Source organism: Acomys russatus, chromosome 12 (genome assembly GCF_903995435.1).
Source record: "Acomys russatus chromosome 12, mAcoRus1.1, whole genome shotgun sequence".
Classification (NCBI taxonomy): domain Eukaryota; kingdom Metazoa; phylum Chordata; class Mammalia; order Rodentia; family Muridae; genus Acomys; species Acomys russatus.
The window spans coordinates 4,704,070-4,776,158 of record NC_067148.1 but is presented as its reverse complement, the minus strand read 5'-3'; the positions used below and the strand labels follow the sequence as shown (position 1 = coordinate 4,776,158).

General features: G+C 37.7%; 1 protein-coding gene across 1 annotated transcript; it reads left to right on the top strand.

Annotated features, from left to right (window-relative positions):
• Window positions 1-56,446: 56,446 nt before the first annotated feature.
• LOC127196666 (tomoregulin-2-like) lies at window positions 56,447-71,830 on the top strand. Its single transcript, XM_051154520.1, has 4 exons — window positions 56,447-56,630; window positions 59,118-59,227; window positions 66,926-67,055; window positions 71,700-71,830. Exons 1-4 carry the CDS (start codon window positions 56,459-56,461, stop codon window positions 71,828-71,830), a joined length of 543 nt encoding a protein of 180 aa, XP_051010477.1. The 5' UTR covers window positions 56,447-56,458.
• The last annotated feature ends 259 nt before the right edge of the window (window positions 71,831-72,089 follow it).

Sequence of the window (72,089 nt, the reverse complement as noted above, 5' to 3'; positions counted from 1 at the left end):
TTTTTATTAGTTCATGCAAAAACAGAAACCATCAAACTATTGGTATGCGTATAACCGTTGGTATACATATAACCAATGGTTTGATGATTTCTGCTTTTCTGCAATTACAGAACATTTTGTGATATCTAAGCATACAATTTGGATTAACTACATTTTATACCATAAAAATTCAAGCAAATACTTCTATTAAAGGACTGCTTATTGTTTTAGTGCAAGTGCAAGTGAATTCTAGGAAGGAAATTTTATGGAGCAATTTGCTCTAAGTAAAAAAAAAAAAAAAAGCTCACTAAGGCACAGAATCTTCTAAACTTTAGACTCTAAAGGGAAGCAAAATGTTTTATCCTTCAGGTAATGTTCAGTAAATAAATATCTCAAGATCTTCAGTGAGTCCTAGAAAATTGATCGCACTGTGCCCCCTCTCCTCAAATTCATATATGTAGTATGATTTATTAAAGATTCCCTGAGATGAGATGAGCTACCTGGATGAGGTTCAAACCACCTGAGATACTTAAAAAGGACACGCTGCAATTGATGGGCTGCTTTCTCGTTTGTGTCGTACACTACGGACTTGCAGTTTTTGTGCACCACCAACTATGCTGTGGTGCAGTTATGGAGATATACCTCTCTCTGAGTCATTTCTGCTCCTATAAGTAATCAGACCTACATCTATACTCCCACAAGTATCTCCAATAACCTCATTGTTTCACAAAGTTGGACTTTGATAATCTCTTCCCTTTGGTCTGTCTCTGGTTACCTATATCAGTGAGTAAATATTTGTTAGCACCTCTCCAGGAATAGTGCCATGCAACATACTTACAGAACTGTTTTTAAATATGTCATTCTTATTCTACATTTTATATAGTAGGCCACATTGATGAAGTCCTCAGCCCTCTGTACCCACACTGGCTGAACCCAATTCAAAATCATATTAAGCTTAACTAGTGTGAACTTGGTGGTTAGCTGAATTGATATAAAAAAGTATAGGTAGCATTTTAACTGATGAACTCTGTGAGTATCTAACCTTTTCTCTTTTTTGCCAACAGTCTCCCTATCTAACCCTGGCTGATCTGGAACTTGCTATGAAGCTGGTCACGGCTTTGAACTCATAAGACTCAACTTGTCTTCTGCCTCCTGAGTGCAAAGATTGAATTCGTGTGCCACAACCTAGTGAATTTTATGTAAATATAACTTTTAAAAATAAGTCTATTTCCAATACATAAGTTCATATTCAAAGTTTAATATTTATTCACAGAGGACAAGTTGAGTAGAAAGCACACAGCTAATTATCCTTCTTACATGGCTTAGACTGTGATCTTGTATTGTGACATACAAGACTAGTGTGGGAAGTAATATCATTGTTAACATCCTTGCTTTTTCTTCCTCTCTTCCAACATCAGGATTTATTGGTGGTACCACTTTTACACTGGTTTCTCTAGACCTCCTAGAATCTCTCCAAGCTGCCTGATTTTCTTTTACTAAATGCCCTTTCTACTTAGTTTTCAGAGACAATTTATGTTGCTGAAAGCTAAGCATCCTAGCAGGTAAAGAATCCCCATACTCCTTGGAAACAGAAGAGATCTCATTCCCAGTCAAGACCTAGCAGCTGGGGCCTCTTTGTTGGTGCTTTTGTCCTCCAGGGTAGAGGAAGGGATTCTAGCAGGAAACTGGGATGAATTGTAAATCCAATGCTAATAATGCCGTGTACTTTCCATGTAACTGTTGTTCTCCACAGAGCTCAAAATGTTTTACAAACCCAGAATTTTGTTCTGTGGCTATTATTCCCAAGGATATTATACTTGAGAAGAATATGTATTTCTAGGAACTGCCAGCAAATTGTTACTAGTGAATAAAACTGCAGAAAACCTTGCCTCTGACCCACAGCTAGAAGAACAATTCTTTTAGCCTGATGATACTGAAAATCATGAGCAGGCTATTTCAACACAGTGTGTGCATTACAGAGGAAAAGTGCAAGGAAATCTCCCTGTTAATTTTGGCTACTGAGGCTCTATAAGAGGAGGCAAGATGAGGAGTATTCTTTTGAAAGGTGATTTTTATATACAGGCTTTACTATTTAAGGAGTAGTTGTTTCAAGTTTTACTCTCCTCAAATAATGGATAACATAACACCTTAGAAAATAATCTTCACTTTTATGTCTCTTTTTTATAAAATGCATAACTGATCTTTAGACTAAAGCTAAATAGGAGAGAATGATCTAAGTGTGATCTACAGGATTTGATTGACTTAGGTCTCATTTTGCCTTCTTCCTGTTGGCAAAGTTTATAAATTTGCATCCTTATGCTAATTTTCATGTGCCTCTATGAGCTCATCTTCCTAGAATCCATGTACTTGTTAGCTCATTTGCAAACTATAGGGGTGATGACATTTTATGTCTACTAACACTCATTATATTGACTTAGACTCTCTCTACCTTCTCAGATAATATTCTCTCTCTCTCTCTCTCTCTCTCTCTCTCTCTCTCTCTCTCTCTCTCTCTCTCTCTCTCTCCCTCTCTCCATCCTTCCCTCTCCCTCCCTCTCTCTCTCCCACCCTCCCTCTCTCCTCTTAAAATTAGAAAAAAGTTTCTGACCACCTTTGAGTTTTGAACTGACTTACCAAAATATTCCTCTATGTTGTTCATGGACTCTGACCCGCAGAAATCATATTATATGTGTTTCTAGTTCTCAGATAAAGGTAAACCCATTTCAAAAGTCTCTATCTTATTAGAAAAAATTATAGTAAAATAACCATCTATCTCTGAATTTAATTTTCACAAAATATACCAAAAAAAGAAGTGCAAAATTAGTGAGATACACAATAGTCAGTTTCTCCATCCTGAATTTTATTTACAATTGGCTTTTAATTTGATATAGTCACAAAAATAGAGTGGAAGAGCAGAGCCAAGATTGAGAATGACGTTAAAGAAACTTTCAAACATTCGTATTAACTGCCTTAAAAAATCTTTAATTTTAGTATTAATGGTTTAGTTTTTAATATTTTTATTCTATTTCATTCTATTTTGAATTACAGGTAAAGATTTTATATAAGTGGAATTTCACAGTACAATCTGAAAGATGTTATGCTATCAAATGTTTGACATTTTTAGTTATTTTGGTTTACTGCAAGACAAATGAAGAACAAGGCATGAGAATAAGACAGGAGTAAGCCAAAATAAATAATAAATAAATCAACTAAAGACATTCCTGCCTTCAAAAGGTCTATAATCCAGTAATTTCATCAAGTATTTAGAACAGATGGGAAACATATTTTAGTCAATGTCAAGCCAATTGTTAAAACATATGGTTTCGTGCTGTATCATAGGATCAAATGGGCTTGAGTTTCTTTCTATGAATGACATTCATGGTATCAGCTTTTCCTTCTAAAATTCACTCTGTGCACTTTCATCTTTATCATCTGGCAGCTTTTCAGATATACGTATGATGCACAGGCTAAATTACTGTTAATCTTATATGTGTGTGTGTGTGTGTTTTTTTTTTTAATCCAAACATCTTCAGTTTAAAGAGCAGTGTTTTCTTTAAGTTTAATAAGTTTTTTTCCACAGTTTGGCTTTGAGATAAGCTCTAATATATCATAGCATCTACATTATTTAGTTGTTCCCCTCATAAACATTAATGTGGCCTAGGCTATACATATAGCGTCTGCTTTTAAATGTTTCATTCTGCCGAAATGGAATTTTTAAAGTATCTGCATTTTAATGAGGTCGCTGCCTGCACGATTGTTCTGTCTTTGCTTTGCTTTGGTGGACATTAGATTAATACTCTCTGGTGGCAAAAAAATGTTTGAGTATCTCGTAGAGATGATCTGGTGAAGTGAGAAGGATTACTGACTATGAAAAATCCGTTAAGAATTAAATTTCCAGAGTATATGTCAAAGTCATACCCCACTCTCCACTCAACTGTGGAGAATGTCCTGTCCATTGGCTAGATCTGGGTAGGGGTTGGAAGTTTATGGCCTGTATTGTCCTTGGCTGGTGCCATAGTTTGAGCAGGACCCCTGGGCCCAAATCTGCCTATCATAATGTTCTTCTTGTAGGTCTCTAGGACCCTCTGGATCCTTCTACTTTGCTATTCTCCCATGCTTCTCTCATCTAGAGTCCCAATAGGATGTCCCCCCTCTGTCCCAGTTTCCTGGTAAGTGAAGACTTTCATGGGACATGCCCCTTGGGCTAGTATGAGTATGACTTTCACATGTACTCTGGTGCTTCATATTTGACCATGTCCCCTGGATGGGGAGGCCTGGTGGCACTCAGAGGAAGGATAGCAAGCTACCAAGAAGAGACTTGATACCCTATGAGCATATAAAAAGGGAGGAGGTCCCCCTCAAGCACAATCATAGGGGAGGGGAGTAGGGGGAAAATGGGAGGGAGGGAAGAATGGGAGGATACAAGGGATGGGATAACCATTGATATGTAGCAATAATAGATTAATAAAAAAAGGAAAAAAGTAAATAAATCTTAAAAAAAAAAGAATTAAATTTCCTGTGTCTAATCAAATGTGATACATCAATACCTTGAGAACAGCCAAAGAGACTCAGACTAAGCCTTCAAAATTAAATGGAGGTTAGTCCTGGAGAATGAAATGATGCATGTATTTAAAAGGCATATGGACTGAGGGAATTTCTTAGTGAAGTGTTTGTCTCACAATCATGTGACTGAGTTCAGATCCACGGCACTCACGTAAAACTCTAGCTGCAGCAGTATAGCCGTAAGTACAGGACTGTGAAGGCAGATGGAGGAGTTTCTCTGCAGATGATTGGCCAGGCAGTCCAACCAATCAGTGAACATCAGGTTCAGGGGTGGGGGAGTCATGTGTACAAAAAAAATGAAATGGATTCATAGGCTCTTTTTCATGAATTGTTGTTAAATTCGTATCTGTGTATATATGAATTTGGAAGAAGGAAAATAGAGTAAATGGAAGTGTTTGAAGAGAGAAAAAGGAAGGGAAAAGATGTAATTATAATATAATTTCAAAAATTGTTTAAATAATAAAATATAAAAAGGAGGAGCAATTGAGGAAAACATCCAGTGTAGAAATTCTTGTCTCCATCTACATGCGTGTGTATGTGCACACATGAGCACATGTACATTGACAGAAGAGGAGGCAAGGGCATATTTGTCCATTTGAATGATATGTCTGTCTTGATGTCTGAGCTCTTTGCTAATGTGATAAATACCTTGGGCATTGGGAAGAATGCCCATAGAAATTGCTATCAATTGTCCACAAATACATAGGCACTCTAAAAGCATCAACTTGGGTCATTGCATTGTCAGTCCATGACTCATGCTATGCAGAGCTGTGTCTCTTTTATGTGCTTACTCTGAGTTTAAAAGACAGCTATGACTCATTGACAAACAAAAGCAGAAACTGTCCTCACGATAGCAGGGGGCAGAAGAAACACACATCTGGGAAGTGAGTTGTAAAGAAGTAATTTAAGATTAAGACACTGCTGTCCTCCTCCATCTGTGCATCTGTTCCCGTGTAAAATATTTACTTCTTCTTCCTTAAATAAAACATGTATTGTGCACAATATAAATAGCATCCTTAGACATGTGGGGTCATGCTCTCAGACACACATCACATAGAGGCTGTATTGCTCCATAAGAACGAAGTCAAGATCAACACATTTATTTTCCTGTCATTCTTAATGCTAGTGATTTTCATTATTATCAAAAAGGAGAGAAAATGAGAGGTTGGTAGAAATCCTCAATTCTATAATAAAATCAGATTTTGGATTTTACCTAAATATCACATGTATAAACTACTCTTCTGCAGTTCTTTTATTGTTAAATCTATGTCTTGATTATCTTCTTGATATGTCTCAACTAATCATGATTTAAATACAAATAATATGCTTCAAACTGACACGTACTTCTAAGAATTCACTTTTTAATCCTTTTAGGACAAATTCAATATTATTTTCGCTCCATAAAGATTTTACTAAAGTATCATTTTTAATTCTGCACCCGTATTTAATTTTTTTAATTAATAATGGCTCTTGGTAGAGTTTAAAATTCAATGCCATTCGCTAATAAGAAAGGTGCTCCAGGTGTTGTCAGCTTTTACTCTTGCTGCACCAACTAATCATGACTGTCCAATGTATACTAACATTGCCTGTCATATCTTGGTTATCTGCTCTTTTTTGATGATGTTCATTTTGCATAAGGCAAAAAGCGATAGGATATGGAAATTCTTGCCTGATGGGTCTTCAGAATAGATTACACCAAGAAACCTGTTGAGTGTAATGATTTTCTTGGTGCAGGCTCTTTTCTTGGTGTTATCATTGTGTAATTTTTTGTTAGATTTTTCTGTGTGTGAGTATGTGTGAGGAGGGATACTGTTTCTGAAATTATTCTGTTGCCAATTTGCTGGCACTATTGGAAGACTCCAGGACAGGGTCATGTGCACACACTGGGACTGCGAAAAGTCAACATCGACTTCCTGTATGAACACTTTGACTTTTTAGACTTGGAAATGTAGAGATTGACTCAGCCTGGACTTGAGGACCAGGACAGATGCAGCATCTGAGGTCATGCTTACTGAACATGACAGCGTCAGAGTCTCAGGGTTTAGGTATCATCTACCAGCTTACAGGAAACTCCCAAGGATTTCTAAAGACAGGAATTACATTATATTCTACCTCTTAATGTTTTATTCACAATAAAACAAAGGAGAAGCCTTTGAGAAGCCTCAAATATTGGAATTTTTGAGGCAAGAATGCACATTTGAGGAGTGAGAACTTAATAAAGTCTAGCATTCTTTCACTGAGACATTGTGCATGTACGTCTTTAGGGGATTCATTGCATTAACTGTTATGTATATACATATAAATGTTAATGTATATACATGTGCACATGTATGTGTATATATGTATATGGTGTGTGTGTGTGTGTGCTTGTAGTCAGACTGAAAGTGTCTTAAATCAGGAAGGGGTGGCTTACACCTTTTTTAAACCAAAGACATCAAAGCAGTTTTCATAACTGTACATTTTATTAAAAGGCAGGAACTTTCTCTGCCTAAACCTGTTCATTCTTTGTCAGTCCAGGCTCCCATCCTGAGATTCCTATTTGTTGGTTCAGCTATGGTGTACATATATCAGCTGGAAGGACATGTGCCAAGTGAAAATAAACTCAGAAAGAATTCAAAGGCTCTCGCTCTCACAACAGCTTCTGGGTAGATTGACATAATAGAACAGTGTTTACTGGATGCTTGGCAGGAGTGTGAGCAGCAAGTGCATGGTGAGCTAGTGGCCTTGAGGAGAATGTAGAGGGACACAGGGACAGCTGGGACCAGAGCATAGCATATCCAGTATGGCCAGTCACACCTCATGGCCAATTTTGAAATACCCAATGGGGACACTTTGGAATTTTATGAAAGAAAGAAATAATTTTCCAGCTTCAATAATTAATTTCTGTAAATAATATTTATCATATAATACTTTTTCATGTCATTTTGGCTGCACCATTGCATATATTCTACATTTTCTAAGTTTTTCTTTAAATCATATACTCAAGGTATTTTTCCTGTAGCTTTGTGTCTTGTGTCTTTACCTGGTTTGGGTATTAGAGAGACAGCTAGGTATATACAGCACTTAATGAATTTTTAAAAATCAGTTTGAATTTAAAATTTTGTTATATATATACATATGTAAATATGTACGTATATATGTATTATTTTCTGTATTTTAGTAGCTTTCTCTAGGGCCAAGGGCATTCTATTTGACATTCTTTTCTCAGGCCAGTGACTTAAATTGTATTTATTATATGTCTTTCTGGCTTTTAAAACTGTGTTTCTCTGTATGAAGGATTGGAGCAACAACTGCTAAATGATTGCTCAAAACACTGGCTTCTCTCTACGTGCCTGCATTTTCAGGGCCCCGAGCAATCACCAGTGTTAATTTCAGACCTTCCCTTCCTATGGACAGCTGACACTTTCAGGAAGGAAATATAATTGCTATCCTCATGCAGAGCTCTCACTGAACTAGCGAAGCTGTCTTCCCTCAATCTCTGTCGCTAGAGATGGGTTTACTCACAGAGCTGTGCTGTGTTTGTCTTTGATTACGGTTGGGAGAAACACACAGAGGCTTTCACTCTGAGGTAGCAATTAGGGAAATGCATGGAATCTTAATTTCTCTATGCACCCAACAGCAAAGGGGGACATCTGGCTGTGATCAGACCAACGTGCCATCAAATTAACATTATGAGCAGACTGCTGAAGAACCCCATTTTCTTCCCAACATGAACTATTTTTGAATTCTTCGTAGTTGAAATGTGATTATTTTATCTAGAGTCTCAGCCAGGAATTTTCCCCAAAGGGTATTAAACTTATAAAGGGTTTGGGGAATGAAACTCTTTATTTCTCAAGAAGTCTGGGTAAAGTTGTCTTACAAAGCATGCAAACCCACACTGAGGCCTATGCTGTGCTGTCTCGGGGTGTGAGTGCTCAGAGTGGCTCTGCACACCTACCTCTAAGAGGGAAGGGAAGAAGATTTTTTTTTTCACAGACGAGATCCTTTCATGCATCTGAGAGGTTTTCAGCTTCTTCTGCAAATGTGGCATCTGACAGCACTTCCCGCACATATCCCCTCTACGGGGAATCATACAACATATTTGATCCCAAGAGAAATGTGGTAACTACTCAGAAATATAATCAATATTAGAATCACATCCATGCAATCAGCAAGATCAGCATAAGCTTCCTAAATATTGATAACATATGAGAAAGACTTAGACATTAAGTAAATAATAAGGTACACAAATCATAATACTTAAAAATGAGGATCTGTTTATTAGAAACAATTTTAAACTATGTTATAACTATGCTTGTGCGAAGGAAACTTTATCTAGAAAAGAAATGGTTGGTTCAGCAAGGAAATATACTTGATAGACATCTTTGTGGTTTTACCATTGGTCGAAATACAAATTGCATTTCCTGTGATGTGGGTTATTCAATTATCTTCTTCATTTATTATTTTAGAATGCAAATCCACTACTTGCTTTTTTATAATATGAAACAACGAAAAGTATAAAATGACAAATTTCCTAACACATCAGTGTCTAAGCTGCTTGTTTTGGAAAGCAATATTTACTAGCATATTTTCAGAGACTTTTTATGGAATTATAGTCAAATATAATAATACTTTTGCATGTTTAATTATCAGCATATTTACTGCTTTCAAATGCTTTACTTTTCTGTTGGCATGGCAGAAAAATATAGATCCTTACAATGGAAAGAGAGTACAATTAACTTACTCCAGTTTTGTTTCTACAAAAGCAAATATTTAAGATAGTAAATTTACATTGCATTTAAGGAACAAAAGAAAGGGGCAGTAATATTACAATAACTGTATTTTACTAGCCATTCTCTTCAAACAAGATAAAAGCCTCAATGAGAAACTGGCAGGTGAAAGCAGGTATGGAGGGAAAATTAGTCTGAAATGGATAGGTTTTCCATGCTCCAGTTCATGGCTCCATACCCATGTGTGCACAGACAGCACAGGTAGGCACTGATGGGTCATCCAAAAGAGGGAATGACGTTGGAAGGGGGCAGAGTAGGGGCTACACGGACGCAGCTGAGGCAGGAAAGTAGAGGTGAATACAAGCTTCTTTTGCTTTATACATGTATGATATTCTCAGCTGTAAAGAAAATCCAAATATTTGTAAACTATGACATGGGAAAACTCAGTATCGACATGGCAAATGTATATTCGATCTTGTATTTTATAACTAGAAAAAAATTAACATTAACCAAAAGGTAAATCTTTATATAACAGCATAATATCAAAAGAGGAAATAGTAAATGATACTACATTGGGATTCAATAGTTCTTCCAAACAAAGAACTACATCGGGGATGTGAGGGATGGAAAGATGCAGAGCACCTAGATTTAGTTTACAGCGTCTACATCAATCGGTTCACAACCACATGGTACCTCAGTTCTAAGGGATCCAACTCCCTCTTCTAACTTCTGTGGGCACCTCCATGCGTGGTGTACACATATACATGCACATAAAATAAATCTTCTTTAGAAACAGAATTTTAATATGGTCATTCTGTAGAAGCACTCTTCTTACATGAATATGGGGTAATTTCAAACCAATTTTGCCAGAAATGTTTCCCGAAATTCATCACATATGGGAAATAAAAATCCAAATCAAGATTACAGATAAAAGAGAACAATAAAAAAAAATCTGCTAGAGACAGAGGGACACTGGGAGTTGAATGTGTGAGTCTCTCTCTGAGTACAGTAACAGCAAAGAAGGAATGAGCAATAAAGTGCCTTTCCCCCAGTGTTGTGCACAAGACGGGGAGGTAAGCCATGCCCCTTCAGTGTTCACCTAAGTCATGGACAGTTACTCTCATCCCTGGATGCCCTGTCAGTTACATCTATGCCACCACCATCCTGGAGGGGGCTCAGTTGCTCTCTTTTGTAATATTTTACACAAATGCTGTCCAGCTTGGTAATAACACTGAGCCAAAGGAATAAAGTTGTCTTATCTAAAAATCCTCTTAGGAATCCATTTTAAGTTGAAAACATTCTTGAAAATATCCATAAAAAGCAAACACTTCATATTAAGCTAGCAATGGAATTCACTGATAAACAGGATAATCATTTCATCAGCAGGAAAAAAATTCAGATTGAACCAAACAATAGACATGAAAATGTCCTTACAAGAAACACCTGCAGTTTGAACTCATTGGGCATGCCAAGAAGCAAGAACTCTAACAGTACCAAAGAATAGCTAATAAATGCTATTCATATTTAAAAAAGAATGCAATCTTAAGAAATTTGTGAATTAGTGCAGAATTGATAATAAGAATAATGGGATATATAATTACACAATGTTTAAATACTTAAGGAATTGGATAACAATAGAATGTAAAATAATAAATTTAAGATTGGAAAATAAAGAATAATAGAAAATTTTCTTTGGTCATTACAATTGAAGTAAGGTCATACACTTTTATTCCTTATAAAATAAATTATTAGACTAAATCTGGAGAAAATGGAAACAGATATATAGCATTACAGAACCCAGATGTAAGTAAAGCTTGTGAACAATAGAAAAACAGAGAGAGAGGAAGAAGGAGGAGAGGAAAATTCTTCATTAGGTTGATGAAAATTTTAAATTACTGAAAAATCCTGAGAACCAGATTGGTGAAAGAGAGAGCCAAGGAAAATGCAGTAACAGGATATAAGAATGTGTTCTAAGGAAGAGAAAGCAAGTCACTGCACAAAAAAAAAAACAAAAAACTGAAGAACAGATCACAGGCAGATTTACAGATATACTCTCGCACAAAAGCTGAGTAGCTACGTAGCTTAAGTAATTAGTCAATCAGTGTGTGCCAATAATATCCAAAATTTCAAATGTCAGTGGAAGTACTGTGTTCTCACAGATGCACATTCTTGCCTAACAAGGCAATCCCATAATGCCTGTGTTTGGAATAAATTAAACACATGACAATGCATTTCAATTAGAATTTACTTCTCTTTGGTCTGATGTTGCTGATTTAAAAGAAGCAATTTTAGTACAACTATTTTTCATACTCTTCCCTTCATTTAAATGATGACTGGCTTGATGTATTTTCAACCGTATCTTTTTTCAGTTTCTCAGTAAAGCTATTAAACTGAACAAAGAAAAACAGTCAAGTGTCCTATGTCTTCATAAGACATATAGAATATGTAAATAGTAATTGTAATTTACCAGTGAAGCCTAAAAACATAATCAACTTATTTTTAAGTAGTTATACTATGTTGGTTAATTTTCCCTCTATATCTTGTAATTTTGAAACTATGTTGAAAGTCCATGGTAGCAGAAAAAATGTTAATTTAGAGCTGGCGGCTCAGGGCACAAACTTCAATATATAACAATTGCAGTAAGCATTGATCAAGACCTTTATCCTAAATCAGGATGGCTGTTAAATTACTTCTCTTAGTGGTGTCTCTTAGCTTAAATAAATAAGAAAAATCCACATCTGTTCATGCTTAAACTAAAAATAATGAGTACACTGTTTGGTGATAGGGCCCTGCAAGATAGCTCAGCAAGCTTCATTTCCTTCCCTGAAACAAAACAGTAAATTAAGTAGGCTGCTATATAAAGAATTTGATAAATTTAAATTAGACATTCTTCAGAGGATTGGAAAGGAAGAAGCAAAAACCGTAGGCTTCGCAAATAATGTTTTAAAAACCTGTGTCCAACTGGAGTTAGCCCAACTGATGGGCTGAAGGATGGAGCAGAGAAAATAAATGCACATTTCTGATCTCTAGCTACAAACAATTCATTTTAAAATGTGGATATACATTCAAGATTTCTGTGATTCTGATGGAGCGTATCAATCAGTGAACTGTTTCCATATTACATGCAGCCATTTCTGTTTAATAAAAATATAATAAGAGTAATTTTGATGTAAAAAACAGAAACACATAGATTAGACCTGGCCAATTCAGCATTTTTAATTCTGCCATACACAAATATGACTAGATCATAAGCCATACTTTAAAGGCCTTCAAACTGCTGATGTATTGAAAAGAGAAACTAAATTCCATCATACCTGAAGCCAGCAAGTAACTTTGGATTCTTATGATAGGAAGGAAGAATCCCTTCTGATTCTATAAGGTTAATGCGCTGTTTGCTCTATATCCCAATTGAAATTCAGCTTCAAAGAATATGGCTTCATTTACTTGTGGGATTAGGTTGATTAGATCCTAGAAAACAACACTGTTTTGGATCCATTTGCCCTTCCTTAATAGTTTGTTAAAATAGCAAAACTTGCTAATTCTCTTTTACTATATTTTTTTCAGTTAAATGGGAAACATAAAGCAAGAACCATGGCTTTCTTCTAAATACCATACATCAACTCATGACATCATTAAAACACACCTACACCCACATACATGCACACATTCACATGTGCCTACACGTGCACATAACTACACAGAAAGAGAGCTTTTCATTCTTATTTATTTAATTGTATAATGTGATATTGTTGCCATTTATCTATGGAAAAATATCCATGGAACGTTTGCTCTTGGTCAATTAGTTACTGGTGTTGCATTGTAATTCAAAATTCTTCCCTCTCATCATTCACGTTGACTTAAGAAACTACCATCTTGACAATTAAATTAATATCTTCATAAGATAAGCATTTATTAATAATCTCTCAGGTATGTTTAAGAATTGTTGGGAAATGTCAGTCTCCTAAATCTGCAATCTTCCTTATTTAGAAAGACTAAATATCATTTTTCAGTTGTGCAAATCTGAGTGAATACTGAATTTAACCCAGTAGAAAAATAAGCAGAAGTTTTATCTCTATAAACTCTGTATAAGATATTATGTACAAAGTAAGTTAATTATTGACATAAAGTAATTGATGTAGCAGGGCATGGTGACACACACCTGTAATCCCAGCACTCGGTGAGACAGAGACAGGCATATCTCTGTGAATTTGAGGCCAGCCTGATCTACAAAGCAAGTTCAGGACAGCCAAGGCTACACAGAGAAAACCTGTCTCAAAAAACAAAAAATGAAAAAGTCCTCCCATCTTCCTCCTTCACTCTATATTCCCTACAAAATATTTGTGAAATCCAATGAAGCTAAAATCATTGAGAAACCAGCTCCGCACTGATGCTCAGATCTTTGACAATATCTACCCAATCAAGACAGAGCTGTCAAATGTTACCATTAAATATATATAACAATAGTAATCAGAAAAAAGAGGCTATCAATTAATCAATTAAAGAGTGAGATAGAAAAGAGCAAAGAGTCACAATCCTATTTTAGTTTTAAATGTATACAAATTTCAAAATAGCTAGCTATAAAATCACTTTATAAAATTACCATCAGTTATGCTAGTTTTGACAGTCCTTATAGACATCAGTCTGTTTGTTTAGGTCAATTCAAGCTAGAGGGTTGACTGTGGAAATCTGGGGCCCTTGTGGCACATTTTTCATCTGCACCCTATATTTCCAACCCCCTTCCCAGTTTCATGGCTCCATTGCTGTGGAAACTTGTGTTTTCCACCTATCCGAGTGCCCAGCGATTGGGCAGGAGCTAAGCACAGGGGCTTTATTTACTCCTATTACTCCCTACTTCAGAAGAAATAAGCCCAAGGACAATTAGGAGAAGAGTTACAACTGGTCTAAATATTTCCTGCTGAAAAGGGACATAATAATGAAGTGGTAGTTGGTACTCCACCTGCCAAAGGCCTTAATAAAATGATGGGATCCTTAGAGACAATGACATGGCAGCTTATGCTGACTTCAGCCCAGGGAGCTCCTTGAACCAGCCTCCTTGCATATTCTCCAAGACTTCCCTGGATGAGCCAAAGATGAGGATTCATCTCTGGGCCCCTTTCAGTCTCCATGGCTGCTCCAAGGACTAGGGCTCCAGGCTTAGAGGAGTGCTACTTCTGAGCTGGTCTTCTTCCTCTCCCGAGGCTTTCTGCTGATACCGATAAGCCACAGAAGGCTTTGAGCTCTAACACATCAGAGTCCAAGCGATTCCCAGCTCACATGCTGCTGTTGCCCAGAGTTTGAGGTTGTTTCGTTTAAATACTGCTTTGGGAATCAGTTTAATGTGATTTCACCTACTTACAGGTTATTAATCCTGAAGTGACAATAACGTACCTCCAGCTCAAAAAGAAAAAGAAAACAAATCAAAATCTACAAATCCCTTAAAAATAATAAAAGAAAAAAAACCCAAAGACAAATTCCAGTTTTTATGTATGAGAATAAGATGTAAAGCAAGAAGATACAAGATAATAAGGTACCAGGAAGCAAATATTATGTTATATGAAGTTTGTTAAATGAGTATGGGGGGCAGGGAAGAAGGGGGAGTGGTACCCCAAAGAGACAGAGAGAGGGAGAGACAGAGAAAGAGAGTGTAAGAGTAAGAGAGGAGATTGTGAGTAGAGAATAGAGAGTAGAGAGAGGACCATGAGGAGGGTTTCTTCTTCTATATAGCCCTGGGCAGGGCCACGCCCCCATGGCAGGTAGGCAGTGACATCACAGGTAGGCAGGCTGAAGCAGAATCCTAACACCAGCAGTTTTACTAAAACCATCTGTATATTATCACCATTCTGAGAGTCAGATAAAAGTTACTTGGAAAATTGTAAATATAAAATGTGATAATAAAAAAAGCAAACTTGTAAAGGATACATCCTAATAACCCATAATATCTTGCATAGACTAATGTTTTTGTTTCACAAACAGATATTATTAGAGCCAAAGACATGTGACTGTGTTTTTCCATGATGGTATCGCTTTTGTGCATCCTCTATAATGAACTACAAAAGTAAAAATATGCAGGCTACAGAAAGAAAATGTACTACTGGTCCTAAAAACAATCCAAAGAACTATGTAAATACAAAGGTCTTCTTCGTGCTTGGCTCCCTCTACTTTTGCTTTTCAAGAGAATGAAATGTTTGGGGCTTTCCAGCATCTCTACTATGATTTAAACTGATAACATCTTAAGAAGATTTTACTTGGAACACAGGCTAGCAGTGACCATTTGACCATGCACACTGTTTAATCTGTTGAATTTGTAATCCTGAATTATTAACCTGTAATAAACAATACTGGCTATATCCGCCACACAATGTTGCCATGCTAAGGTCACTGTGGTTTTGTACATTCCTTACTGTTGTTGACTGGAACTGATAATCTAGATTCACGTGCAGATATACTGTGTACGTGGACTTGCTTGACAACCCACATTCCTTTAGGAAGTAGAATGCAGCTTGTGAAACATTCTGCTTTCATCATGATAATGAAAAATTTTCAGACTCCTTAGGAGTCACAAGATAGCAACATGTGACAAATATGTAACCTGCATAAAAAGGTCAACCAACTACACTTTAAAGCATTATTCCTTTTTCAAAAAAATATGCTTTTAATTGGAACAGAATTACATAAGCCCACCTCATCTCTTTCCTTCTATGGCCCCTCACATACATTCGGTTTTATTTGAGGAGCACAAGTGACTCCGTGTACCTGTGGAGATCAGAGAACTGGGATTTCTCCTTCTGCCCTGTGAATTCTCATGATTGAATTAAGGTTGCCATGCTTGGTAACAAATGCCTGCATTCAGTGAGCCATCCCACCTGTCCTAAAGCATTATCGTTTAGTGTGAGTCTATAGTCCAGTGCACGACTTTGAAGCCAATGCAGTGGTTTCATTGGGAAATATGAAGGAAAAGCCTGGCAATAAGTTCAGTTATTCCTCACATATTTTTTTTTTTTAGTTTGATAGACAGGGTGCCTTGGCAAGGTGAGTGCTTGGGGAAGGGCTTGTAAATCATCTGATCTGTGACCGAATAGTGTGAAAGGTTTGACTAAGAAAAAACAAATCTTCCCCAAGTAGATAGGCCTAGAAAGTAAACAAAGCAAGCCTGTCTCCTCCAGTGAGAATTCTCAACTAACTCATCACATCAAACTCAAGTAAGAAGAAAAAGGTAGAAACAAAAAGTGGCATTTGAGAAGCCATAAGATCACCCACAAAGCTCTCTTCTTGTGTGTGTGTACCTAGTTCTCAGACTTCACTGCTTTTTTTTGCCTTGAAGTAAAGACAGAGTCCAGTTAGTGCCCATTCAATAGTGAAAAACACCAGGTTATTCATAAATTCACTAACACTTTGAGTAACTGTAAGAAAGTAAAAGAAATTATTTTCACATAAAGCAATAGGGAATATATACAATGACTATGAAATAATAATTTAAAGAAAAATATAAACAAGACAGCCAGGGTAGCTTCTAAGAAAGAAATGCACTTGCACACCATTTTCTCAAGGCTTGGAAAAGAAAACAGCAATAAGCAAAGAAAATCTCCCCCAATCAAATTTTTTTAATCTGTTTGCTAAAGCTTTCAAAGAAAGAAACACTGTAAAATACAGCAACCAAGATAAATGCAGCCCAAACGCAGCAATTTACCTTCTCCGGGGCAAAATGAGGGGAAAACACACGAGGGAGAGGTAAACACTCAGAAGCCGGCTTTACCCACAGGTCCTCGGTGCCGTGAAGTGCTGTGAGCCACTGGGCCCTTCAGTTCCTACTTCCCTCCACTCCAAGGGAGTACATTATGGGCACTCCAAACAATGGGCTGGAGCTGCTCGGACCACGTGGAGGGACAGAGCAGGTATGGAACCAAGCCGAAGCTGCTGAGTGAGGAAATGATTGTGAGACTCATCCGCTTGAAAGGAAAGTAGAGTTGGATGGAGTTTAGGGAAGAGTGACAAAAATAATGGAGACCTCTAAGGGACATTAGATAGAGTCATTACCCGGGGAGTGTTAAGAAGCTACACTGTATTGATCTTTAAACGAATTGTAGCTTATCCCTCAATGTAAAGTAGTTCACACCTCTTACTCTATCACGAAAATGAAATAAGTGTAAATTTTACCATGAGATATTTAAGTTGGACCTTCAAAGACATTTACAGGTGTATAGGGCCGGATGTTTTTAAAAGAAAATTAGCTTCCTCTGGGGCTCATTAAGTGCAGGCCAATTTCAGTGGGTTAAAGCTGACATCTCTAATTTCCTATCATGTTTCCTTCAGTTACATTACTCTTCATATTACTTTGAAGTTACAACAAATTACATTTCTGTTACTATGGGACACATTCTCTGAAGCTCCTTCATGTTCCCTTTTAGTGCAGACAAGATATACAAGGGAAAAAAGTGATGACACTAGCCCAGTGCCTCTGTCGTTGCCGTTGCTGCTGTCGTTGTTGTTCTGTACAGACATTTTAAGGAGTGTACTTATCTCCACATTCACTTTCAGTTTTAGAAAAGGTTAGGGATGTCTCCTCCCAGGAAGACTAAAGCATGTGAGATAGTGAAGGAATTCACATGCTCGGAAACTCGTGCTGTGGAGTGTAGAAACCCTCTTCAGTGCCCCATGGGGACGATGAAAAGCAGGGTGGAGGGGTCCTCGCTGTATTTTACCTGAATAGGCAGATCAGTGATTAACCATGTTTTTGCAAATTATTTATATCAAGCCAGATTACCAAGGTGTAAATGTACCTGGAAACTGTGAGAGCATGAATATTTAATGCAAGTAATCCTAATTGAGGTATTCAGAACAAGTGATTTCTGCTTTAAAGAATTCATATAGCCTAGGATGTTGGTACTTAATCCATGCTGACAACTCAGGCAACAAATAAGTAAACAGAAAGTAGACCGTTCTACTGAGAACAGCTTGATTCACCATTTGCTAAAACAAGAGGACAATTCTAGAATAAGGTAAAAATTCTGAGCCAAAGACTCCTTAGAGTGCATCAGCTCAGCACTTAGGTGAACTATCTTGATAGCCCGAGGAGGAAGGGGCCTAACAGACAACACAATGTCTACCGGCAATGCATATCCTTAGAACCAGTGAGTGGTGTGCAGCTGGCTTGGACTTGATTGTTGTGATTCAATAAGTCACAGAATCTATTCTTAGCTAGAACCACCTTTTATATCTTTCTGTACAGAAGACACATTGTTCCAAACTTACATCAAGTACAAAGACTGCATCAGACCAAAATCATTGCTTTCATACAAATAATGCAATAAAAACGTTCCCAAAGCTTTTCTTATTTCAAGGTTATGAATGAAAATCTTTTTTTATTTAATCAATTCTACAAATTCTAGACAGAAAGTATGAAGTGCATAAGTTGAGCAAAGTCAAATATTCAATATTCAAATATTTAGAAATGCTTCATTTGTCAGTTTGTTAGACACTAAAAGAATGACCTTTAAATCTTAAAAATACTGTCAGATACTCAGTTCAGTACAATAATGAGGAACCATTAAATTTAAATTGTGTGGTCATCTAAGTTTAAATTGATGAACGTTAAATCTCCAGTTTTCATTGTTAAATAACCAGATGGTACCAGAGGCTAGCATATTGGAGAACACAGACATAGACCGTTATCACAAGAACTTCTATTGAAGAGTGTAGGCCTAGATGAGTTAAGGCTCACAAAGTATAACATATAGGCATTTAACTTTTTCATTATTTATAATCCACTTGACTATAATTCAGAGCACAGCTTATGAAAATATTATGCTCAGCTAAGGCAATGCCAAATGCTTGAATCCATATTAACTTCTGCTCAAATTTTCTTTGGTAGGTGAGAAATACTGAACAAGTCACCTATCTATCTGGTTCCCTCATTTACTTATTCAGCAAGTATTTCCTAGGCACCAACTTCCCTCAATATGCGCTATAGCATACTGGGTAGAAATTGATGGCATTATAATAGTCTGTGTAATTGTGGGCTTTAAATCATCCTAGAAAGAGTAGAAAATAGTATGCAAAAACAATGTGTATTACACAATAGTAAAAGATTTTTTTGGCACAAGGAAAATAGACACTTTGGGGAGTAAATGGGTAAGAAAATCTTTGTGGGATCAGTGATAAGTAGAACAGAGAACCATGACCACACCCCTACCAAACACTGCCACTCTCTATGCCTATTCAGAATCTTCCAGGTCCCTGGGTCTGGGCCTTTTGGACATCTGTGCTTTCCCTTGATAGGAAGGTATGATTTTTCTCCATGTACCCTCTGGTTAGTTTCACATAGGCATTATATCGCTCACAACCAATCACATTGCCTCTTTCATAAGACAGTGGTGCCTTTTATAACACTAACATAAAAGATACTGCTTGGATTATTTAGTATATCTTCATATAAAACTAGGAGCACATTATAATCGATGTCCCAGGGAAACTGTTTGACGAGGAGAAGATGGGAGCCAGAAAATAAATTCCTTCACTTTCTCTTTTCAGAAGGATATTCTGTGCTACAATCTTTGAAGACCTTAAAATATAGTTGAGAAAGTGTCCAGGCACACAGAACTGCTTTCCTAGGATATATTTCCCTTTCTACCTTGTACCACAGTCTATCTCCCCATGTGTCCTTTGATTAATCTCTATTAAATATGAAGGATTCCCAAATGCATCACAGGTTATAAGACTCTGTAAAAAGCAGGAAGAGTCACTGCCAAAAAAAATCATCCTCAATAAAGGGAATTAAAAATTCCCAATCATCTATTATACTATACTGAAAGATTAGTGCCTGATTCAGTCATCGTCAGAGAAGCTTTCTCCTGAAGCAGATGAGAGCAGATGCAGAGACCCACAGCCAGACATGGCACTCACAGAGGGACCATGGAACATACAACTCTACATGGAGTGTCTCCACAAAATCCCTCCCCTCAGAGCTCAGGAAACCCATTGAAACAGAAGATTGAGAGAGTGAAAGACACATAGGGTATGGAGAACAAGGCTCTCGAAGATAACTGGGAATGTTCATATGAACGCAGAGAGTGATGCAACATGCACAGGGCCTACACAAGTCTGCATCTGCTTCACTGTGTATATATTATAGCTTCTAACTTAGTGTTTTTATGAGACTCATGAGATTGAGAACAAGCAGGTCTCTCTGAATCTTGTGCCTGCCATTGGGGCTCCTTTCCTTCTGTTGGCTTACCTTGTCCAGTCTCCATGTCACCGTTTTTGTTTTATAATATTATAGTTTATTTTGTCATGTTTAGGAGTTATCTCTTAGAATTCTGTTCTTTTCTAATGAGAAACAGAAAGATATTGGATCTGGAGTGGAGGAACGGTGGGGAGGAACTAGGAGGAGTAGCAAGAAGAGAAACTACAGTCAGTATATCTTGCATGAGAAAAGAATCCATTTTCAATAAAAGGGAAAAATCATGAGCACCTTGCATGGTTTTCACAATTAGGTTCTTGAGTCTTAGTATTCCTGTTTATTAGGTTTTTCTCTTTGAATAATATGCTACTACTTATACATAGCTGAGGAGAACATATATATATATGTGTGTATGTGTGTGTGTGTGTGTGTGTGTGCACTTGTGTTCTATAGGCATCCATCAGATTTTATCTAATCCTTATTCTTTTTCCATGTCTGTCAAGTTTCCTGTCTTAGAGGCCATCAATGACATTTCATGGATTCTTTCACACATATTATTCTTTAGCATGTTTTGACTAACTGTACTTTACTGCTCTTCTTCAATTACTTCAGACTCTATGTGGGATTTCTGTTCCTTTCCAAGTTACCTAAGAGGCCAGAATCTTTTCAGAGATTTGTGAACATCTTTGTGTCTTGGAACCTTGCCTTGCTTATGATCTCAACACAAAAAAATCCATCTAGTCTGGAAGAAACCCTCATCTCAATACCTCTAAACTAATATGGGAAGGTACTCTACTATCTCATTTTTAGGAAGCATTGTGTTGTATTTAACAATTGATGATGGTGAGCCTGCATAGGATGCTGGGATGCTGGTGTTTTAGAGCCTGACATATAAACAATCTGTTTATATTAAAAATTTAATTTATGTGCCTCAAGCAACCATAGCACATGTAATATAAATTTCCATCTAAAACATTATTTATTGATGAAAATAATTCACACACCTTAAAGAAAAACAAACTTCAACTGACATGCCAAGCATGAAAACATTTGTACTATTAATCTCATGGAGTTACTGCTACTAAGGTTACCCTGGGTCTTATTATTTCACAGTTTTTCTTAACATGGTAAAAGATAGATCCATTAAAACAACGATTTTAAGAGATAGATGATGGCAGACCAAAATCGTAAAACCATTATTCTAGTAAAGTTTGGCATTTACTCTACTTGAGATGTAAATGCTCCTTTATGAAGATAGAGGCACTAAATATTAGCAGAGATAGTGGTGTCTGAGAAATTATTGCTAAAAACCTGTAATGGTTATTAAATATTCTACACATATGGACATTGTATTAACATATCACTTGCTTGCCTAAAATCTTTCAAGATATCTTTCTAACTTATATGGAAGATTAAATTAATTCTCAAGTTTTCATTGAAGCATTCTGTGTTTTGGCACTGACTTGCCATTGATGTCATATTCTCACATCTACCCATACCCTCAGCACTCTTAGGCTTGTTTGCAAAAATAGGTCAATGTTCTGCACAAGAGGCCTCCAATTTCACTGAGCTTGTGGATCTTAACAGGTGTTATATTTTAACCACAACATAGCATCTCCAAAATCTAATTCATTTGGGAAGTTCTGTAATGAATGGAGTTAATCCCATCTGGAGATAACATGTTGGGAGCATTTGCGGCTCTTCCAGAGGACCCGAGTTTGATCTGCAGCACTTGCATCAGACTGCTTACCACACCCTCTTCTGGCATCCCTGGGCACTGCACACTCATGCATACACTTAGGCAGTCTTACACTAATACATAATAAATAATTTTTAGATAAACTGGGAATGGCTGTGGTATGAAAATAATTCCTAAATGAATGTTTTATGAAACAGCCATTTTTCAAGGAATACATAGTGAGAGCAGTTCTCTGAAAAACACTTAAGGGGAAGGAGACAATAGAGAGAGTGGGAATTTGGAATCTAGTGTCCTTGGGGTCAGATATAACCTTCAACCAGCTCCCTGGGTTGACAATCCAAGCCTGGAAAAGCTAACCTGCAGATTTGTGCTCATTCTTTTAAAAATGACAGTGTCTTATTTAAAGCATCATTGTAGTAATGTAATGAAGATACACATACTAAGTCATCTTTACTGCTTTGTTATTTATCTGTTACAGTCAGTAAATAGTGATTTTGTGGTGTTTTCCTCAGTGTCCTGAATGCCTGATATCTTGTTGACTGCCAGGAGCCCCTCCATTTAGAAAAGGTGGAGGAAGAGGTGGAGATTCTGTTCCTTCTCTTGTCTTACTTCTTTTTCAAAATGTGTTACTACAAATTTCCTGGTACACATTTTAGCCTCTCTTTTTGAATTTTATACCGTAATTCCCTCTTTTTTAATTAAACATTTTTAGTTTTTACATATATATTTATATTATTACACATGTATACAATAAACTACCTACAGCAAGAACCATAACACAATCAGGAATTATTTGTATTTGACAGCCTTGAAGAAAATATCTTTCCTATCTTGGTGCCTCTAAAATTCTGAATGTAAGTCAATCTCCATCATGGTCATTATCAACTTAAAACATCTATCTAGACCTAAAAAACATCTTAACCCCTAAACAACTTCATTGTAAAACTAAGCTACCTGGTCTTCAACCAAATCAGAAACTTGAGAAGGAAAAAACTTGATTACCTGACTATGCTGGGAATGCAGGTTAGTAGCTTTCCAAATGAGATGACAGAGACAGTTTGCTACCAAATTAGTCACCCAAAACTCTCTATAACATTGGAATATCTTATTCAGTCATATGGCCCAGCATATCTGACAGACATATTTGTGAGGCAGGAACTGTTGAAGATTTGCTTACCCTATCTTGGCAGAGTTTGGCTATCAACTCTGCCTACGTCCATGCTTGTCTGTTTGTAGGCAGAATTGTGTCTGTGGTAGAAAAGAGGACATTTTGTCCAGTGGCTTGTTTGTCACATTTGAAGCCATCTCTATAAAGAGATTCTTTGATGCTCATTATTTTATTTGAGGTAGGCTGGGTGTTGCCATGATTTAACCTGTTTCATTGTCAGTGAGTCTTTAAAATAATGAAAACATTTTTAAATGCCATATTCTGCATGTCTCTGAGGTTTTTGAAGACCTTATCTAACTATTTTACCTTATCTGTCATACCTAGGATGTATATTCTTGTGATAAAGGTAGGCCAGCAATTGACATGACCATGATCTGATCAGCTAACAATCAAATTGTATAACTTATTTGTCCTAAACAGCCTGCAATAGCACTTTCAAAGTATTGGCAGTAAGCCTTGTATTATAAATTGAGTTATATAGGTACAATACCTCATATTAGAGTAGAAATATATATAACGTGTGTGAAGAATAATCTTACATTTGAATTCTGTATCTAGAATTAAACTTACTTTGCATCTATATACAAAATTCCATACCAGTGAATTAGAAACAACCTTGTGGCACTTAAGGCATTAAGTTGAGGAATAAATTACCTAATCTGTTTTTGTTCTATCTTTCCAATATATTTTTTATATTTCCCCTTCTTTTTCTTTCAACCCCTATCTCCAAACCTAAGAATGTAAGATAAAGGGAAAGAGAGACATCTGAGTCTAATAATAACTTGTAACCAGCTCTCATTGGTAACAACCCTCTATAGCCCAAGAAAGCAACCAAAAACCTACCTGACCCCTCTTAAAGAAATGGGGCTTTGTTCGCTTCAGGTTTCTTCTGGCTGATTTGTGATGAATACTACCTTAGTAGTGGCCCAAATAAAATTGGAGAAATGGTTAAACAAACTAGGAATAGCATTTGTTGTCCAGTTTCTAAATGTTGAGAGATTACAGGCTTAATTAGAGTCCTGTGTAGGACAATTTGAAATGCTGGACCAATTTGGATCGGAAGCTTTCTTTGAAAGTGTCCTGGGAGCTGTCTTGTTCTGATGAGGAACAGCAACTGAAGCACTTGGTGCTGGAACATGAAGGATGCAGGATGTCAGTGTCCAGCATGCTGAGAGGAATGAATTCTGTCAGGTCTAATCCAATGTCAGTGTCCACTTCTTTTTTCTGAAAGCATATAATTTCATACAAGCATTATACAGCCCTAAAATTATAAGTGTATAAGGTGTGCACAATTCACAGAACAATTAAGGCTGCTCTTTGTATGAGCAGAAAGAAAGACATCTGTAAATCTTCATTCATGTGATATGAAGAATGGCATCTAAAAATAATTCATATGGGTTCTGTAGCCAACAAGAAGCATTGTCCATGCCTAGACATTCATGTCTCAGCAAGTTTCAGAGCTATTCCCACATAGTGGGATTAGCAGTATAAGTTACCTGCCCTTTCTGCAGTTTAAATTCTTCACATCCCAACTGCATCCTCTTCCCTCATTCCCTCCAGATCTCCTCTCCCTCCCTCATCCCCTTTCCTCTCCCTTCCTTAGTACTCAGAAAGGGGAGCCCTCTTCTCCTAACATCTGACCTCAGGCTATCAAGTCTCATGTGTACTGCCTGTCATCTCTTCCTCAATAGCCTGGCAAGGCTGTCCTGCCTGGGGGAAGTGATCTAAGTCCAGTAGCCATAGTGCAAGTCTAAAATAGTCCCCACTCTCCACTTGTGACACTCACAAGGAGACTGTGTTACTTCATCTGAGCCGAGGGTCTAGGTCCGCATACCTACATGGTTGGTATGTGTGTTTTTTTTTTTTAATTTCATTATGAAACGTTTAAGTTTCAAAATTGAAATCAGTACTTCGCTGGTTTGTATTCAAATGAAAATTGCCCTCCTACATTTTAAACCTGGTACTGATAGGTTACAAAGTCTATGCTCGGGCATCAACTGTTATTTTTACTATTCTAAGAGTCTCTCAATTGAACTAAGTGTGTTTTTCATAGCAAGGTGCTTTATTTTCTAATGAGTCGCAAGGAGTACGGCGTCCTCTTGCTGATGAACCAACTGATCCTTGATGTCAGAAAGGCTGCCTGTCAATCACTGATTCTACCTTAATGAACTTCTCACTCTCTGTTACTTTCCCTGCTTGTTAGAGAAAAACTCAACCATTGTTGTTGGACTAATATCATCTTCTATAATACTGACTATGTTATTTTGGAGTTTTCAAAAAATACCTATGTTCAATTCTTCTCTGTGGGTAAAGTACAATGTATGTGCTGCACTAGGAGATTGCAAATAAGTTCTTAAAATTAATGTTCCTGTTCTAAGTTACTGCTGAAATCTCACTGCTTCAATCTTAAGACAAGAGCTTGGATGAAAATGCAGGTGTTCATTTTCACAGTCTTGTGTTAAAACTGTGGGCTTACCGTTCACCTAGAGGTAGGAACTGGAACTTGAGAGAATTTAAACATAGTCCTGAACTTTATTATCTACGGAAGGGTTAATCTGAAGCAATATGTGTGCCATGCACATTACTGGGAGGGAAGCATATCAAGTATTGCTATTTTGGTAAAATAGTGTCACTATCTTTTAAAAGTCTATAAAAATTTCATTATTATTAATATTTGAGTAGACTGAGATATTGAAATACATTTGGTGTTATCTTCATACCCATGCTTTAGAATTTGTTTTGTTACTAGTTATGCACATTTCTGGTGGCAGGCAGGGTATCTGCATGTGGCCGCAGGCACAGGTGGAGGCTCTAGGAGTCCGTGGAGTGGGAGTTTCAGGTAGGTGTAAGCTGGGGACTGAACTCTCATCCTCTGCCAGAGCGGACCGTGGTCTTAGCTGCTGGCCTTCTTTCCAGTCTCGGATCTTCGTATTCTGTCCTGTCGGTATCATTCCAAAATAGAACAATGGGACAATATACCAACTGAAGATGGTTCAGAATCCGGGACGTTCAAGCCTGCATATCTGCACTAATTGTCCTATCACTTAATAGTAACATTACATTAGAATTAAAAAAAATTTCTTTATGAATAAATTTTACTTACTTTTTAAATAAAGAATAAATAAATGGAAAGAAAACAATAAATTTTATATCTCAATAAAAGCTGTGAGAACATAATAGCATTTTAGTGAAAACTGCTGAATATTCAGGTGGGCTATTTTGACATTACCAGACCTATGTTCATAAATATTAGTGACCCTCAGACATACTATGAGAGCAGAAGTTACTAGAAGAGCCAAAGTTCTTATCACTGTCACGATATCAGGTTTAATCATTATCTGTCAGTTCTTGGCTTTAAAAATGGTTGTGTTCAGCTTTGATGTTATTTTTCTTATAGACTCCTTCTTGTACTCTCCATCACAAAAGAACCCACAGATCCTTCTAATCAAAAGAAACTTCTGGCATTAGAAGTGCCTCCTGTGTGCTGCAGTTAAAAGAGAAATAGTTCAAGAAGAAAGATAAACAGAAAACCTGAATCCTTCAGCATAAAATGAAGGAACTAGCATGTAATACAACAGTAGAAATCTTAATATTTTGATTTAAAAAATATTGTATTCCAAGAGTCAGTTTACACTGACGACTATTAATTTGGGAATTATTTCCATTATTGTTCTACACAGCTCGTATTTTATATTCAGTTTATATATTAATATTCTATAGAAAAATTAAAATTTACATTTCTGCCTCATAAAAGAAAAATTGCCTTTCTTCTTTGTGTTAACTGAAGTGAGAAAATATTAACATTAATGACATGTTTTAAAATGTGTATTTAAGCGAGACATGGTGATATATACATACCCCAAGAACTAGAAAGGCCGAAACAGGTACATCAGAAATTCAGGGTCAAGGCTGAGAGACATTGAAAAATCAAGGCCAATCTGAGCAAAGCAGTAATATTTTACTTTTTTAAGAAGTGTATTTTAAATTAACGAAAGCATGCAAATTTTAGCTGACTTTAAAAAAACTTTTTTATTGATTCTTTATGAATGTCACATCATCCACCTCAATTCTACTCATCTCCACGCCCTTCCATATCTGCCCTCCCCAAAGAGAACAAAAACAAAACAAAACAAAACAAAGGAAAAGAAACTCACCTCGGAAGCTGCAGTGTTTCATGGTGTGTCACACTCTCTTGTGCAAACAGCTTCTCTTACAAATGTTCATTGCAGTGAGTCATTGGTTTTCTGACTTGGTACCAGTGGACCTAGGAAAAGAAAAATTATTATCTTCTGAAAATTAATGTCCCCCAATGAGTGTGGATTGTTCTGCTTATCAGAACTGTGCTCCTTATGTTATCCTGGAATCACTGGCCTGATGCCCATGCCATCTCAAGAACTTAAAGCTGCTTGTCTTCCACTCAGGCTGGGTTGAGTACTCTCATTATCTTAACCCTCACAACTTCATTGTTATATTTAGTTTAATTGTTCTTCCCAGTCTCAGCAAATAACATCTTACAGAAAAGGGTATTGCATTTTTTTAGGGGTCAGACCATTTATGATGGGGTAGGGAGGCTGGAAATGTGCCCTGAAGTGGAAAAATAAAGAAGGATAAAAACAATAGTGTTTCTAGAGGAAATGACTTGCTTGGTGGGATGTACATCACTTTTTGCTCCAAATTAATTTACTCCCTGCCCATAGCCCATTCTACACTCTCATTGCTCCTCACTTCTCTAGTGGTGCTGCATTTCTGCCTTGTACTGTGACCCAGTTGGATGCCAACCAGTCTGTAGGTTCGTGGCAATGGAGATCTCTTTTCTCTCAATAGCTTAATTTTTATTTTTCTTGATAGATGTTTTCCGGGGTTAGAACTCTTAGTGAAAGTTTCTTTTTGCCCCCTGGGTAATGCCCTAGTTAAGTTGCAGTTGGCATCTTCAGGGTATCTACCTGTCATTTCATCAGTATTGATAGGGCAAGCAGCCATAGTGCCACACATTGTTACCTGGACAGTCAACAACATTCCTTCATGCAATGCTTTTTCTTTATTTGACATTTGTTTGCTTGCTGATGATATTTTGATGGGAAGAGGGGAATGCGTTTTTCTTTAACTTGGGACAAGAGAGAACATGCTTATTATTATGTTTTACATAGGTAATCTTTGGACCTTGCAGACCCAAATCGTTGTTTTAAAGAGAACTATGTGTAAGGAAGATGAGGAGGGTGATGATTAACACTGACTTGACTAGATCATGAATTGCCTAGGAGACAAGTTGGAAGGCACGGCTGTGAAGGGTTATTTAGATTAAGCTAATTGAGGTGGGAAGAGCCATCTAACTATGGGTAGCACCATCCCAGAGTCTGTGGGCCTGGGCTGACTATAAAGGGGTGAGCTAAGCATTAGTCTTTGTTACTGCTTTCTGAATGTGCACGCTGTGTGACTAGCCAGCCTCTGCTCCTGCTGTCACATCTCCCCTTTCATAATGAGTAGCATAATATAGTGGCTCATCTAATATAATCCAATATCTCAGAACTTTAAAGTAAAATAAGCTCTTCCTTTCTTACTTTGCTTTGTTGGGTTTTTTTTTTTTTTTAATCACAGCAATGTCACAATTAAAAACTACAGGAAGAAAAGGAGAGTCTGAGCTTTCTGGGGAAATGTACTTAATACTGGTATTATTTATCCCTAAGCACAACTTCAAACTTCATGGTTAGTCAAATTAGATAACAATGTTCAGTTTGCTCCAAACTCCTTCAGAATAACTTTCCTCATTGGAGATTAATGGATAGCAACTAGTTTGTGAGAACTTCCCAAGAAAGTCATGGCGCAGCGTAGTTTTCATAGCCACTAAGTATTGAAAGCAATGACTATTGTTTAAGTTCCTTTATACAGTCATAAGCAAAAGAATTCTGCCAACAGCTGTAAACTGATAGACAAAGAATTGTAAGTTTAACTTTAACTCCTTGAAGTTATCTTGCCGTGAAATTCCAGTACTGGTAGCCAGAAGACTGTCATGAGTTTAAGTCAAAGTATCATAGTTGTCTTTTGTGTTTGGTATCTGAGAAAAATCATTAGATATTAAGATTGTAAAGTCACATTTTACTGTATTCTGTATAAGGTATAGAGTCTTAACAGAAATTTGAAGATACAGTTTACCACAACATGAGTTCTCCAATACCCTTTGATGATCAAAGGGATCATTAAAACAAAGTCTTCAAGGATTATATCACAGATTCTTCAGGTAAGTGCCTCATTGCTGATGTACATTCATATGACACAAATAAACTACCCTTAGTCAGCCAAGGTAAGCCAGAGGAATTGTTACTTGGTTGGTTGGTTGGGGGCTGGCTAGTTGGGATTTTTTTCTGTGTGGAAAAACTTTCAATTTTAACCTATAGAGTTTAAATGAAACAACATTCTGAAAATAGAAAAGTTGAACTAGGAAGTTGAGCGCCACAGTTGGAATAAATGGAGAGCATCAAATGAAACTAAGGCTGCATCAGTTGGAAAGTCACCTAGAAGACTTAGCTTGACCTTTGTGATTTCTCTGCAATGGAAGGATGTGCCCAAGCTCACTTGGGTCAAGTCAAAGTACTAATCTAGTGATTACTCCTCGTGGGGTAGATTGCACACCTGGCCTTTTATGGAATGACTCCTACCTGGCATGGTATTTCAGATTATACGAAGAGCACACAAAATTAGATATTTCAAATCCAACTTTTGCATAGAAAAGGATGCATGATTTCCATATAAAAGGAGTATTTTTCATTTCCTTTCTTGATTTAAAAAAGAAGAAAAGCAAAACCAAGGCGCTGCCTGAGCTCAGAAACAAAATAGCAGAGTTTGGGAGTGATTTTGATAATTTGATTTTCTTCCTCACACGGGTGATAAGAATATAGAAAGAAATAAATTTCAAAGCTTTCCTGACATCTCAAGAATGAGAATGTCAACAGAACACTCCAGCTACTTGGTGGATAATTGTCAGTTCTATTATGTATTTCCCCACCTGGAGTTCAATTACCCTTGGCTGTGTTTCCTCACAGGTGACTCTTGGTTTCACCAGGAAAGATGCCTCTTTTGAAGTTAACTTTTCCTTCCCAGTGTTACAATTTGACCTACAGAAGACTCGTGGGCTAGTATGGCCTCCTGTTTGTTTATTTGAAATGGGAGTGGAGACCATTTGTAGCCCCATGTTTACTTTGCTCACTTAGTTGTAGTGTAGGCCTTGTCATAATACTGTGCTATCTAATTTGTCTTTTTCTTCTTTCTTTCTTTCTTTCTTTCTTTCTTTCTTTCTTTCTTCCTTTTCTTTCTGTCTTTCTTCCTTTTCTTTCTGTCTTTCTTCCTAAAGGCAGTATGTTCTTTATTTGTTTTCTGGAGTGCTAAAATCTAAACATTTTATATTTTTCTTGGTTGGTAGTTATTTTCATCTTCTTAGTTATTTTGGGACGTGTATGTTTAGGGTAAGTTTAGAGCAAGCAACCTTTATTCTGGCTTTGATGATTCTCTTTATCTGTGTTGTGGCCCAACTTAAACATTGCTCAATCCCCATATGTTGAAAAGATGGAGAAACAATTCCCAGGTCTATTGTGCTGTAAAATGTTTCTATCTTAGAGATTAAAAGTAAATTATCTTTACTTAGAAGTTGTGTTTGTATAGATTTTCATGATTTTACCATTTGTGAAGACTTTTATTCATCCAAAGACTCAAGTACAGATTACATAGATTCTCTCTCTCTCTCTCTCTCTCTCTCTCTCTCTCTCTCTCTCTCTCTCTCTCTCTCTCTCTCTTTCTCTCTCTGTGTGTGTGTGTGTGTGTGTGTGTGTGTGTTGAGTGTGTGTGTGTCATTTCTTTAGTCACTAAAAATTACTTTGGTATAATGGGGGAGAAAGTCTCCCTCAGTCATAAACTTAGGGGAGGGGAATAGGGTGAAAGCGGAGGGAGGGAGGAATGGGAGGATACAAGTGATGGGATAACAATTTAGTTGTAATCTGAATAAATTAATAAATTAAAGTAAAAAATTTGAAAATTACTTTGGTATTTAAAATATAATTGGACATTTGATGGTTTTCATAAACATCTATGTTCAGAATTTCATGATACTACCAGCTGAAAGTAGAAGATATTTTCCTCTTTCTGTTTAGATTGCCTAAAAGTTTTTTGTTTGTTTTATTGTTTTTGTTTTGTTTTTGTTTTTGTTTTTGTTTTGAGACAGGTTTTCTATGTGTGTAACCTTGTCTGTCCGGGATTCATTTTGTAGACCACAATGGACTCGAACTCACAGTGATCTGCCTGTCTCTGCCTCCCTGAGTGCTGGGAGAATAGGCATGAGCCACTCACTGCACCTGGTTCCTAAAGGTTTTTATATAGTATCTGAACTAAAATATTTGATTTGTTAATTTATTTATCACAATAATCAAGACATTAGCTCAGCAAAAAGTATTAAGTACCTTATGTACTGTTATCCTAAGCTGAAAACACTAGGAGCATTGAAGTGGGCACCACTGAAGAAACACTGTGGGTGAGACAGAAATTTTATGAGAAGTTATTGTGGAGCCTATTACCTTGACGATTCAATGAACAGAGCAACAAATCTTCTTGGGGATACATCAAAGAATGTCATGAAAGACTGAACAGAGAAGGTACATCTGTAAACGTGCTTTCTCATTCTGAGTAATTTGTGATATCTTTCATAACTGCGATGAAACAACTTATTTTCCCAGAGGTGTGAACAATAAATAAAAATACTTCTTAGCAAAATTCTTTAGTCAAAGTCTACTTCAGAAACAGATTCCACGATTACTGAATCTCACAACAAGGCTGTTTTCTTGACTGAGCCATGTAAAGGAAATATGGAACTGCATAAGGAGTGAGGATGAGCTCCAAAGGAGAGAACTGAAGGCAGCTGCACAGTGACATAAGGAGCATGGGCATTGTCGAGAACTGTGGTGCACATACTCCAGAGGCTCTCATTCCTGTGTTGAGAGGGACGTGCACATGAGCTGCTGCTCACGGGAAATGCAGGTTTACATTGTTACTTTTATTCACAAAACATAATAAAACTTGTTGTCTAAAGAGTGCCAAAACGAAAGAGGGCTGAAAATTCCACATGCATCAGTGGCTTTTTTCTGCTAAGGTGTAATGGTTGATTTATAGCTTAGGTAACACAACTTGAATGTCAAAACAGTGAGTGCAACTGTTCACAGTGAAGAAAAAAACAAGGAAGAAGAACTACACCTAGGATGGTTATGAGATGTCAGAAACAGGCATTCTGGAGTTGCACACTGGCACTGGCACTGCCCAGACATATGACTGGTAGTACGTTGTCTAACCTGCATGCAATGTACTGCAACATCTGAAAACAAGGCCTACCTTAGCTCTCAGTTACCACTGGGCTCTACAATTCTAGATGCACTAATTTTTACTGTCTGATAAGTAAATATATGATCTTGGCTCATAAAACAATTGTGCCGATAGCTCTGAGTATTTTTTTTTACATCTAATTAATGCCCTAGATATCTTAAGATAGATTGAGAGATATGCTCTTGGTGCAAGGACATAAAATGGGCTTTTGGCAATTAGTACCAAAGAGGATCTAAGTTATATCACACTTAATGCAAGAGGCATTCTGGTACTTAATTATAATGATTTACCCAGTGAGCAGGGAAATAGCTAAATCTTTTACAATCCACTAATCAATAGTATGACAAGTTTATAAATAGCTTCCAGTAACTATGATTATAACTTTAATAATGTGACTTCTCATTTTTCTTTAAGAAAATCTGTGATAACAGAATCGATTCAACCTTAATTCCATTATACTTTATTTAACTCAGCGTGATTTTAGCAAATGAATTATTTTTGTAAAAAGAACATATGCTAATAAAAAGAAAGGGTTTGCAGAGAGAGAGAGAGAGAGAGAGAGAGAGAGAGAGAGAGAGAGAGAGAGAGAGACTAATTAATCACTTCAAAAACAAGGACCTGAAACAAAGCCCGAGACCATGAGCCTGCAGCTGCAGGGAACATGCCGTCATTGAGCTACGATAGACAACGCTGGCACTGTACAACTCAAGCTGAATTCATGCTGTTGGCCTTTGTTTCTAAAGACAAACACTAAGTGCAGGAAACAACTTCAGTTCTCACAAAACTGAATCTTAGATGCTATCTGCTCTGATTTCATACTTAAAGAAGAGAAAAGAAGTCAACCTCAAAACAAAACAAACAAGCAAACAAAAAAAGCCAACCGTCATTCTAATGTTATTGAAACATTCAGTAGGAAGTCTAGATAGAAATCTCAGAAATTTAACTGATTCTTGATTCAGGTCATGGCACCACCATGGCATCGGGGCATCCTACACTTCCAGAGATGCCTATGAGTGGAGCAGTGACTTGGGTTTATGGGGATGTCCCTTTTTAATTCTGGCACAATTGGAGAAATGCATTATGCCGTTTAAGAGTTAAAGCTAAGAATTCTGCACTTCTTGACTTTTTTTTTTTAAAGGAAGTGCTTTTGGCTCTAATGTACAGGCATCACATACATTTCTCTCCTTTTTAATTCCAAGTGACATTTATGAGTGTAAATAAATATCTATCAGAAATTTTACTGCCTCTCTCTTGTTTTCTTCACAGGAGAGAAATTTGATATAAACACAAAATGTCGTTACCTAATGAAATGCTTACTACAGAGCAGCTAATTGGCTTAAAATAGTTTAATTATAAGCCTGATTAAGTTTTTCCAGTCCATGTTTGTACTGGCTTCCTGGGTGCTGTAAGTACTGTACTTCTTTAGGATTTATGGTGTTTGTGAGTATTCTGTCACATTTTTTAAAACTCATACATGGAAACATAGCCCAAATTTAGGGAAAATAGCTTTAGATTCTATGCCTTTTCATTATTAAAATGTGTATTATCTTTATATTGCAGTAAGGCTTTCAAATAGAAGATAATTAATTGCTGTGATTGACCTGGCTGAATATGTTAACGCATTTGCTATTGTGCATGGGATGGTTATATCATGTTCAGAGTAATTATAACCTGGTTATTATCTCACTTGGAAATTAAGCATGACATAATGAGATGCAATTGTGTATCAAGTTGACAAGAAGTAGACTTGTGACAGTTGTTGCTGGTTGTGAACTTGACTACATTTGGTCTCTATTAAAGCCCAAATGGCTGGACACACCTGAGAGAGATTGTTCTTAAATCAACCATTTGAAGGGAGAAGACCCACTTCTAATACAGAACTTTGAGCTGGGACAATATACTTTAGTCCATATCTTTTCAGGTGGGAAGATTCACCTCTAATCTGGGTCGCACTTTCTGCTCTCAGTCTGTATAAAAACAAAGAAGAAGGAATCTTGTTCTTATTTTGCCTGCTTGTGGTCACTTTCACTGACAAGTCAATTCTTTCACTGGCGTGAGAGCCTACTTCAGGATTCTGCAACATTCTGAAGACCAGCTGAGATACCCAGCCTCACAGACATAACGACGACTGGAATCTTGCATCATCACTGGTAGATAGCCTTATTGGACTAGATGGACCACAGCCTGTAAGCCATTCTAATTCTCTCCTCCTCCCCGTGTGTGTGTGTGTGTGTGTGTGTGTGTGTGTGTGTGTGTGTGTGTGTGTGTGTGTGTTCATTCTGTAAGTTCTGTTCCTCTAGAGAACTTGGACTAATACAACTGCTTTGTGCTTTATTTTTTTTTTAATGAACTTTATAATACTTTTGGAAGTATGAATGCATGAATTTGTTACTATTTCAATTATCATAATTTATATTTTCTTCATACATGAAATTGTAAATACACAAAAGGCCTTAAACCTCCTACTGAATATTAAGAATTTGTTAATAAGAGGTTGAAAATTCATGCAATGAATAAAAGAACTCCATGCAGAAAGAAATTTCTGACTGAAAATGATTTTTTATTCTTTATTATCATTAATAGAGTGATTGTAGTATCTTGCAATAGGCATATAATTAGAAAATGTTCTTTTATTTTGGATTAGCACACAGTAGTGATATGTGTTTAGAAGACAAAGCGTGGTATTTCAACACATTTATGACATGTGTTGATCAATGTTGGATAACATGAATTTACTTCCATTATTTCAGTGTCTGGACACTGAGTTCCTCACTTCTGGTTTCTAATATGATATGTAATGAACTGTTTTTAGGATGTTTCTTTAATCTTTGTATTATGGCATTTTATTGATGAATTATAATTAGGATGTTTAATTAGCTCTTATTTTATGCTGCAGTAAGTGAAATATCCTTCAATATGGTATATTATGAATTACCCACTGCAATTCTTTTTATAATCTCAATCAAATGTTCTATATATAGGAAATGGAAAATACAGAGAGATTAAACTGCTTGCTGAAATTCATACAGCCATCACATCGAGAAACTGTTATTCAAACTAAGATCATGAGTTCATGATTATTATCCAAGGATAGTAGAGTGGTCAATGATTTTACAAAATTTGCTTTTTATCTGGTATTAAGATTTATATAGATTGAAGCACACAATGTTGATAATTTTCCAACTAAATTGTTTACTGGCTCCAGAATTTCTATTTGAGAAATTTTCTTCAACTGTAAAGAACCACTGAGAAATCAAAAACTGGTATTTAAGATAGCCTTCTGGTTGAGTAAAAACCTGGTAAATTTGTTACTTATTAAATATTTACTTTGTGCTCTAAGCCACTGAATAGGTAATTGATGCAGGCAAGGGAAATGGTGCATATTTGAGTTGTGCTTTATAATTATTTTCTGTTTTCTTTCTTTGATTTTTTTTGTCTGTTTGATTTTTAAGACAGGGTTTCTCTGTATAGCTATGCCTGTCCGAGAATTGCTCTTACAAGTTTGGGGCTGACTTGAAACTCAGAGATCTACTTCCCTCTGCCTCCCGAATGCTGGGATTAAAGGCATGCACCGTCAGTGCCTGGATGTGTCATGTTTTATAATCCATAAAATAAATCATAAGATTTTTAAATGGCAAAAATAAGTAATTTATGAAAATAACAAATATTATAAACTAAGTTTACCTATGGTATTGTCATATACTGTGTCTGTATAAATGTTTAAGAAAAGCAATCGTTGACCTTTGGTGTGGTTCACTTGAAATACCGCTGCCTCATTTGGTGCCAATATAAGTATTTTCCAAATGCTCAATGTTTATAATTCTTTATATTTGATTCTATCTTTACTATTAGAGGTGGCTTTGGCATCCATGATACATGAAATGACTATCTCTTATTATCAGATAAATAAGAAAACAAATAGAATTTCTCAATAAACACTCTTGAGAAATAATTTGTTAAAAGGTCTTCTATATTAGGTAGAGGTAAAGGACACAGTGTATTCCTAATGTAGAAAGTCCCAAAATGCATTTTTAAAATTTAATGGTATAATGCCAGGTTGAGTATGGTAGAAGTGAAGTAAGAAAAGCCTGTGTGATATCTCTGACAGTTTAAAATATATTGAATCTGATAATGATGCATTTGCATTAAAGCTCACAAAACGTTGATAAAAATAATGAGGTCAAAGATATAGATTTGATCATCCTTTACTTGACTGTAGAAGGAAATAAAGAAAGACAGAAGGATGAGGAGTCGGGCATCAAGCTTTAGAAAACAAGCTTATATGGAATAGAGAAGTGTCTCCTCACAGCTGTTCTGCATCCCTGGCTCTTATCCTCCTCACACTCCTTCCTTAGTGTTTCCAGAGCTTTGCTGTAGGGGTTGTGTTGAGTTGTGATAACTGTGGCTGAGCTCAACATTGTCAGTTGTTCTCTGCATTTTAACAAGTTTCCTCTCCTTCCTCTTCTCCTAGCCGATCCCCTTTCCCCTCTCAGCCACTTCTCCATTTCTTTTTAGAGAAAGGCAGGCCTCTCATGGATATCAACCAGCCATAGCAATATCAAGTTTCAGTAAGCCCTGAATGGCCTGGAACCAGGTGATGGCTAGCCCAGAGACCTAGGATAGAACCAAACACACAACTAGCAGAAAGACGAGAGAGAGAGAGAGAGAGAGAGAGAGAGAGAGAGAGAGAGAGAGAGAAGAGAAAAGAAGAAGAGAAGAAGAAGAAGAAGAAGAAGAAGAAGAAGAAGAAGAAGAAGAAGAAGAAGAAGAAGAGAAGAGAAGAGACAGTGGCAGAGACAGAGACAGAGACAGAGAGCATCCATGATGATATTCTGCTATGCTCATAGATTGGTACCTAGTCCAATTGTCATCAAGTAGGCTTCACCCAGCAACTGATGGAAACAAAGGCAGAGACTCACAGCCAAACATATGTGGTGCTTTGGAAATTCCTTGGAAGAGAGGGAGGAAGAATTGTAGAAACCCAAACCCACAGAATCAACTCACCTGGGCTCATAGGGGGCTCACAAAGACTAAACCACCAATCAACCAGGGAGGTTGCACGTTGCTGACTGGGCCTTCTGCACATGTTACCATTCTGCTGCTTGGTCTTCTTGTGGGACTTCTAACAGTGGGAACAGGGGCTGATTCTGACCCTATTGCCTGCCTTGAGGCCCTTCCCTTCTCCTTGGTTGCCTCTTCTAGCATTAGTAGGAGAGGAGGTACCTAGTCTTACATTATTTTTTTTTAATACAAAGAACAAAAATGTTCCAGTAAAGACCATCCCCTAAATTCTGTCCAGACTTTAGAAAACTAAAGCACCTACAATTGTTGATTATTAATGAGTATATTGTTTATACTTTAGTAAAATGACTTCATTGTTTTCTCTGCCTAATAGAAAGAACCACATTGTTCACAACAAGCTCTGACTCTTTGGCTCGTTTGACTAGGGGCCATGATCTGAGTGCTTACGTCATTCTAATATTTGCATATGTTGACATTATAAACCTGAAAGTGATGATACATGAAGTTAGGACCTTTGAGACATGATTAAGTCATTGGTACAGAGCCCTCGTCAAAAGGATTAATGCCAACATAAAAGAGGAGCAGGCATATGCTTGACCCTTCTCTTTGTGAGGATATAGCTATCTGGCATCTTGGGAACTGCGAGTGTACTTCTAAGACATTAAATCTCCCTGTGCTTTACTGTGGAGTTGTCAATCTCCAGATCATTGTAAAACAAACTTGTTTTCTTTTAAAGCTACTCAGTCTAAGGTATTTTTCAGTAGCATTCATACTAGACCAAGGTATTTTTCTTTGAATGCAAATTTTTGGCAAAATTACATACCAAATTGAAATTAGTGACAGAGATAAAACCACAGAAAAGGTTCAAGAGCTTACATATCCTGAGAGATAGAGATAGACTGAGTCGTATTGATACCATAAGATTAGGATAACACTTTAAATTTTGTCCAGGTTCTTTCATTAACAGCATGACAGGTAGCTTGACCATAGTGTTTTGTTTTGGGGGGTTGTTTTATTTTTTAACCATAAACGACTTGAGTTTTGTTTTATTTTATTGCTCAACCCACAACCTGAGCAAGTACTTTAACACTGAGTTCTATTTTCAATTCAGGTCCCTACACATTTATATAAGGGAATTATATCATATCTCTGTTGCAGTAATTGAATGAGCTCTCTGAGTATCAAGCTTTCTGTTCCAACCACCTACATACTGAAGAAATAAGCCTAAGTGTGTTCTGTCAGTGTCCAGTGAAACTGTCCAATCGCTCAGCCCCCGACTGTGCATCGTAATTCTGCAGCCATTACAGAGGCATCCCAAGCCAAACTGTTTGCAGAGTACTGAAGTACCTCAGGATCACAGTAGCTACCATGTGCACCTCAGCTACATCGATGCATATGTGGCATTTGCTCTCTGGACCTATATACATCAGGACAGGCAATTCTGGAGCCCTCCAGAAGCACAATCTCTACACCAGACACAGCTGCCTTCTTTGAGACTGAGACAAACAAGGAAGCAGGGTCCACAAAGTCCCTAGTCCCTGCCCCCAGCCACTGCAGGATGAGAGAGAGAGAGAGAGAGAGAGAGAGAGAGAGAGAGAGAGAGAGAGAGAGAGAGAGAGAAAGAGAGAGAGAGAGAGAGAGAGAGAGAGAGAGAGAGAGAGAGAGAGAGAGAGAGAGAGATCTATGAAACTATATCTTAGAGAAGGGATTGTTTAGGATAAAGTTGTTTTGCTAAATGTTTGACGACAGAAGATAAGAGCTAAGTGATATGCACAGTAAGATAGTTCTAAATATAACAAGGAAAAATATCACAGTTCCCTGAAACAGGAAAGACAAGAAAAGGAGAAAGAATAAGAGAAAGGGCAAAGGAGCGCTTAGTTAGAGATTAGGTTCTCCCCAGGGACCTCACAAGGCAGCCACTAAGATATAAAAGGTTGAATTGTAGATTAGCTAAGAAACATATAAAGAGGCTGAGTTCTAAATCCTGGTCGGCTGGGGAAATCGGCCACCACCTGGAAGCTCTCTGCAGCACAGAGAGAGAAAGGAACAGAAACAGTAAGATCCTGACATTTATAGAAACTCTGTGGAAAGCTTTGAAGCCTATCACAGAAGCCAGAAACCAAGCCAAACACAGATGTGAGAGCCCTGCATGGTGTCTGGCTTACACTCTAAACTTCGAGAGTTCTCTCAGTCTGCTGCTAAAGCCTCTTCATGTCTCCATTGTCCATTTTCCAACATCAGAATCTTTACTATGAAACACAAGTATGTGTGCACGTTAGTGCCTGTCCTCCAAACAGCACCATGGCTCATCGTCCGCTACACACTGAGCCCTTTATGCTTACTGCCTCCATGAAACTTATTTACATATGTTTGTTTGTTAAAAAAAAATGCTATATCATCCTCATTTCACATAGTCATGGAATATAAGATCTGGGCTTGAAGTTTATTTTTCTCCAGTGTTGCCTTTTTGGGCAGTTGGGGTACAGAGTCTCCTCTATTCCAGGCTGGCCATGAACTCTCTAGATAGCTGAAGATGACCTTGACTTTTTTTTCTTTTTTATTAATTTATTCTTGTTATATCTCAATGGTTATCCCATCCCTTGTATCCTCCCATTCTTCCCCCTCGCATTTTCCCCTTACTCCCCTCCCCTATGACTGTGACTGAGGGGGACTTCCTCCCCATTTATATTATGATAGGCAGATTTGGGCCCAGGGGTCCCGCTCAAACTATGGCACCAGCCAAGGACAATACAGGCTGTAAACTTCAAACCCCTACCCAGATCTAGCCAATGGACAGGACCTTGACTTTTTGATGTCTAATCAATCTGCCTCCATCTCCTTAAGTGCTGGAATTTCTGGGGTGTTCCACCACACCTGGCTTCTGAAGTGCTCAACACCAATTGAGAACTCTAAGAGAACTACACCCACATCTCCAGTAGTTCTTTCTTGCTCTCCCAGATAAGAAACACTTGGTAAAGATATGTTAAGGTTTAACTTCTTAATTTTATGTTTTTTGTCCCAATTTTCTGTTTCTTACATTTTGAGAATGTCCCTCATTCTTGGTATTGAGGTCATATTTTCTTCCCTCTAAGCCATAAGAAAAAGAGCACATGTGTGTTGCTTTTTATTGTATCACCAATTTTTAACAAAATGCCAGGAACATGAGAGAGAAAAAAAGAAAAGAAAAAGAAGTACTGAATGACTGGTCTGTAAGAATGATGAATGATTTCAAATTCTAGGAAAGGTCTAAAATACTCCCTACAGGTTCAAAGTTAAACTGTGACAGCCTCATTCATCATCCACAAAGCAGTCAAGTTCGTTAGATGATAAAAATGTTAATTATGTTACTGGTAGATATCGGTGACCTAAACATAGCTGTCACTTTCCATCACTTAGCATATAAAAAAGAATTTCATTAATCTAGTCATTACCCCACATGTATCCAACTGTTGTACTCTCTGACCACCCGTTCTCTGATCACTTAGATAGATTTCTTGATTCATTACTCCATTGTTTCCCTATTGGAAATTTTTCAGAAGCCTCAAATTTTGCCTCTCTTCTTCCTTGTGGTTCATTTTCATGCAGTGGCATCAATAATGACTCTGAAATGTGATTCTGAGGCTGGGGAAGATGTCTTTGTCTGTAATGCACTAGCCATGCAAGCATAAAGACCGAGTGTGATTCTAGCAACTGTATAAAAAGTAAAGCCTAGTCATTTCGTGGATTGTCCTCGTAATCCCCGCTCTGGGTACATCAAGATAGGTGAATCCTAGGGGCTTGCTGGCTTGTCCTGCCAGCTGACTCAGTGAACTTTGAGACCCAGTGAGGGACTTTCTCCAGCTTCTGAGGAACAAGAATTACTCCAAAGGTAGACCTTGGTCTCCACAGGTGCGCGAGTATGTGTGCACACACAGACACAGACACACACACACACACACACACACACACACACACACACACACACACACATGAATCTGGAAGATTCCTATACAGGATAGTAAGCCAAAAGGTTTGCTGTGATTTACAGTACCCTGTGCAGTCTCTCAGTCCTGATTCTGTTTACCCTTCCATTCACATAGTCAACCTTTCAACTTGTGCATTAGTTTAGCAAACGTCTCTGAGTATGATATGTGGTAGACATGCTGCTAGTTATGAGAAAGGCAGAACCTCCCTTCATTGTGCTGATTTGTCAAGGGAAGATGCAATAAATCTCCTCATACTGTCCCCTGATTTCCAACTGTCCACTGAATCCTATTCCATGAATCCTGCTGTACACAAGTCCTCTGTGGGCATTACATTCAAAGCTTAAGGGATACAGTTTTTAAAGCCCTATTTTCATTAGTTATGTATATTATGTGACTTGTGTGGTTATCTACATGTAAACACAGGGGCCCTCAGAAACCAAAGAATGTCAGATGTCCCTTGGGTGGGAGTAACAGGCTGTTGCGAGCTGACTGCCATGGGTGCTGGGACAATAACTCTGGTCCTCTGCAAGATGGTGTGTGTCCTCTTAACCACCGAGTAGTCTTTCCAGGATGTAGGACATATTTCTACTCATCTTTTTACTTTGATTTCCCAAAGCCTGTAAACCATTTTGAGCTATAGTTCCTACCCACCTAAACATCAGTACTCCCTTAAATCTCCACAGCCATCCATCTTCAACTCTGTCTGACAGGATATGAGATTAAGACAGGGGTGAGATAACATCTCAAACCCCCAAGTATAAAATAGTGAATAAAAAGATGAATACCTGCCAGGCTTTGCATCAGGGACGTTTGCTCTATACTCCACTCTGGTTCAAGACACTGTATTGCTTCCTCATGGAAACCTTCACAATTAGAGTGATGCATTTGTATAATGATTTATTTAATGTAGAGCTTTGACACTAAGCCCATTTCTCTGTTAATTTATCTTGTTCCCAGAAGTATTATAGAGGTGGATCAGGCCTAATTCCATATTCATTTCTCTCTCTAAGATAAAATATAGTGTGCAATCCTATGATTGGCGCACACATATATAATATATGTATATGTCGCTCTGTGATTTTGCTACTGTACATGTGACAATCTCATAGCAGGAAGGGTTTACTAAGATACTAGTGCTAACAATATGTCAACATACTAAAAATAGAAAATAGTGCTTAATCCCTTAGCAGCATAGCCTTTCTTACATACACTGTAAAGACAATAATTTATTTGAGAGTTACATAATGCTGTTATTTCATTGTTCTAATGACTATTTCTTAATTATGACTCATCTTAATATAGAACGTTAAAGTACCTAGATAGTGATTTTGAAACTCACTGCATGATATGGAAAGAAGAAGTGACAATGAACATTGAGAAGAATCCAAGACTCATACAGAGACCAAGCTTGTTTTCTCATTTCCCTTTTGGCATTAAAATTATTTCTTTAATTTACTTATAAGAGCATTAAACATTCTTTAACAAATCATGACAATCAAGACTAATATCTAGAGTAACAAACTAAGCAGAAGCTGTACTGCCTACACCTCTGCTGGTGATGGTCGCCATTGTAACATTCTGAGATATATTTTGCTCCAAATATTAATAAAAGTGCTTCCAATGGTATAGTAAATTTCAAACAGTAGATAGTGATTTTTGTCACATTGTGTTTTAAATTTAATGTTTTGTATCGATACAGCTGAATAACATGAGAAGTGGTGTACAAATGGTAATGTGCATGCTTTGGTATAGATTTATGTGTGGGTGAAACATGCTTTTCATCACGTGTTTAAATTAAGCTACAAAAATATTAAATAGAAATAATACATCAATGTTTCTTCATATAAGATATGTATTCAACTTGTTTTTATATTATTTTATCCATTCCTTAATGAAAGTCTATGCAATTTAATAATAGAGAATTCTTTTTTTGTCAAAAGTTCAGCCTTTATTTTAAAAATATAAAGTAAGCCACGTCAGTGAGAAAATAAACTCCCATATTCCCAATATCAAATTCTTCCCGTGTGTGTGTGTGTGTGTGTGTGTGTGTGTGTGTGTGTGTGTGATGTGCATGTGGAGATCAGATGCACGAGGTGAGTACGTTCCTTTATTGATTGTCTCCTTATCTTTTGGGCCAAAGTCTCTTCCTATGTCTATTCACTGACTCACCTGGATATCTAGTGAGCTCCAAGAATCCTCATATTTTTGCTTCTCAGCATTTGGATTACAGGCCAGTGCTGTCATATTCAACATTTTACAGAGATATCACGTATCTGAACACAGCTCCTCAATCATGCTCAACAAGCAGTTTACCTACTGAGCCATCTTCCAGGCCCCAAACGCCTTCTTTTTTTCTGTAAATGGCTGATGTACTATGATTATGTGGTGACATTATTTTCCTTAAGAGTAATAAAAGTACACTCATGAAATATAATATCTACCTTAAGATTTACAGATTGTAGAGATAGCTTCAAGCTTTCTGAAAGGATGAGCAAACATATTATGCTGCCAGATTATTAGCATTTCTCTCAGAACAGCCATAGATATTATCCACTTCCCCAACATTATGATGCCCTAATATATGTCAACATATAGATATGGATATATGAGGAAAACAACTCATAAACCTATCCTTAAGTACATAACAAAATTAATGATACTTCAAATTCAACTTCTCATGCAAAGCTGTCATAATAAATACAAAGTGAAAAAAATATGCACTTAATATTTATTTTATTTTAATTAACACCACTTTATTTCCTTGTGGTCAAAATATAAGGAAGGATTTTAACATGTAGAATATTCAGCCTGGTCTGAGAGATGGCTCAGTGCCTAAGAGGACAATGGTTCAGTTCCCAGCACCTGCACATAGAAACTCATGAGTGCCTGTAACTGTAAATCAAGGGGACCAAGCACCCTCTTCTTGATCCCATGCACTCTTACATGCACAGAGTGCTTAGTCATACAAGCACTATGCACATATACACATAGATAAAACTAAGTGATTCTTTTACAAAAAAAAAAAAATACAACTGAAACAAGTTTTAATGGCTCTAGGTACATAATTCAAAGTTTAAAATGATTGGGCTGACTGCCACTTCATCAGCACTATTTGACATATGTTGAAATGAATACTCAACTTGTTTAAATTTGCCTAAAATTTTCTTTGAAAGTGGAGTAAAAAGAAATATCACTGAAAAGTGAACTTCCATATTAAACATTATATTAAGATGACCTATATTTCCCAACAATGTTTCTTAAATGTGAGTTTTCATGATGTGCAACCTTCTTGCTCTCCATGTGCTTAGGTATAATCCTACAAAACAAGCATGGATTATACACAAAGATGAGACGAGGGCATTTTAGTGCTTTGCCAATAAGAGAATCATGCATCTTACAACCGTTAGCCATCAATCAGATGCCACTGGGAAGATAATGTTTCATTAGAGAAGAGGACCTTGTTGGAGAAATAGCTTATTCTCATGGACTGTAAGCCTATTAATGCTGTAAATTTATCTTCACATGTGTCATGTAGGGTGCATTATCAGCCATTAGATTCAGGTATAAGCTAAGCATTAATGGGCCCATTGTTGATATCGTTTACCACAATATCCTCCTAGTCATGTGCAGTGAGCACAGCTCTTTCATTTAACTGGTGGGCTGCTTTCAATGATGCACAATTAAGAAATATGCTATTCTGCTGCATGAAGGCATACACCAAACGCAATGCGTTAGCATCTACTCTGAGGATAATGCTGAGAGCAGAAGGGTGCATGCTACAAAGAAGTGGTTGCTGCCTTATATATACAGTTTAAGAACCCAATATTTATAATAGACATGGGAGACCTCTCTTTCAGCTCTCTGTAGTTACAGTGGCAACGCCAAAGGGAAGCTTATGCCTACGAGGCACTGGCACTTCCTGTGGAAAGCACCAGACATATCTTTAAGTATCACTTTTTGGGTCTCTAAAATGGAAACAAATGTATATTGTAGTAATGAGCATGAAAATACTTAAATGTTTTTTATAAAAAAAAAAAAAAACAAAAAAACCAAATCCTGTCACCCTATCATAGGGATAGAAAGCCATAAAAATCAACATTTTGCCACACTGATCAGTTGTGTTTCCTTCCTCACTTGTTCACTAGTACAAAACAAATATCATAAAGATACTGAAGTTAATTATAAAACACAGAAAAATATTTAAGCTCCCTAAACTGTAGTTTTTATTAACTGCATTGAAGGAATGCTTGTTCAGCAACAACCAAAATGATTGATATGTCCGCTAGTTTTTATGTCAATTTGACACACAGTAGAGTCACTGATATGAGGTGAAAATAATGCCCACATAAGACCTCGCTGTACGGAAGACTGTAGGAGGTATTTTTATTATTATTAATGATAGGTGTAGGGGAGCCCAGACCACTGTGAGCGACCTTACCTCTGGACTTGTGGTTTCTTTAAGAAATCTAGATGAGGTAGCAATATGAAGCAAGCCAGTAAACAGCACCCTTCCATGGTTTCTAAATCAGTTCCTACCTCCAGGTCCTGGCCCTGTTTGAGTTCCTCTCCTGACTCCCTTCAAAGATGTGGAAGCATAAGGCAAATACACTCTTCGCTCCACAAGTTTCTTTGGTTATGATGTTTCATCACAACAATAGTAACACTAAAGAAGACAATGAATTATGAAAAAAAATCCCAATCTTCCATGCTTAAAGAAGTGACTTAATTGTATATATAGTCAGTCTGTGGGGTTTTATTGCTTTTCTGAAAGTCATGAGTTCACATTTTAAAACTTAAGACATACCAGATGTGGAAGTGGCACCCATCTGTAATCCAAGGGCCTGAGAACCCAACCAGGAGAATCTACAGTTTAAGGCTGGCTTGTGCTCACTCCACAGTAAGTTCCATGCCAACCTGAATGACAGAGTGTGGTAGTATCTTCAAATGGGGGAAAAGGAGGAGAAAACAACTCACAGTGTGATTAACAGTAACCCAGTTATAGAAACTTACATTGTAAAAATACCTCCAGATTATGTAATTGCCAAGTGTGGAGGGCTTGGTCCGTTGTGTGAAAAGTGGTCAGATGGCTCCCGATTTAAATTCCAGCAGCAAGGATCAAATAGCACAAAGTTCCCCCACCTTGTACACACTTTGATAATGGTAAATAACAATGGCACAGGGAACTTTTTGGGTCATAAACTTGTTAATCCTTATGTTATACCTGTCAAATTACATGTGTAAAGAAAATGGGGCTCAATAGAACCAGCTTCACACAGGGTCAAGCTCAGAGCCAGAACTTGGAGCTTGTTTTTCCACTGCAAGTTAGATATCCTCACCACTGCTCTGAAGCTGACTGGGTTGAAATGGGCAATTCATACTTCTTTCCATGATAATAAAACAGTAATTTTAAATAGTATATTTAAATTGTTTCTAACTGACATGGAAATATGTAACTTTGCAGAAGCAAGGAGATTATTTTATATATCTATACCTATCTGGTAATGAACACTGTTCTTTGCATGAATAATACAAGTGATTGTCCTGGCATAGTAATTAAATACCTTTTTGAAAAAGTTTAATATCAACACTCTTTGTATTTGAGCATATGGTGCAACAACTAATATTACTGTAGACATTGGTATTATTATTAAGTATTTCAGAATTACTAGTAAGAAATTATGTTTTTAACTATACCATTTGTATGTAAGTACAGCTGAATTAAATTTGCAAGATATTTCTAATATTTCCATTATCATGCTCAGCTTAAATATATTCTTCTCTAAAAGTAGATAAGATCAAAATATGTCTTTGTTTTGTCAGAAAATTCAATATTGACCACTTCAATAGAATTATGTTCTTACTTGCCTTGCTAAGTTCTTCTGTTGGAAAATAAGGTAAACATCTTTATTACAGAAAATCATACCACATACCATTACTGCATTAGTGTTCATTGTAAAATTACAATAAAAAATCAAATAGTGAAATGAGTAAATTCTTAAATGTCTAAAACAGCATTCTATCCAGTCAAATGACTTAGAGCTTCTTGTATCTATTTAGTAAATTAAACAAAAAATAGAAAAAGCAAAAAAATAAATAAATGAGGAAGAGATTATGTGAATGCTTTTGTTCAAAGTAAATCATATAACAAAGAAAAATGATTCCTAGAATTAAAAGTGTTTGAAATTTACTATTATTTGATTGTTGTTATTGTATCTAAAAGTAAACTTGTCAATGACAGGCAAGACTTTATGAAGTATAATTTGGAGAACTTAAATAAAATAAAAAATAAATTAGATCCATGGTGAGTTAATTGGCTATGTAGACATCTTTTTTCCATAGTTATGATTTCATACTAATACACAAACTATGTATACTATGTATGTATCTGCTATAACTAAATTTAATTATCAACATATCCACCATCAGGGTGTTAGAACTATGGAGAAATGAACTAATGTGGACAATGGAAAATTCAAGTGTATGAAGTGTACAGAAGAGTACAGAGGTTAATGGTGAAACAGAATAGCTACCTTCACTTCTGCTGATTTCAGTTCTTCCTCTAACATGTCTCCGTCCCACCCTTAGTGGCATCACATGGTCCCCCTTCTGGGGCAGATGACTCTGTCTTTGCTGCCCAAGCTCTTTTATTAAAAAAGTAAAATTCTGAGCAGGTGAGAATGTTGAAACTCAGAGAAGCTAATTAGCCTTCCCAGGACAGAAGCTTATATATTGCAGGGTAACAAAGTCAGCTCAGATGTGGGTTCCTGGGCCTGGTCATGTGGGATCATGCTATCCTTTTCTCAGAGTCTTTAATTACCTAGAACAGATGCATGCATGTTTTCTTCTACAAAGAGATGAACATAAAGATGTATAGAGTAAAGCCAATTCTTCTTTTTGTAGTTATACACATTTATTTATTTAAATTTAGCCAAGTTAAAAATTAATTTGACTGTGCTATTCAGTTATATGAAATATTCTGTATACACAACACATAAAAACATAATATATAGACAGATGTAAATATATTTTATTTAATTAATTTATTTAGATTACAACTCAATTGTTATCCCATCACTTGTACCCTCCTATTCCTCCCTTCCTCCTGCTTTTACCCTACTCCCCTATCCTGGGTCTGACACCAAGGGGGATCTCCTCCCCCACTATATGGTCATAGGCTATCAAGTCTCATCTTGGTAACCTGCTTATCCTTTCTTACAAGAACAAGCCAGTTCTTCTTTTCAATCTTGTGGTCACCCGACACCATCAACATCTGACCTTACACTAGAAACATTGCTAGGGAAATTAAGATAACTTAAAGTTTACATGGCCTGAACGTGAGGACAGTGCTTTAAAGATTGTGTCAGCCAAAGCTAATATTTTAGTCATCTTCCCAAAACATCCACAGCAAGAGTTAGTACTGCAGAGAAGAGAACCTTGGGAGACTTGTTACACTAATGCAATCAGCACACTGGACCATGTGCAAGGAAAGTCAGAGGATGCGTGGGACCCTCACTCAAAATACTCAGGTATTTTTAAGGTGATTCCTTTCTCTCAGTTGTTGGGATACAGTAATATTAGCATACGGAAATACATTGCTATTATTTACTTTAGTGTTCTCCTGCTAAAAGGGATTCCATGATCAAATCATATTGGAAAATATGGATTCAATACATTTAAACAGGTGCTCAGTTTTATTTGATGTGCTTGGGTTGGAGTTAACCAAAGGCCTCCACAGAGCTTTTAACATGAAAATGCATGCAAGGAAGCTACAAGAGAGCAGTGTTCACCTAAGGCCATTTCCAGCTTCCTTATATGACAAAAGTCAGTCTCTTCTTCTCTTTCTTCTCTCTAGTAGTCTCCTTCTCTGCTCCATTCCCCCCCCCCTTGCCTTCCTTCAGGGCTAGAAAGGAGTTACACAGCATCTGAAGACAGTGCTACAGGTAACTGGGTTACCATTTGGAAAACAGCTCAGTAGCAGGAGTAACTGATGTGTATTTTGAGAAATAAATGGGCATAACGATCAGGACATAAAAAACTGTGGTGTTAATAATGCAAACTAGAAATCGCTGCCTTTCATAGTTCTTTTCACAAAGCCAGAAATGGATCTAGTATGGTCCAGTTTAACCATGAGCAGCAAAAGAGAGATATAAAAAACAGTTTTATCCTTCCTCCGACTGAAACTGAAAAGGAAATGGTTTTACACTGGACTAGAAAACAAAAGTCTTTACAGAAAATCCCAACAGACACTGCAAACAATTTGAATTTGTAAACACGAATGTATCAAGTCATATTGAGGTCGCTGTTGCTTTTAACTCTCCTGAAATTCAAAAGTAGTTTTTTTTTTCTTGTTCTGTAAACTATTGGCAAGCTAGTTTCCAACATCATCTGGTTTATATTGCTTTCATTAGATATTGTTATCATAAAGTATTTTTGGGAGATATATTAAAAAGCTTTGACTGGAAAAACAATCCTGCATTTGCTTCTCCAACTTGGATATGTGTATACTGAGGACAGGTTCATTCTCTTGAAGACAGGGTTCAGCTCAAGCACAATGTCAAAACACCAGGAGAATTTCTTGAGTATGCCAATATTAACTCAGAGTTTCCAAGAGTTGGGTGGAGCTCTTAATCAGTCTATTTTAATTCCCTAGACTGTTATGATATAAAGTCGTGACTGAGGCCCAGTGCCTTAAGATTAAACTATTTTTCCAATACTGCAATTATAAAGCTAAACCTTAAGTTTAAAAAATAACTAAAAACACAAGAATTGCAAAGCATATAGAAAACTCAACTTTATGAAATTATACATCATATATCATAATTTACACATTGTTAACTAACAGTATGAAATAAGGGAAATATCAACTACAACTACATTTTGCTTTATAATAAAAGTCAATAATAAATGAAGACAGCTTCTGGGAAATATTGTCAGAATTTGATCTAGAAACACAGCTCCGTTATATTTATCTGTAGTAGATTGGAAATTAAATTATAAGATATTAAGGATATAATACTGAACTTCTACTTCAGTTGCTAGTGACTAACTTGTGTACAGAAAATAGTATATTTGTGCACTGGTTCGTTGATTCGGCTATTCACTGTTTGTGTAGGAATGCTCCCAAATCATGAATTGTTCCTTTCATAGTCTTCAGAACATTCTTAGGAAGTATTACTACCTACATTTTGCAAGCAAGAAAACTTTATATAGCTATATGGTTACTAAATTAGACATATTAGTAGCTGAATATATTCTTTTTTTTTTTTTTTTTTTTTGCTGAATATATTCTTATGAACATGCATAAAACAAATTCAATAGCTTCTCCATACACAGAGCTTAATATCTACTCTGTTAACTTCTGTACCAAAACAATGTGAAAACCAAGGGAGAGTTCAGACATCTTTTACTCATGTTTAGGTGTATGTAGTACCTTAGTATAGATGACAGAATCCAACCCCATTCTTTGAATTGAAAACTCTCCTAGTGAGATGTGGAACTTCTGCATCTTCAGTGTCCTCATCAAGGACACTTCTCTTTGCAACACAGGAAGACTATTACAGAAAACCATAGGCAATCGAAATGCAGAGCTGTGGAGTTCAGTCCCAATGGATACATCTACAAAACACCTCCTTTCCCTAAGGCTCAGCCAACGTTGCAGTAGAGAAGAGTGTCTGCTTGTAAGACGCATGGTATCAGGGAGCTTGTTGTGAGACTGTGTTTGCTGTACCCATTAAGTCTCATCACCATGACTGCCTAAACACAAGCTGAAGAAGAACAGCAGTAGATACGCTGAAGTGACTGAGGAAAAGATGGAAAGACCTCAGCCCTATTCAAAGAGCCACAGGCAGGCAAGAAATTCTAAGAGTAAAAAACATAGTTTTCTCCAGAGAAGAGCATACCAAATGATTATCCAATACCAAATGGTCAGCACTGAAAATATACATACAAGTAACATTATCAGACAGAGCACTATATTTTATATATATAATATACACAAAACACACACAGTGCTTTTTAGTGTGTCAAACATTTTGCCAAACAGAAAGAAAACCATTGTTATTTAATCAGTACAACGCTCCTACTGAGACAGAGCTGACAATTATTCCTTTTTGTGGACAAATTCTATCAAGTATGTTGGAATTTAGCAAAATTCTATCTAGCATCAGACAACTGTCTTGTGCATGTAACAGCAATTAATTAAAGAAGAGGCCGTGAATTCAAAAGTGAGCAAGGCAGGTCTACAACAGGGTATGGAAGGGAAGGAGAAAACAAGGAAATCATATTATAATCTCAAAAATAAAAGGCACATTTTTAAACCTCTCCTGGACCAGCGTGCTTAACACTAAGCCCTGTGATGTGGGTTTATCTCTGACACCCTGTGGTGGATAGTAGGAGAAAATTGACTCTCACAAGCTTCCTCTGACATCCACATTTGCTGTAGGATACACACGCATCCACACAAATCTCAAATGCTTGTAAAATTTAATCTCAATTAATCATATGATCAAACAGATATGGAAATCACTAGATCTCATTGTTCCTGCCTGAGAATTAATGCATGTGACAGTTACTGTGCACTAACGAAAGGGCAGACCAAAGCTCTTCATAGGAAGCGCTCATATAGTCCATCTCAAAGAAGCAGTAATGCAATAAAAAAAAAAAAAAATGGCAACAGGCCTTGTGTTCTAATGTTAGACAGAATTGCTGCTAAGTTCCAAGATGTTTGATGCAACTTATTTACCAAACAAGACTAGTTGTCTCTTCTGTCTCTATAGAGGCCTTGTAGGGATTAAATAAAAATGTGTTTCTTTCTGTTTGGTATAATGTCTGACACAGGATGAGGCACGAGACCTGTAATACCTCTACTGAATAATCAAAAAACTTGAGCAAAAAACAAAACCACAAATCTCTTATTCCTAGGGTGTCTTCTTTTTCCAAGCTCATTTATCTTCAGTGTTGCTTCCTAGAACAATTTCTTCTTGTCCCTATCCTCCTAAGCCCTGAGTAATCCCACAGGTCTCAATGATGGCCTTTGGAAATGATGCCCACTTGGAATTAATCTTTTGTTACTGTTGTGGTGGTGGTGGTGTAGATCAAGGCCTCGTGCATATGAAGTAAATCCTCTACACCTGAGCTGTCTTTCCATCTCTCCACAAATGTTTTAAAAGTTATTTTCTGTATTATGCATATGTGTAACAATAGCTAAAAAAAAAATGGCAATGAATTTGAGAGGAATGGGAAATGCATAGGAAGGGTTGGAGGGAGGGAAGGGAAGAGAAGGACAATGATGACTCTATAACTACAAAGTCATAAATATTATTTAAATTAAATGCAAGTTTATTTAAATTCATGAAGGTGACAACAAAACGTTATTATGTTTTTAGAAATAGTTTTCTGAGAAAACAAAAAATCATCTCTAATTTCTCCCTTCAGATATAGTCAATCTCTCTCCGTCCTTGCATTTCTAGAGTATGCATTCAACTACTGAAGTATTCTAGCTCAGAAATATTGAAAACTAATATTGTGAATTATTTTAAATAGCAACATCGAACACACATGCTATGGGTTCAATCAAATTATTAGTAATCACATAATATATGATGTAAGACACAATTTATAGGCATATTTGAAAGTTAATTGTAGTAAGGAAACAGATTTGAGCCTGCTGAGAAAGAGTTGACATACTAGTACAATCTTATGATTATAAAATGTCAGTGCCTTTCTAGTTCCTAATGAAGAACTAAATAATATGCATATTTTTATTTACATATTGAACAATGCAGTGCTCTGTTCAGTGAATGATGTTATTCTGCCACTTGGTGGTGCCTGCCAGTTGCAGAATTCCTTTCCTGGTGGCACTGTAGCACTAAGTGCATCCTGAGTGGGACAGAATCACAGCATTCCCAACCGAAAGGCTTTGATTGCAACTGCTATCTAGTGTAAAGAAGCTCTGTGGAGGCGACTGTGTTTGTTGACCAATCACACCGGTAGTCATTAACTCCTTTGACATTTTAAGTTACTGTGGGCTAAGTGTCTGAGGAAAACATGTTCTTACAAAGCACGCCAAAATTTTACTTAGCAGATAATTCAATAACAGTTTTCCTTGTAAAAGATTCTGTAAAATTCTATGTTATAGTCAACCCGTGCAGCCCAAGCGCTGGTTTACGATCGTAATTACTGCATAAACACATTATCTGAAGAACTTTGCCTTTAGTTGCAGCGGGGCTTGTTTTTCACAACCCTGATTATCGCTGATCTGAGCCTTGGTATGGAAAATCCCAGGTTCTCACTAGGAGCTGTGGGTTTGGTGCGGCTGGATCCGCATTAAGCGTGAATGTATGTAGCAGGCTCCGCTGAAAGGCACCACTGTTCCTTTGTTTTTGCGATATCTTTGGCAGCTCCATCTTCTGGGCATTCCTTTACCTTCAACAATTCAGTTGCTCCATCTAAAAGCCGATTTTTCTGATGCCTCCAACGTCTGGTCAAATTGATCTGTGTTAATGGAGTCTTCGCTGGTGAGAGATGCCATTGACTGGAACGTTGAGATCTGCAGCCGCTTATTTGCCAGGGGCAAGAGACACCAAGATTCAGAAATCTTTAGAGGTGGGCGGGGGAGGGGAAAGGTAGTCTTAGGGGGGAGCCGGGACGTGAGATGAAGGGAAGGGGCTCACATAGAGGAAGAAAGAGTAAGGTGGCTTTGAGGCTCAAAGGTGTAGCGGGATCACATCTCTCAGAGGTGAAGTTAAAAAGCAAGGGAGTGGGAGGAGGTTGGAGGTGACAGTACTTAAAGACACCTCTCTGGCACAGTTTGTTTTCTGATGGTGTCTGCGGAGGATTGATAGTGCCCTTTTTAAAGTCTATTGGTGCTTCTTTTAAGTGATTGGTAAAGCTCGCTAATTGCTTGTTGGATGCCATCAAACAATGTTCTTAGTCAAGATTCAAAAGGCTTTGCGAGGCGGGGGGAGGGAGGGATGGGGGGAGGAATGCAAGGAAATTTAAAGAGGAAGGGGAAAGCTCTGGGAAAAAAAGGGAGAGAGTGGGAACAGAAAGGGGAGAGAAAGGAAAGAGAAATACAATGGGAGTGTATATGTAGGGTGCAGATGAAAAAAAAAATCCTGCATAACTGAACGATCATACATGCAAAAAGAAACTCTTTGGTGCAGCCCTGTGACTGCAGTAGAGACCAGAATCACTGGAGACAGACACTCCTTGCCATGCTCGTCCCAGAAAGCTCTGGGCCCTAAGAACTAGTATGCCTTAAGGTAAAGAGTGTGCCTAACTGCTTAAAGTCTGGCAGAAAGAAAGCAGGTACCGCTCTGCTGTTGCCCCAACGCTGGGACCAAATAGAATCGAGAGGAGTCCTTGCCTTTCCCAGGTAGCTGGTGATCCCGCAGACCGGGTGTTAAAGCGCTAGGGTCTACCGCCTGTGCAGTCCAAGCAATTCCTACCCTCCGCGTTGCTGTGGATTCGCCCTGTAACCCACTCTCAGCTTGAATTCAGGGAAGCCCCTCTCTGCTCCTCAGGCCACCTGTCCCGACCAAAACTGACCTTCCAAACACATTTGGCTGCATCTTTTAGACAGCCTCACAAATAGGTGCCAGGCTGTACCGTACCAGAGCGCACCGGGGAGGGGGAATCAAACCTCAGCCTCCCTAGTGAGTCTGAGCTGCGCTGAGCCTAGAAGGGGAAAGAAAACACTGGGAGGCTGGAGAGAGCCGGGGAAGCTGGTTAAGCCAGCCTCGCGTGCACGGTCGGGTTTGCAGCTCCTCAGAGAGCTTCTGCTGTTGCTGCTGCTTTAAGCCAGCCAGAGCTTTCTGGCTCTCACACCGCCGCCTTTCGCCCTCTTTTCTCTGCCACCTAGAGAAGCATCCTTATGCTTCTTATGCTACTACGATATGACCAGCTTGGATCCCTTTCCTAGCCCGCCGGCGCCGGCGGGACGCCCTCAGCTCCCTTCCTTCTTCCCCTTGTTGCCCTGTGGCTGCGGGTCCTCCACTTCCTTCGCCCCCACTCTCTCCAGCTGGAAGAGAAGGCCACCCAGCCGCAGCCTATGCTGGCAGCTCAGGGTCATGCACGGAAGAGAGGAGCAAGCTGGGACCTCGACACAGTAGGGGGCGTCCTGGAGCAGAACAGCGAGACAAGTGGGATTAAAGAGCGTGGGAGTAGCCGCCCTGAAGCCTGAGCTTCTCCCAGGAGCCATCCCCGCCTAGCTCCACTCCGGCAAGAGCCTAGAGAGCTAGCCCATCTGTGGCATCAGTGGCCGCCTCCTCCTTGCACCTCCTCGCCGACCCCTCCCTCCCGAGACCTGCATCCCGCTCCGCCAATCAGAGTTCGACTGCCGCTTCCCACGTGACCCCGGGCGGGCTAAGGACCTGCTGCTTCCCAAACGCCAGTGGGATGCGGGCGGCAGAGCGCGAGAGGCGGCGGCTGGGCTGTGGGGCGCTGTGACTGTCCCTCCACCCAGTCTGGTTGTGCGCCTCTCTTCTACCCGGCGGCTGCCTCCCCTCCACATCCTGGTTTCAGTCTCCAGCTCCTTCTTTGCCCTGACCCTGTTCCTTATGGCACCAGCTCCCAGCATCTGGGACGCAGCTTCTCAGAGGACTATCCTTTCGCTCCCCAGGCTGAGCCAGGTCACTGGATGTTGCTGAAACTCCGGAGATCATGCGCTCCTTTGGCTGCAGCCTCGCCGCTGGCTGTCCCTGCCGCCACCGCCTCCTTTGCTGCCGCGGTCCGCGGGATGCTCAGTAGCCCGCTGCGTGGCCCCCGCGATCCCGTGTTCTTCAGAAGCCGTAGGTTGCTGCAGAGTTGTGCGAAGTAGTCATGGTGCTGTGGGAGTCCCCGCGGCAGTGCGGTAGCTGGACACTTTGCGAGGGCTTCTACTGGCTGCTGCTGCTGCCCGTGACGCTGCTTATCATAGCCCGCCCGGTGAAACTCGCTGCTTTCCCTACCTCTTTAAGTGACTGCCAAACGCCCACCGGATGGAACTGCTCCGGTAAGTCCTGACCCTCAACCCTCCACTTCTTCGCCCCTCAGAGGCGCGGAACCTGTGCAGAGCTGTCCACTCTCGTGGCGTGTCTGCCCAGCCACTCGCCCTCCACTGCCTGAAGCCCAGGACTTTCCACCTCAATCCTGAGAAACATTGAGAACTGCTTCAGCTAGGGCTGGGCGTGCTGGGATAGGAACAAAGTGCAGGTGTGCGGATCCTTAGATGTTTGCCCTCAAATGGGAACAGAGAGGAATGAGAGAAATACTGAAGGGGTAGTGTTTTGGGTTCTCGATCCTAGGGGAAACACTAACACAGAATATTTCCCAGCGTTTAAAAATAAAAAGTCTAGCCTGGATGTGTGAGAAATAACTTTATGAGAAAGAACAATCGAGAAGGCAGTAAATCAAATGATGACTGCAGGGGGAACCGTTAATTCCTGCCGAAAATGCTTCTGAATGCAGAGGTTTCCAACCTCAGCGCTGGGTCACAGATAATTCTAAGGGAGGCAAGTTTCCAGGATACCTCCTTCCCCTCCCCTCCTCTCTCTCTCTGTCACCCTCCTCTCCCTTTCTTTCTTTTTTCTCCTCTGGCTTGCTCCTTCTGTGTATTGCTCTCTCTTCCTCTCTTGCAAGCCCTCTTGCGCTCCCTCTCTCTCTCTCTCTCTCTCTCTCTCTCTCTCTCTCTCTCTCTCCTCTCCTCTCTTCCCTCCTCTCTCTCTCTCCTCCTCCTTCCTCTCTCTCCTTCTCCTCTCTCTTTCTCCTCCTCCTCTCCTCTCCTCTCTCTCTCCTCCTCTCGCCCTCCTCTCTCTCTCTCTCTCTCTCTCTCTCTCTCTCTCTCTCCTCTCCTCTCCTCTCACACTCCTCTTTCTTTCTTTGGCTGCAAACGCCATTGATTTTAAAGAGGTTGATTTTGTAGCCAAAGGATTCCCCATCCAAGCTTCCTCAAGCTCCTCTGTGGAGAACAGAGTTGAGAAAGACTGAATCAGATTCCTCCAAGCCAGAACGAGCCTGCCCCAGACCTGCAGACTTTTGAGAACACAGTGACCCTACCATAGTGGGTTCCAGTCCTTTCACTTCTGCATTGGGTTTAGTGGAGTGACAGACAGTCCACTTGCTCATTCAGTCCCCGTCAAAATACTAAAGCTTGACAGGCTGCATGCTACTGAAGTCTCTAATTGAAAAAGGCCCAAAGATTGAATTTACTGCACTGTTTCTGGCTGGTTTTACATTTCATTATGAGATCCTCTACACCTGAAGATTTGTGGTGTGATTTCGTTGGCATTTTAAACTCCATAAACCTGAATGGACACTGTCCCCATGGTCTGCTCTGGTCTCATTTTAGCAACTGTGTTTATAATATTTTGTTTTCTGTGAATAAAATCCTAGTACAATTAAGTCTACCTTTGAATAAGGTGGCCTTTGGAGATGTGTAACTGAAAGGAAGTGTTTATGACTTTTGAGAGGATGTGATTATTAAGTGTCACTTAGAGGTGGAGGCACGTACAGTCCTAAGGAATAACTGATATAAATCCTAAGAGGAAATTACTATGCACTACCTCAGTTTAGCCCTTGTTAAGACAAGTTGAAATGTACAGTCCTATTAGATTTGGGTCAGTAGACTGACTTGTTCTGTTTTTGGTAATTTCCAAATTTGGCATTTTATGAAATTCAACATGTCTCTGATTTATTCTTGGTTCCTGCATTCATATATGCTATTTTTAAAAGAATAAGTCCCACTTGGGAACATGACAACCTTAAAAACTGATTGGAGATAATGCTGATGGCTTCGTTGTTCAACATGACTGGTTTGTTTCCTTCTTAACTGAGATGGGTGCAGGGAATAACTATCTTAATATGACATTGGTAATGAAGAAGCATACTATGAACCAGATAGTTCAAAGGTGTGTGCACTAACTAAAAAGAAAGAATTGAATTTCTAGGAAGGTCGTCTGAACTTGGCAGCCCCTTTCTATCCCTGTCAACTTGAACGTGATCAATCTTTTCTTGAGCTAGAGAGACCTTCATAGAAAATACCAAGCCTGTTTATCTTTATTATTGAGGTTTTGCTTCCTCTTTGTTGGGAGGAATTATAAATAAGGTTCATTTCAGACCTTAAAGCAAAGAACAACTAAAGCAGAGCAATATTAAAATGACATCCACAGATGACCATTAGATCTTTTCCAAAATTTTCAGGTTGGGTCATTGATACAGCCCACTTAGTGAGAAAAAGAAATAAATAAGAAAGCTGAGAAGCAAGTAGCAAACTTTCATTCACACAGTGAGTGTTAATCTAAGCTAAATTTAAAAAAGCATTCTCAAAAGATGATGTTGAAGAAGAATTTACTAGGAAATTATTTGAAAGTATGAACTATTATTGATCACTCCTCTAGATTTTGAGATTACTAATAGAAAATTCTGTTAATGCTACAAAACAGAGGTCTCTTTAAAAAGCTGTAACATTTAAAGTGACTGGAAAACTCTCTTTAAATTTGAGGTTATGATGACAGAGAAAATGATCTCTTCCTGTGTGACACCAACACCTGTAAATTTGATGGGGAATGTTTAAGGATTGGAGACACTGTGACTTGCGTCTGTCAGTTCAAGGTAAGATATCTGATATTTGCATCTTCCATTCATTACAAATACTTCAAGGCAGGGAGTCCCTTTTACAACCCATCATTTGGAAATTTATAACTGTACAGACTCAAAGGGAGGCTGGCACCAAATAAAAGTACTGCCAAGAGAGCAAGCTGAGGTCAAGAAGACATATGCCTTTTTAGAGACCTGTGTATGCCCTAGTCAAAAATGGCACTGAAGGTACATGGTTTCGGGCTCTAGTTTTTACATGTAGATTGAAAGTTATGTCTTCCTAAACAGGCTGTGCATGCATTTGATAGGTCAGTTGATTGAGGATAATTGTCACAGTAGTCAGTGGATAACAGGCATGGATTTGTACTTTTGTTCTTCATAAGTCTTGTCATCTCTCTCTTCTTTTATTCTATTGTTGTTTGTTTTAATAGGCTTTGGTTTCCTTATCCTATCAATATGATACAGTTTTATGTTAACTTCTATTAAGGTCATTCCAAAACTACTGTGGCAGTTTGGAAATCAAGAACCTTGTCAACTCAGTATACATTAAAGTTTTTGAGATGAGCACATCAAATGACAACAGAATCTCCTAGGAATCCACACGAGCACATAGAACCTCAGGATAATTCATAAGCAGGAGAAAGGACCACTTTGTCACGTGCCATGGAGGCTCTCAACAGTTATATAGAAAAGCAGTTTTACAAAGGAGTTATCGGCAAAACTAGTTGTTAAAATTAATTTAAATGACAGTGCCATTGTAGCTACTAAAATAATTATTTACCACCTTTCCCATAATGAAATTTATTGAACTTCTGTTTCTTCTGAAAAGTCATATGATCATATATAACCTCAAATCTCCTGGATATTGAACTTCTATTTAATATTTATATTTGATTGTTATTAATTTACATTAAAAACAAACATTGGCATCTAATTTTAAATGGAGCCAGGAAATATGCTTATAAAAAAATCTATGAACAAGATCAGGTACCCTTCCAAAATTATAAGAAGGAATGAAAGTTCCAAAAAAAAAATAGAAACCTAAAGTCAAATTTAAATATCTGATTTAACATACAACATTAAGAATTGATTTAATATTAAGTATTAGGGAGTTAACAACATGGTTGGATGGATAAGAAAATTCACTTTTAAATAAATATGGCTTGAGTTACTTTTAGGTAAGATACAAGCTCCTTGGGAATTATTTCTTCCTTTTTGAGAAACAGAGCAGCCAATGGACAGTATAAAGAGCCTGAAGGCATTGTCATAGCCTCCGAGATGCATCAGTGCAGACCACATACATATGGCATCCACTTTCAAAGTCTTCACCACAGACAGTGAGGGACAACTCACTTTCTTCTGAACTAAATGAGGGAGATGGAACACAAGAATTCCCAATTCATAATTTTTACAGATCATAACCAAAGTGGGTGGAGAAACACAGTTGGAGAAAATCACTAAAGGCCCATGGAATTTCATAGAGTGAAAGAAATGTATTAAAGGGCACCGTGTTTGATTTTTAGCTGCCAAAGGGAATTTTTATCAGTCAAGACATTTGAGGTTTTCATACATTAGTAAGGCAATATATATTAACTGAAGTAATTGTAGAAAATGTTGGAAACAATAAATGAAAAATTGAATAGGAAATATAAGTATATTTCCTTATTTCCTGATGGATTATATTGGTATTGATGTGTGTTTTTACAATAGTCAGTATTTTATGAGAGAAAAAGGACATCTTTTTAGCAATAAATTTGACTTCGTATATGTATCAGAGCTATTGAATGTCTAAATCAAGGTGATGGCTAAATAAAATTATACAACTTGCGTGAAAATGGTAAACTGTGTTAAGCTAGGAGTTCCTTAGGTTGATTCCCAGTCTTCAGGGGTTTGATGTTGTTGTCTTGCAGGTTTGTTTGCTTTTCTTTTATGTTTTCTCCCCTTTTATCTGATAAAAAGGAAGAGATATGAAAATCTCTTCTATACAGTATCCTAAATTGCATTTTCAGATACAAGCACAAATTGTTCTTTTTAAAATGTGATGTGCATTAGTCTTTCTGAATGTGGGATAAATTTCAAACATAAATGTGCATGTTGTGCATAAGCTATAATGTCTTCCAATATGTATTAATACTAAAACACTAAAATGAACATATATGATTCTAACTTCCCTTGTATACTTTAAAATACACTAATATCTACCATTCAAAACTCACTCAATTCTTACAACTCAGTTAGATAATTTTGCTTCAGTGGCTCTGTCTTTATTTTTTCCTTTACTCCATCGTTCCTTCTTTCTTTTCTTCCTTCTTTCTTCTTCTGCAGTACAGGTGACTTAACCTAGGACCTTGCATGGGCTAGGCAAGTGCTCTACCACTGAGATACAGTCAAAGATCCTCTACGTCATTTATAAGATGAGAAAATTTACGTCCATTAATGTAAATAATTTTTCAATAAGTAACTCATTATTCTAGAGTATAAAACACAATAAACCAACTAATATATTTGTATTTTAAGTGCCCCAGCTCGATTTTTCAATGTTATTATGAATGCAAGAGGAAAATTCTAATAACAGAACAGAATCTTCTATTTATTGTAGATTATAATTAATAACTAAAGCATTATCAGTTGAAGATCTGTAACACAGCAAACTATATTCTAAAATATCTTGAAATCCATCATGATGTTTAAAATGTTTTGAACTTTTTAAGCATTTTATACTTGGAGTATTTTGTATAGATGATCAAGGGGCAAAGTCTTTTATGACATGCCACAAATGCTAAGATCTCAAATGCTATGCTCCTAAACATTTTGGATAAGGGATATTAAACCTCAACAAATAATTCTTAGATAATAAAATGAAATTTTTAAGGTGCCGTGAAATTTTATGCATACTGCCTTCTTACATAATGCCGAAAGATACACTCAGTCAATCTGGTAAATAAATTGTGAAGAAAAAAACTGAGAAGCAGTAAACAGATGAATGGATAGATAAAAGAAAGGAAGATCTAAAGAAAGATGAAAGGCAGGAAGGAAGGCAGAGAGAAAGTACTCATCAAAGATGATCAATGATAATTTATAAGTTTAAAATATGAGGTAGTCTCATGATCTGTCAATAATTTTCTAATTTAGATATTAAATATTTGCATTTAATGAACCATGCTTTATGTTCAGCTACTAGGGCTGCTTAAAATTTTGCCCAGAACTTAGAGGCTTCATGGATGCTTATTTGCTTCATAGATCTGCAGTTTGGGTGAGTTATTGGAACTAGTTCCAATTCTCTGTTGCCATTGGCTAAGGGGATGGAACTCAAGGCAGGAGCAGTTCAGGGCTCTAAGCCATGCCCAACTACCACCTGTGGGGCTTGGCTCTTTCCACCTCTGTTTCTTTGCATGGAATCCCTTGGATGTTGACTTATCACAGTGACTAGGTTTCAAGGGCAAGCATGCATAAGGAGAGGAGGAGCCAAGCAAAACCCTTGGTCCTTTAGTGATCTAATGTGGAGAGTGACAGTCACATGCCCCACAGTCAGAGGCCTGCCCATTTTAAAGGCTATCAACATAATACATGCAAGGAGATGTCCCAGAGAAACAAAAGTTACTTTAGGAATGGTCAAACAGCAACATTTACAGATTTTTAAACATTTTCTTCTCTCAGAGAGTATTATTTTATATCTTAAGCTATTCTTCCTCAGCTTTTGACAACTGGGAATATAACAGAATTCACTTAACATCTGTTGAGAAATGTCCTCATGCCAGACTCTATGGAAGGTGCTGGCGACAGATAAAACTTCAGTCACATACAGCTTCTATATGCTGAATTCTCAGATTTAAAATCTATATTGACCAAACAAGCATTTAATCACATGAAAATTTTTTATCATCTCTTTTATTCCCTGGTACAAAAAAAAATGAGTTCCATATATATGTCAGAGAGTCAAGTCATTGAATCCATTAAGCAATGTGCAAACTTGGAGACAAAGACAAAATTATTTTATTGAAAGCATATATTTAGAAAATAAATGAAAGTTTTTTAACATAAGGGAAAAAAGTCACTTATTCCTCATAAAAGGTTTTATAATACACTTATAGACGTAACCATAATCTCAATTTAAGTTTTTTCCTTTTTGTTAACCAGAAAATGTTGTAGTCTTTAGTAAGTTGCTAATTATCTATTTGTCCATTATTCAGACCTTGAACAATGTCATGACTACCCCCACATGCCATGTTCAAGAATTGGGCATATATTTCAGTGCAGCGGTTAGCCTCTTCTCACATAGAGAGCTGCAGTGTATCCCTTTGTTTTCTAATTCTAAAAACAGTACTTCACTTGAGTATTAGGTGGTCACTCTGTAAAAAATATGTCATGAATGTCAGATAATTCCCACTTACTAGGTGATGTTGCAATGAATCCTGTGGTCTTAAAACAGAATTCCTGTATCTCCAATCACCAATCAAAATCTTACAAATGTTTGACTATTGAATAACATACCTACATAAAGACAGGGAGAGAGGGCAGGGGAAACCAGAGCTAGACATGCACCCTTGAGCTTTGGTGACTGAGAATATCCCTGTCCTCTCGTGGTTTTCATTTTAACGAGTGCAAGTCATGGTACCAAAGGCCAAAAGCGTCGTGGTGATAATCTACCGTTAAGCTCTTCTTAGCTCTACACAAATCCCTATTTTGGCTTCTGCATGGAACTTGGCAGCTCTGCTTTAAGCACTCTTCACATTTGGCTTACTGAGTCCCATAGAAGTGACATACGAGCACTTTATCAGTTTATTCACTATTTTAAGATGCATATCAGCATTGTGTCTTGGCACTTGACAAAGATAATAATAAAAATCTTCCTCCCACACCCCCGCCCCCACAACTCAGCCCACTGGCCCTCTATTTGACTAACCTTCTGAAGCACATGGGAAGGTAAAATAGGAAAATCATCAGAGTTAGACAGAAAAAAAAATGAGAACCCAAATAAAGTGTAGACCAAATATCATTAAACTTAGTTATTAAAAGATGCCCAGGGTCAACAGTGCCGGACCCAAGCACAAGAAGTTTACAAAGGGCCATCCACATCAAGTTTAACTCTCATATGTCTAAAGAAAAGGTAAGCCAAGCTGTGTTGTCTACTGTTACCAGCTCTTCCCCCCACCCTTCTCCTCCAAGCATCGGATAACACTGCAGCTTTGGAGAACCCCTAATGTCCACCTACATTCTGTCATCTCAGTCCTGAACACTGCACATTTATCCAGTACTTGACCATCCATTTGTCTTCCAGGCCATGAATATGAAACTCATGCCAGCTTTAATTATTCTTTTGTTCTTTAATACTTGCTACTGGAAAATTCAAGTTGTCACTGTCCCTTTGTTATTGCTTTTGCCCTGAGTGACGATACTCCATCTTACTGTAGCCAGGAATCATATGTAATTTTAAAAATATGTATATTTATGGAACTTTCATAACAATGTCCAGTCCACAGGTGTCGCCTATCAGATGAGAGCTATTCAGATGAGTTGAATAGTAGCAATAGATTACCTAAAATCATAGCCAAATAAATTCCATAATCATACTGAGTCTATGAACCAACAGTATGACTATGGAAGGAAATTATTAAATGAATACCAGGTATCCAGAACACCCAATTATTAATTGTAGAAATAAAGATGAAGAAAATTTCTAAACCATAGTAAATCGTGTTGCTAGCAATTGTAACCATCACAATATGAATGCCATAAAACTTGAATTTACTGTTTGGGAAACTGTCAATTAGAAAAATTTAATATTTAAATTATTCAGTGATAGATAAAAGGCAAAACTCAAGTGCCTTTCATTCAGAAAGCACTGGTTCATATCACCTGTAAACTTGTCTCAGTGAAGGACAGGGGAATATGGCTGAGAAAACAAGCACTTACTGTGCAAGCAAAAAGACCTGAGTGCATACACATTTCCTGTGTAGATAGTGCACTGCCATGCCTGCAGCATAGGGAGGCCAGCTCAGAATGCTCCCTGGAGCTTTCCTGAGAGCCAGCTCTTTTGAATCTGAGGTCTCCAAACTCAGTGGGAGACCTTGACTCAAAGCCAAAGTAAAGTAATGATTGAGAAAGACACTTGATGTCAACCTCTTACCCCCACCACTGGCACAAACCTATACAGGGATTGACAAGTACATACAGAAATGTACACATACACAAAGTAAGCACATAGACAGTTACACTTGTCAGGAAAGCTAAGCTTTTATCATGTGACAGTAAGATAGAGGATTAGATAGATTATTGTGAATAAAAAGGTTCAGATACTGTTAGAAGTTACAGCACACCAGGATGAGACCTAATAGGCTGTGATCAGATGGTGGGGGAGGAGGTCCCCTTCTGTCACAGACCTAGGGGAGGGGAATAGGGTGAAAGAGGGAGGGAGGGGGGAATGAGAATATACAAGTGAGGGGATAACAATTGAGATGCAATCTGAAAATTACTTAAATAAAAAAAGAAAAAGAAAAATAAAAAAAAAAAAAAAAAAAGAAATTACAGCTCAAAAAATGTCTCAAGCTTTTGTTAATTAAATTCTCACTTTATGCCAGTTTTATTTTTTATTTTTTGGTTGTTGGCATAAACCCTTGATTTCAATTTTATATGTGATAGACTTTTAAAATATAGACATGCATATTAAAATTTCCTTGCTACCTGGATAAACTGTTGATTTATTTTGTATGAATCATACATTTATAGCATGTTCAAAAACTCAAACATTTTAATTAAAAATAGAAAACAGAAAAGCATTTTCATATGTATCTGTGTGCATGGTTTCCTTACTGTGATTCTGGCACAGGCAAGCCTTGATAAATAGTCATCTTGATCATTTCATTTGTTATAATTAGACAATGAAGTGCATCAGTAGTAGTAATCAGTAGATAATCACATCCTGGTGTGATTAGCAGGTAGAGGACACAGCCAAGTATCCCTAATGCCTTACAGTGTGATTGTAATATGATGGCTATCCCCAGTAGGTTGCCTATTCCCACTGCAAAAATATGCAGTTTTTGGTAATGAGGTTATTTTTTTAAAAATGAACATTTCTCTTTCTGAAACATACGACAGTTTATATGTGATGGCGATACTTTACACCTGTGAAAGTTTTCCCTCTCTATCCCAAAGTCTTACTTATACTCTCTGTCTTATCTGAGTATTCCTTGATTTATCAAAATTAAAATTCAATAGAAAAATAATAATCGAGGAGTAACTGCATAACTTTAGTTTTGGAATTTCAGCCAAATAGTTCTGCTCCAACCCAGACAGCCGTCAGCCTTCATTTTAATAGCTTGACATGGCCGAGTTGTTTATTTTCATCCTAAGAAGTCAGCAAGGATATCTATCAGAAACAAAATTAAATAATGGTGGTACGATTGTTGTGACATCTTTTGTGTGCTAATGGCTCAGCCACTATCTTGTAATCACCTAATCAATTTAGATACTTAGTGTTGCCTATGTCTAAATCAAATGACAAGCAGCAGTCTTGACATCGCCTTTGTGTAACTTTCAATGGCGCACTTACAAAGCAAGAACTTATAGTCTTGTAGGAACACGGATCACTGAAAACCAAGAGACGTGGTTTGTTTTGGAAAAGGTTGTTTTTTGTTTAGGATGTCCGAAGGATATAGAATCCAATAATAACCATGTTTTTTGATGGCTCCTTTGCTTTATCTCTTTGTTCCTCAGTGCAACAGTGACTACGTGCCTGTGTGTGGCTCCAATGGAGAGAGCTACCAGAATGAGTGCTACCTGAGACAAGCTGCCTGCAAACAGCAGAGTGAGATACTTGTGGTCTCAGAAGGATCCTGTGCCACAGGTATGCACAAATGTCTCATAAAAGAGGAAATGTATTTATGACAACTAGTATCTTTAACTACATATGTTGATTGTTGGACTGCAGACAGTTGAATACATATAATTAGAAATCTGAATTGATTGCCCAGATATCAAATTTATAGATAAAGGTCTCATTTGTTCGATTGTTCGATTGTTCCTTTCTGAAACAGAGTTATCTTCTAGTGTGCACCTTGGCAGGTTTGAGTTCTGAAGTTCACAAGTATTTTTGTGTAGGCACTGGTGCTAGATTGTAACTGTAAAATGTGCTGGTTAGCATTTAGCAGATCATACTGAAGAATGCATTGGCATTGTGAATAATTTACACTAACATCTGTCTTTCTGACACAGTTAAACTCAGATTCTACAGAGCTCTTTATTTATGTTGTTGTAAGAATAATGGGAAAGAAGGAAGGAAGGGAGGGAGGGAGGGAGGGAGGGAGGGAGGGAGGAGAGAAGAAAAGAAAGAAGGAAAAAAAGGGAGGGACTCCATATGCTTTTTAGCATTGCTGTTTGATTGTTTTACTTTTTCTTTTCCTGCTTTTTGTGTGTGTGTGTGTGTGTGTGTGTGTGTGTGTGTGTGTGTGTGTGTGTGTGTGTGTATGTGAAACACAGTGGCTCTTATGACCCAGCAATTTACAGATAGGCATGGTAAACTCCTGTCCTAAATAAACAGTAGCACATAGGCTATACTTAATTATGAAAACCCTTGGGAAAGTCATAGTTCAGGAAAAATAATAATTCAGTAGGAAAAAAACTTCTTTCATAAACAACAAAATAGTGTTAGGGAGTCCTTCACGTAAATGTCCCTCTGGGGTAACAGGTTTTTCCATTTTAGGGTGTAACGTGAGAAATATGTGAGAGTTTGTGTGGGTAAGGTATAAGTGGGCAAGAATAAAAGTCTTGGGTCCCTTAGAAGACTGTCTTCGGCTAGAAGTGAGTGATATGAGGTGTCCTGCTGACTACCACAGTCTCCGAAAGGAGCAGAGGACCACCAGTCAGGGGCATTTCTCAGCTGCAGTGATAGTTCTTTGATTTTGTCTTGGTTGTTAAGGGGTCTTTTTTGAAAGATTATTTGCCTCTGCATGTGAATGACCTGTCTGGAAGATGGTTGGGATGGCAAGCAGAAGAGGACCAGAAGGCTCACCTCAGAGTAGGGATGGGGCATACACAGAACGCTATAAAACCAAATCACTCAGCCATACCAAAAGATGAAACAATGAAGAAAAACTACTTTAGAACTAATGGAACAGATATAAGTGAGACCTTTGACTCTTAGAAAGGTTGTAGTTAACACTGTAGAGAGTAGGAAAAAGCCTTGCTTATGATGATCTTGGGGGGGGGGGGTGATGTAACTTGTACATCACGCAGCGAAGACCAGCAGATAGGAAGCAGTCATGCAAACAGACCAGGATCCAGGGCTATGGCAAATGGCTCTGCTACTAAAAATGGTATTCTTTTTCCCAACCTCTGAGTTGCTGTCAGTCCACACAGTCTGATTCATTCAAGTCTATTCATGCTGGTCCCCAGTGTGCTGCTTTTACTATGAAAATAAATACTTAGCCAAGTAGAAAATTTAATCACAATCGAAGAAGCTGTCCTTACCTCATTTGCATACTTAGATTTCTGCAGGATTTAATTAGTCAGCCAGTTTAGCTGAATGCATCTTCTGTTGACTACTGAATCTAAAAAGGGTTTTGGTCTGAGCAGTGATGGAGAAACCAAGTGATTAACCAGGCCTGACGGCAAGTAAATTGGGGTTCTGACTTTTCTTCATAATTTTCCCATTTAGTTTTAATGCTCTTTGACAGTGAGCGGAGATGGCAAGTTGTATTCTCTGGGAATAAAGGGCCAGAGAACATATAATCTTTTATTTGTTCTGTGTCATTACAGTTGCTGTTTTTAAATCTAGAATGTGGCTACCTTGTAGCCAGTCTCACTGTCAGGTTAACTTCTTGCCCTGGGAGAACTGAGTTGATGGAGAGCCCAGATTAAGGCCCAGTAGTATCTCTTCTTGCCAGAATGTTTCTGCCTCGCTGAGACTTTGCCATGATGACTCATCCTACAATTGAGAAAACATTAAAGCTTCCCATAAGTATTTCATAATGATGCTGTTGACCACAGTGACCATTTTTCCATCTATTCCCCTTTTCTTCCCTAGCTATTTAATTTGGGTCAAATCAAACACTAATCATATGGAATAAATCTCTTAAAATTTTAGAAACATATGTGATAGATAAAAGCCAAAATGCTCCTGTTTTTACCCTGGTTTTCCCCCGCCACATATATTCACTCAGAAGCCTAAAGAGCAATGGGCAAGATGTTTTCTCAACATTATAATTACAGTATTCCAGACAGTGCTCACACATTTAAAGTAAGCTATTGTTCACTAAACTCATTGAAGAGAAGGAACAAGCATAGGAAGCTTACTTAAGTTTTCTCTTGTCATTTGGCAACCTGGAGCCTGTGAGCATAGGTACAGTCTCTTTATGTGTGTCATGCTCAAGTGCAGAAGGACAGCATCACATTGCCCCGCCTGATAGAAGTTCCTGGTTTTAGTAGGAAATGAGAAATAGACTTTATATGCTTTGACTATATGAACAAGATGGGCCAGCTGTGCTACGGTACAGCGAGAGGCGTGGTCCCTTTGAGTAACTTTCAAGTTAATTCACAGTTAATTAAAATCTTACCTATGAAAGTATGCTCAGATGAAACAGCAAACATTAGCCATTCAAGCACTATTCTGCCCCAAAGAAACAGTGTTATAACTAATGAATATTGTTCTAACTAGCAGGATGTGTTCCTGTTGCAGAAAGAAGTGTTTGAGCCTTTCATGAATTGTTATTATTAAAATGTCAAATCATAGGATTATAGTTCTAAGTTAGTTTTATATTTGTTATCTAATTTATAGGAATAAATATGTAGTATATAATAAACATATATTAAGCAAAATATATATTTGTATATAAATTTAACAAATATATAAAAACATGTAAGTATAAATATGTACACTAATAATTAACACACACATAGATACACACATATATATACATATGTAACTATATATGTATATATATTTATCTACAATGTATATGTGTTTGTATATATACATATATAACTGCAAACTGTTCTATCAAGTAGTTTGCCTTTAAGTAAAGGATATGACCCCAAGACATATGATCAGTCATGATAGTAATTAATGAATTAATTGACATCCTTTATTTTTGGTTGTGAGCCTAGCCTTTAATGGCTGAGCCATCTCTCCAGCCCAATATTCTTTATAAAGCAGTGTTAGTTAACGGTAGTTGCCACCAAGACTTACTGTTCATCTGCTACTTCTCCATGGCAGTGTTAATCTCATGAAGAGGGACATGTTGTGTGGAAACACCCATTCTCTCATAATTGTCAGTTCTATGGACTCTCATGCCCCTGACCACTCTATATAGTGTCTCTCAACAAAATGTCAAAAGAAACCAGCAACAAGAAGACATATCCTATGTTAATTAAACTAAACAGCAAGCAAAAATTCATAGAAGAGGTTTTTGATGTAAGTTTGAATCCTGGATATAATTCTAACGTATAGTAGTAACAGTTTATCAGAAAGGGACTACCACGGTTATCACATTACCTAGTTATTAACAGTAGAAATCCACAATGAAACATATTTAGAATGCAAAGAAATAAGCAGAGAGAAGATAATGTCTACATTTAGGAACAGATGGAAACCAATAGTCTTGACTCAGACCAGGGAACGGTGTATTTCTGGGGTCTGTGTGCTCAGAAAAAGGCACCTTTATCTATTTATAATGATGTGGAAGGGAAGGCAGGAAGACGCAGAATAAGAGCCAGTGCGGGATGGCATTTTCCTGCCAGCATCTCTTAGAGTCGGCCCCCTGTAAGCACAAAGGCCCAAGTTGGTTTTGTTTGTTGCTTGTTTGCTTGCTTGCTTGTTTTTTTAAACACAGTGATTTTGTTGCAGACTCCGCAGCAAGAGCAGTATTCATAAGGACCTCGTCCGCAAGGTGCTTCCTTAACTTTTTCTAGGAATACAAGTTTTAGTTGTGTGCTTGCCATATGTACTGTTTGGGTTTGAAAATACGGTTATAGAAGTGTCTCATCATGTCAAAGTCTCCAAATTCAACCTGATCAAAATTAAAACTGGGAGGAATTCCCACTCAAGAAAATTTCCCAAAGCTGTATGATACAGCTTTCATAAAATTTAAGAATAAAAATGATATTTACTTATATGTTATGTCAATATAAATCATATTAAATTGACAAAACTGTATATTAACAGATTAAAGGCAACTAATTTTCACATCAATGATTTTTTGGTGTTGAGACAGTAAACAATCTGATGGTGTAGGACTGTGACCCCGGATGTAGGACTGTGATCCCGGACGTTGGACTGTGATCCCCGGACGTTGGAAGTCTTTACACGGCAGGGCCAAGGGTTAAGGGACATCGGCCCTAAAGAGCAAACTATAAAACAGCCTGGGTTACAGAAGACCCTGTCTCAAACACAAAACCACAACAACAAAGGAAGGAAAATTTATCTTCAACCCCCCCCCCATTGTTTAATATATCTTTCAAGTGCTTATGAATTGCTTTTCTCTTCTCTTTTCAGATGCAGGATCAGGGTCTGGAGATGGAGGTAAGAGCTGCTCTCTTTCTGTATTTGGGCATTTCCGTGTGCTGCTCTGGGCTCTTATTATTCCTAAGCAGATATCTATGCGAAACCTAAATGTTGCATTTTAAGAAAGGATGACTACATGACCCGTTGTCCTCCTAGCTTAGTTACTGGATGTGCCGTGCCTATTTTTCGTCTATCCATGAGTCACACTCATCTCAGTTCATCTTCCTCCTTCATGCACTTGCTTGTGCGCTGCGCTAAGTTTGAAGCAGATATGAACAGTGCCCAAACTCTCAAATACAAAGTAGGAGACACATTTAGTAAGTCAGAAATAATTCATGAGGAAAATGTTTAAATATTTGGTATTTAAATACATAATAATAC

What these genes read in the sequence shown, in the direction of transcription:
- LOC127196666 (XM_051154520.1), top strand. Translation starts at nt 56,459, where the DNA reads ATGGTGCTGTGGGAGTCCCCGCGGCAGTGCGGTAGCTGGACACTTTGC. An exon ending in CACCGGATGGAACTGCTCCG is followed by an intron (nt 56,631 to 59,117) that starts GTAAGTCCTGAC and finishes TTTAAATTTGAG; the next exon opens with GTTATGATGACAGAGAAAAT. An exon ending in CTTGCGTCTGTCAGTTCAAG is followed by an intron (nt 59,228 to 66,925) that starts GTAAGATATCTG and finishes TTTGTTCCTCAG; the next exon opens with TGCAACAGTGACTACGTGCC.